Below are 72,089 nucleotides of genomic sequence, written 5' to 3'. Positions count from 1 at the left end.
CTTATTTCCCTCATTAAAATGCAAATCAATTCGTAACATTTTTTGACATGCGTTTTTCTGAATTTCCTTGTTGCTATTCTGTCTCTCACTGTTCAAATGAACCTACCATTAAAAATACAGACTGATCATTTCTTCGTCAGTGGGCAAACGTACAAAATCAGCAGGGGATCAAATACTTTTCTCCCCTCACTGTAGGGGGGATTTTTTTGCGTCGTGTGTCTTTAATACACGCGGACAAAGATCGCCCGTAGTTAGCCACACGATGGGGGTGGGTTGGTTCGCGTGCGCACGGAAACCAACATCGACTCGAGCGTCGTTGTAAATTCGAGCTCAGATCCGCAGGGGGCCGGACTCGACGCTTTCTTTGTTACACGCGCGGGGCAATTAGCCCACGGGCGTGGAATTGATGCAGCGTGAACGTGTCTTGTTCACAGCGCTGTTCGAAACGGAGTTGGGCGACGCAAAAAAAAGAGAGAGAGCGAGAGAGAAGAGAGGCTTCGCGCCGATTGAATTGTTGTTAATTTAAACCCCAATAAGTATAACCCGTAAAAACAAAGTTTTTCACTATAAATCCTTTATATGCGTGGCGGCTAGAGTCCTCTCGTCCTCTGGCTTGAGATGGCTGCCACCTATGGGTCAGATGATTGCCTGCCACCATTAAGCAATTGGTAATTAAATATAATATTTTTGTCCTAAAAAGTGTACAATTTTGGAAAAAAAAATTCACGAACATTAATTGTCACGCACAACGAGTCTGTGTGCAAAATGTCAGCTCGATTGGATCACGGGAAGTGGGTTAAAAAACGACCGAAAGATTTGCACGGTCCTAAGCAAGCAAGTGAACTTAATATAAAGGATTTCTAAATGAAGAACTGCGCAGTCACTTTTGTCGATCCACCGCTGGATGGATGACCGCTTCCCGCCCCCCCCCCCCACCACCGCGACATTTCATATCCGTGCCAGCCGTAGGCGTTGTTCGCTTTTGTCCGTCGCGTTAGGAATCGCGGGTGCATGTAATTAAGAATATCTTAACATTAATTATATAATTGTTGTAAATGACTGAACATAAATTAACGAAAGTGTCACGTTTTGGAGGAGCGTTGCCCCTCCACCCTCCCCCATGAATCTCCAGCTCATGACTCATTAAATTCGTGCTTTGAAGAAAAAAACCACGTGTTCCGGAGGAAGTGACGACACGATGACTTCAAAGTTATGACGTCATAGTTGCCGTTAGGGGTGGGGGCAGCGGGGGGCGAACTGGATTGGTCGAAGGGGCAATCTTCCAGCACGCGTCATTCGTTACAAGCGTTGGAGGTCGAACGCAAGACGTATGGTGGCATTTGCGTTGAGGTGGCTCGGAGATGTTAACTACCTCGCCTGGTATGCAGGAGGTCGTGGGTTAGATTCCGACCCTGACGATGCCTGCTGTATATTCGGAGTTTGCGTCTCTCTTTCTCATCATCATCATCATCACGGTGGCTAGGAGATGTTAACTAACTCGCCTGGTATACAGAAGGTCGTGGGTTCGATCCCGACCCTGACGATGCCTGCTGCATATTCGGAGTTTGCGTCTTTTTCTCTCATCATCATCATCATCACGGTGACTAGGAGATGTGAACTACCTCGCCTAGTATGCAGGAGGTCGTGGGTTCGATCCCGACTTTGACGCCTGTTTTACATTCGGAGTTTGCATGTCTATCTCTCTCTCTCCTCGTGGTCGCGTGGATTTTTCTCTGGATCCTCCGGCTTATTTCCCTGCACATTTAGAGACATGCTTTGAGACTTAGTTGACTCCTTGTACATTTCGACGTGATGATGAAGCCACTTCGTCGCACTTTCATTTGCGGCCAGCTCGCTTCTGTGAAAGAGCTGTACAGTTCAGTGGGGCCTCGCCTGGCAAAATAGAAAACAGCAAATAGAACAGGTCAAAAACACTTTCGAGTAAAGTCACGTAGAAGGGAAATAATAAAATAAAACATTATAAAAGAATTCTCACGACGTTTCGGCTACAAGCAGCCGTCCTCAGGTGAAGAACATGTCTGTCGGAAAGACAGCATTCAGACGCTGTTTCGTGTGTTTTTAAATCCTTTATTAAATCCTTTATATTAAGTTCGCTTGCTTGCTTGCGTGCTCGCTTGCTTGCTTACGACCGTGCAAACCTTTCGGTCGTTTTTTAACCCACTTCCCGTGATCCAATCGAGCTGACATTTTGCACACAGACTCGTTGTGCGAGACAATTAATGTTCGTGAAAATTTTTTTCCGAAATTTTACACTGTTTAGGGAAAACAAATTAAATATTTAATTACCAATTGTTTAATACTGCAGACAATCATCTGACCCATAGATGGCAGCCATCTCAAGCCAGAGGACGAGAGGACTCTAGCCGCCACGCATATAAAGGATTTAGAGTGAAAAACTTTGTTTTTACGGGTTATACTTATTAATACACGCAGACGAAGATCGCGAGTAGTTGGCCAGAGGATGGGTGGGTTGGTTCGCGTGCGCGCGCTTGCGTCGGACAAAGACGGCGAGCACCGCATCGCGCGCGCTCATGGATGCGCTTCTGCGGCCGTCTGGAACGCTCTGCCTTCCGACATTCGGAAGGCACCGAAGCTATGCAACTTTTACGTAATCTACGTTGAAAATGCATTTCTTTAGAACTGCTCGTTGTATGTTGAGTTTGTTGTCCTTCCCCCGCACCTCCGATTAGCACGGTCGGAGACGTACGGTGCGAAAGAAGTTCAACATACACACATACATAGACTCACACAGAGACCCAGAGACTCACACAGAGACCCAGAGACTCACACAGAGACCCATAGACTCTCACAGAGACCCACAGACTCACACAGAGACCCAAAGACTCATACAGAGACCCATAGACTCACCCAGAGACCCACAGACTCACACAGAGACCCATAGACTCAAACAGAGACCCACAGACTCACACAGAGACCCATAGACTCACCCAGAGACCTATAGACTCACACAGAGACCCATAGACCCACACAGAGACCCATAGACTTACCCAGAGACCCACAGACTCACCCAGAGACCCATAGACTCAAACAGAGACCCACAGACTCACACAGAGACCCAGAGACTCATACAGAGACCCATAGACTCACCCAGAGACCCACAGACTCACACAGAGACCCAGATACTCATACAGAGACCTATAGACCCACACAGATACCCATAGACTCATACAGAGACCCATAGACCGACTTAGAGACCCATAGACTCACACAGAGACCCATAGACACACACAGAGACCCATAAACTTACCCAGAGACCCACAGACTCACCCAGAGACCCATATACTCACACAGAGACCCATAGCCTCACCCAGAGCCCCACAGACTCACACAGAGACACATAGAATCACCCAGAGACCCATAGACTCACACATAGACCCATAGACTCACACAGAGACCCATAGAATCACCCAGAGACCCATAGCCTCACCCAGAGACCCACAGACTCACCCAGAGACCCATAGACTCACCCAGAGACCCACAGACTCACACAGAGACCCATAGCCTCACCCAGAGACCCACAGACTCACCCAGAGACCCACAGACTCACCCAGAGACCCATATACTCATACAGAGACCCATAGACTCACCCAGAGACCCATAGACTCACCCAGAGACCCACAAACTCACCCAGAGACACACAAACTCACCCCAGAGACCCATAGACCCACACAGAGACCCACAGACTCACCCAGAGACCCATAGCCTCACCCAGAGACCCATAGCCTCACCCAGAGACACACAGACTCACCCAGAGACCCACAGACTCACCCAGAGACCCATAGACCCACATAGAGACCCATAGACTCACACAGAGACCCATAGACCCACACAGAGACCCATAGACCCACACAGAGACCCATAGACCCACACAGAGACCCATAGACCCACACAGAGACCCATAGACTCACACAGAGACCTATAGACTCACACAGAGACCCATAGAATCACCCAGAGACCCATAGCCTCACCCAGAGACCCACAGACTCACACAGAGACCCATAGCCTCACCCAGAGACCCACAGACTCACCCAGAGACCCACAGACTCACCCAGAGACCCATATACTCATACAGAGACCCAAAAACTCACCCAGAGACGCACAAACTCACCCAGAGACACACAAACTCACCCCAGAGACCCATAGACCCACACAGAGACCCACAGACTCAACCAGAGACCCATAGACCCACACAGAGACCCACAGCCTCACCCAGAGACACACAGACCCACACAGAGACCCATAGCTTATTGTCCTTCCCCCGCTCCTCCGATTAGCACTGCCGGCTACGTACGGTGCGAAAGAAGTCCAACCGCACAGACGTGCAGCCAGTGGCGTGTGGAGATATGTACGAGGAGGCAGTTCCAGAGAATGCCTCTCCCTTCGCGGCATCACACAGGAGACAAAAAATCGTCCGTGCTGACCAATCACCCCCCCCCCCCCCACCTGGGGAGCATTTGGCAGCTTCTGCTGCTCCGCATAGGCCCCCCCCCTCTCTCCCCCGTTGACGTTGAACTGATGCCATAGGTAAGCACAACAGAGCTTTTAACGCCCACATGCATGCGGGGTGATTGGACTGTCGGCCACAATTCTTCTTGGTGTAGAGTGGGAAGGGGGAGGGAGAGGGGGTGGTGGGGGGGCTGACGCAGTTGTTAGCGCGCCAGTTGACCCAAAGTGTCGTGGGAGCAAAAACGTCGGCGTTTGGGGAGACAAAGGCGGCCGGGTGAGTTGATGGTCACACGCCCCCTTCACGGAGGACTCGACCTCTGAGCCGCTGCTGGGGCTCCCCCTAGGTCGACTCAGCCTCGTATGTCGCGTGCGTAAACGTCGGCATTTGGGAAGACAAAGACGGCCGGGTGAGTTGATGGCCACCCTCCCCCTCGTGTGCTGTACCGGCCTTCATAGGAGCCTCTCGCTCGCAGCCCTTGCCCCAACAGTCTGTTCAGGCGATACAAGGGATCGTTGTTTTGTGTACGCACATGAATCTGCCAGTCATCTCGTTCAGCCCATGGCACCTGGGTCTGTCACGTGACCACCTGTCAGCGAACCTTCAGCACTTCACCTTGGCCCCACACGGCACCTAGCCTGGCACAGGCGCTGTGATACGACGCCTATTCTGGAGAATTGTGGCTCTTGTTGTTCTGTGAGTCTCTGTGAGTTTGTGGGTTTCTTTGCGAGTCTATAGGTCTCTGTACAGATCTCTAGGTGTGAGTGTGTGGGTCTCAATGCGAGTCTGTGGGTCTCTGTTCAAATCTGTAGGTGTGAGTTTGTGGGTCTCAATATGAGTCTGTGGGTCTGTGTGTGAGTCTGTGGGTCTGTATGTGAGTCTGTGGGTCCCTATGTGAGTCTGTGGGTCTCTATGTGAGTCTGTGGGTCTCTACGTGAGTCTGTGGGTCTCTATGTGAGTCTGTGGGTCTCTACGTGAGTCTATGGGTCTCTATGCGAGTCTATAGGTCTCTGTACAGATTTCTAGGTGTGAGTTTGTGGGTCTCTATGCGAGTCTATAGTACTCTGTACAGATCTCTAGGTGTGAGTGTGTGGGTCTCTATATGAGTTTGTGGGTCTCTATGCGAGTGTGTGGGTCTCTATATGAGTCTGTGGGTTTCCATGCGAGTCTGTGGGTCTCTATGCGAGTCTACGGGTCTCTATATGAGTCTGTGTGTCTTTGTAAAGATTACTTCACCTGGGTGTGGGAGAGTAGCGGGGTGGGGGAGTGTTGGGGGTCACCCCCCCCCCCCCCCCCCCCGCTTTGGAGAATTGAAACGTGACCTGAGACCGGCGACAATGGCACAGCAGGTGAGACGCCGCGCGTGTTTTTCAAAGTTCAGCAAAGTTAAAGCGGCGCTTTGATGAATGGCTCTGTAATCACACCGTGACCTTCACCTCTCTCGCTGCGACTCGCTCGCTCCCTCTCGTTCTCTATCGCTGCTCTGCCATTTCTCTCTGTCGCTCTTTCTTTCTCGCTACTCGCTCGCTCTCTTTCCTTTTTACGATCAGTGGAAACAAGAAGATGCTCGGTGTAGTCGGCACTTTGCTTCGTTCATCATTTCGTAATTTTTTTTTTACTTAGCTTTCGCTCACTCTCTCGGTCACTCTCTCGGCCACTTTCTCGCTCACTCTCTCGGTCACTCTCTCGGTCACTCTTTCGCTCACTCTCTCGGTCACTCTCTCGCTCACTCTCTCGCTCACTCTCTCGCTCACTCTCTCGCTCACTCTCTAGCTCACTCTTTCGCTCACTCTCTCGCTCACTCTCTCTCGCTCACTCTCTCGCTCACTCTCTCTCGCTCTCTCTCGTTCTGCACGCAGCCCTTCTCGCAGTCCGACGGCCTCTGACGGGTAGCTCATATCAGCATGCAGAGCTCCCCGTCATCTGCCACCGAGCACACGGCCTCCTCCATCGCCCACTGCTCCTTGAAGGCCGGCACGGCGTGGGTCAGCCACGCTCCCTCCTCTCTCGCTCCCTGTCTCTTTTTTTTTACGATCAGTAGAAACAAGAAGATGCTCGGTGTATTCGGCACTTTGCTTCGTTCATTATTTCATAAAAAAAATTTATTTACATTTTTAAACTCTGCTTTATGTAAAGCCCCACCTCTCGCTTACTCTCTCGTTCACTCTCTCTCTCTCGCTCCCTCTCTCGCTCCGTTCTATCGCTCACAACTCTCTCGCGCTGAGCTCTCTCAACCTCTCTCTCGCTCTCTCCCCACTCTCTCTCTCGCCCTTTGTCCGCTGCTCCCATCAGCCGATGCCGCTGTCGCGACGGCCGCACTGCAAATCAAATACCCCCCCCCCCCCTCCATGACCCCCCCCCCCTCCCCTGGATGTTGATTGGGGTCTGAATCAGAAGCGTCACCCGTGCAGCGAACCGTGTGCTCACCCTTGACCCGCAGCGCCAACGGTAGCAGAACCAGTGAACCCACACGCCCCCCACGGCTGCCTCCGCCATAGCACTAGTCCGGTGGTGAACTTAGCCCTAGACTGTCGGTGGTCTTAGGTCTCGATCACTGGATTAGCACCAGGCCACCGGGTTTTAGCGCTAGACCACCAGGACTTAGGTGTAGACCACCGGGTCGTAGGTCTACACCAGAGGTCGCAAACGGGTTTTGATTCCTTACCCGTACCCGTACCCGGCCGCACCAGGGTCGCAAATGGGTACCCGTACCCGTACCCGGCCGGGTACGGGTAGCCGTTCCCTACCCGTACCCTACCCGAAATGAGTGACAAACGGTTACTCACCAATGACTCACGGCCTACCCGTACCCGTACCCGGCCGCACCAGGGTCGCAAACGGCTACCCGGCTACCCGTACCCGGCCGGGTATGGGTAGCCGGGTATCGGGTAGTGTACGGGTATCGGGTACCCGGTTGCGACCTCTGGTCTACACCATCGGGTCCTGATAGTGCTCCCCACTATCATGCATACAAAGAGAAAGACCCCCCCATATAGCCTTGAGAGACTGTTGGGGCAAGTGCTGTTAGCGAGTAGCACCCATGAAGGCCGGCACTGTGGCGCGCGAGCGGATGGGTTGCCAATTGTTAAATATTTTCACACCGCACCAGGCACAGTGGCCCAGGTAAATCGTCGCTGCTGTTGTACAGGAGCGGGAATTGAACTCGGGTTTGCCGGGTTCGTGGCGCGGCGCTGCTAAACCGCAAACCGTCTACACTACCGCTCACCCCCACTATCATGCAAATACACACGCGTGCATCCATGTGCACGCTCATGCACCTAAACCCATCTCCCCCCCTCTCCTCCTCTCTTCCACCGCCCCTCCAATCCAATTGATTCTCACAAGGTTACAAAAAGACTCTTTGAAATCCGCGGAGGAGAACGGACAGTGGGCACGCATCAAAATTCAGAAAGACCGGCCGTCTAAGCCGTTATAATTGGTGAACCTTCCCTTGAAAAAAAAATATAATTGCCCTTTCCCGAACAACGAAGCAGACCCGGGCGGTCCCCTGCGGGGAAAATAAAAAAATAAAAAAATATAGATTTATTTTATTTTTCGTGGAAATCCCTCCCGTCCGCTCTGGCACGGCGCGTTCTGCCCGTTCTCCGTGGTTGTCACGGAATCCAAGACGGGTACGAGCGCTCGGTCGAAGGTCAGAGTTCAAGGTCGCGCATCTTATCGTTAAGGTCCCATCAGCGATGGCGATCGGGATTGATGAGCGCCGGGGGAAGGGGGCAAGGGGAGCAGTGGGGGAGGTGGTTGCGTTTGCAAACGAGACAGTCTCCATCCTCCCGAAGCAGGAAACAGCTGCTGAATAACAATGCAGGGGGGGGGGGGGCTAAGGATCGCATCATTAGCGCCCTGCGCGCACCGAGTGTGGAGGGCGGATTTCTTAAAGGATTTGCGGTGGTGGCAGCCGTGGCTGATGAGAGCTACGCTGCTGCTACTGATGCTGCTGCTGCTGCTGCTGTTGGTGCTGCTGCTGTTGCTGCTGCTGCTGTTGGTGCTGTTGCTGCTGCTGCTGCTGTTGGTGCTGATGCTGCTGCTGCTGCTGTTGCTACTGCTGCTGTTGGTGCTGTTGCTGCTGCTGCTGTTGGTGCTGATGCTGCTGCTGTTGCTGCTGCTGCTGTTGCTGCTGTTGCTGCTGCTGCTGTTGGTGCTGTTGCTGCTGCTGCTGTTGGTGCTGATGCTGCTGCTGCTGATGCTGCTGCTGCTGTTGGTGCTGATGCTGCTGCTGCTGTTGGTGCTGCTGCTGTTGTTGCTGCTGATGCTGCTGCTGCTGTTGGTGCTGCTGTTGCTGCTGCTGTTGCTGCTGATGCTGCTGTTGGTGCTGCTGTTGCAGCTGCTGCTCCTGCTGCTGTTGGTGCTGCTGTTGCAGCTGCTGATGCTGCTGCTGCTGTTGCTGCTGCTGCTGCTACAAGGTGGCTCCTATGATCCAGCGCTGCGAAAGAAGCAGCAGAAGCAGCAGCAGCAGCGAGGGGATGGTGGAACACCGCACAGATGGGGTGTAAAACTCCCTTCTACCCGTGTGTGTACAGCAGCAATGTGGACTAATCCCCACCCGTTCCATCTGCACGGTGTACGGCAGCAATGTGGACTAATCCCCACCCGTTCCATCTGCACGGTGTACGGCAGCAATGTGGACTAATCCCCACCCGTTCCATCTGCACGGTGTACGGCAGCAATGTGGACTAATCCCCACCCGTTCCATCTGCACGGTGTACGGCAGCATTGTGGACTAATCCCCACCCGTTCCATCTGCACGGTGTACGGCAGCAGTGTGGACTAATCCCCACCCGTTCCATCTGCACGGTGTACAGTAGCATTGTGGACTAATCCCCACCCGTTCCATCTGCACGGTGTACAGTAGCATTGTGGACTAATCCCCACCCGTTCCATCTGCACGGTGTACAGTAGCAATGTGGACTAATCCCCACCCGTTCCATCTGCGCGGTGTACAGCAGCAGTGTGGACTAATCCCCACCCGTTCCATCTGCACGGTGTACAGTAGCAATGTGGACTAATCCCCACCCGTTCCATCTGCGCGGTGTACAGCAGCAGTGTGGACTAATCCCCACCCGTTCCATCTGCACGGTGTACAGTAGCTCTGTGGACTAATCCCCACCCGTTCCATCTGCACGGTGTACAGTAGCAGTGTAGACTAATCCCCACCTGTTCCATCTGCGCGGTGTACAGTAGCAGTGTGGACTAATCCCCACCCGTTCCATCTGCACGGTGTACAGTAGCAGTGTAGACTAATCCCCACCCGTTCCATCTGCACGGTGTACAGTAGCAGTGTAGACTAATCCCCACCCGTTCCATCTGCGCGGTGTACAGTAGCAGTTTGGACTAATCCCCACCCGTTCCATCTGCACGGTGTACAGTAGCATTGTGGACTAATCCCCACCCGTTCCATCTGCACGGTGTACAGTAGCAGTGTGGACTAATCCCCACCCGTTCCATCTGCACGGTGTACAGCAGCAGTGTGGACTAATCCCCACCCGTTCCATCTGCACGGTGTACGGTAGCAGTGTGGACTAATCCCCACCCATTCCATCTGCACGGTGTACAGTAGCAGTGTGGACTAATCCCCACCCGTTCCATCTGCACGGTGTACAGTAGCTCTGTGGACTAATCCCCACCCGTTCCATCTGCACGGTGTACAGTAGCAGTGTGGACTAATCCCCACCCGTTCCATCTGCACGGTGTACAGTAGCTCTGTGGACTAATCCCCACCCGTTCCATCTGCACGGTGTACAGTAGCATTGTGGACTAATCCCCACCCGTTCCATCTGCACGGTGTACAGCAGCACTGTAGACTAATCCCCACCCGTTCCATCTGCACGGTGTACAGTAGCAGTGTGGACTAATCCCCACCCGTTCCATCTGCACGGTGTACAGTAGCATTGTGGACTAATCCCCACCCGTTCCATCTGCACGGTGTACAGCAGCAGTGTGGACTAATCCCCACCCGTTCCATCTGCACGGTGTACAGTAGCAGTGTGGACTAATCTCCACCCGTTCCATCTGCACGGTGTACAGTAGCAGTGTGGACTAATCCCCACCCGTTCCATCTGCACGGTGTACAGTAGCAGTGTGGACTAATCCCCACCCGTTCCATCTGCACGGTGTACAGCAGCAGTGTGGACTAATCCCCACCCGTTCCATCTGCACGGTGTACAGTAGCAGTGTGGACTAATCCCCACCCGTTCCATCTGCACGGTGTACAGTAGCTCTGTGGACTAATCCCCACCCGTTCCATCTGCACGGTGTACAGTAGCATTGTGGACTAATCCCCACCCGTTCCATCTGCACGGTGTACAGTAGCTCTGTGGACTAATCCCCACCCGTTCCATCTGCACGGTGTACAGTAGCAGTGTGGACTAATCCCCACCCGTTCCATCTGCACGGTGTACAGTAGCTCTGTGGACTAATCCCCACCCGTTCCATCTGCACGGTGTACAGTAGCAGTGTGGACTAATCCCCACCCGTTCCATCTGCACGGTGTACAGTAGCTCTGTGGACTAATCCCCACCCGTTCCATCTGCACGGTGTACAGCAGCATTGTGGACTAATCCCCACCCGTTCCATCTGCACGGTGTACAGTAGCATTGTGGACTAATCCCCACCCGTTCCATCTGCACGGTGTACAGCAGCAGTGTGGACTAATCCCCACCCGTTTCATCTGCACGGTGTACAGTAGCAATGTGTACTAATCCCCACCCGTTCCATCTGCACGGTGTACAGTAGCAGTGTGGACTAATCCCCACCCGTTCCATCTGCACGGTGTACAGTAGCAGTGTGTACTAATCCCCACCCGTTCCATCTGCACGGTGTACAGTAGCAGTGTGGACTAATCCCCACCCGTTCCATCTGCACGGTGTACAGTAGCAATGTGGACTAATCCCCACCCGTTCCATCTGCACGGCAGCAATGTGGACTAATCCCCACCCGTTCCATCTGCGCGGTGTACAGTAGCAATGTGGACTAATCCCCACCCGTTCCATCTGCACGGTGTACAGTAGCATTGCGGACTAATCCCCACCCGTTCCATCTGCACGGTGTACAGTAGTACTGTAGACTAATCCCCACCCGTTCCATCTGCACGGTGTACGGCAGCATTGTGGACTAATCCCCACCCGTTCCATCTGCACGGTGTACAGTAGCAATGTGGACTAATCCCCACCCGTTCCATCTGCACGGTGTACGGCAGCAATGTGGACTAATCCCCACCCGTTCCATCTGCACGGTGTACAGTAGCAATGTGGACTAATCCCCACCCGTTCCATCTGCACGGTGTACAGTAGCAATGTAGACTAATCCCCACCCGTTCCATCTGCACGGTGTACAGTAGCATTGTGGACTAATCCCCACCCGTTCCATCTGCACGGTGTACAGTAGCAATGTGGACTAATCCCCACCCGTTCCATCTGCACGGTGTACAGTAGCATTGTGGACTAATCCCCACCCGTTCCATCTGCACGGTGTACAGTAGCAATGTAGACTAATCCCCACCCGTTCCATCTGCACGGCAGCAATGTGGACTAATCCCCACCCGTTCCATCTGCACGGTGTACAGTAGTACTGTAGACTAACCCCCACCCGTTCCATCTGCACGGTGTACGGCAGCAGTGTGGACTAATCCCCACCCGTTCCATCTGCACGGTGTACGGCAGCAGTGTGCACTAATCCCCACCCGTTCCATCTGCGCGGTGTACTGCAGCAATGTGGACTAATCCCCACCCGTTCCATCTGCACGGTGTACAGTAGCTCTGTGGACTAATCCCCACCCGTTCCATCTGCACGGTGTACAGCAGCATTGTGGACTAATCCCCATCCGTTCCATCTGCACGGTGTACAGCATCAGTGTGGACTAATCCCCACCCGTTCCATCTGCACGGTGTACAGTAGCTCTGTGGACTAATCCCCACCCGTTCCATCTGCACGGTGTACAGTAGTGCTGTAGACTAATCCCCACCCGTTCCATCTGCACGGTGTACAGTAGCATTGTGGACTAATCCCCACCCGTTCCATCTGCACGGTGTACAGTAGCAATGTAGACTAATCCCCACCCGTTCCATCTGCACGGCAGCAATGTGGACTAATCCCCACCCGTTCCATCTGAACGGTGTACAGTAGCATTGTGGACTAATCCCCACCCGTTCCATCTGCACGGTGTACAGTAGCAATGTAGACTAATCCCCACCCGTTCCATCTGCACGGCAGCAATGTGGACTAATCCCCACCCGTTCCATCTGCACGGTGTACAGTAGTACTGTAGACTAATCCCCACCCGTTCCATCTGCACGGTGTACGGCAGCAGTGTGGAATAATCCCTACGCGTTCCATCTGCGCGGTGTACAGCAGCAATGTGGACTAATCCCCACCCGTTCCATCTGCACGGTGTACAGTAGCATTGCGGACTAATCCCCACCCGTTCCATCTGCACGGTGTACAGTAGCATTGTGGACTAATCCCCATCCGTTCCATCTGCACGGTGTACAGTAGCATTGTGGACTAATCCCCACCCGTTCCATCTGCACGGTGTACAGTAGCATTGTGGACTAATCCCCACCCGTTCCATCTGCACGGTGTACAGTAGCATTGTGGACTAATCCCCACCCGTTCCATCTGCACGGTGTACAGTAGCATTGTGGACTAATCCCCACCCGTTCCATCTGCACGGTGTACAGTAGCAGTGTGGACTAATCCCCACCCGTTCCATCTGCACGGTGTACAGTAGCTCTGTGGACTAATCCCCACCCGTTCCATCTGTACGGTGTACAGTAGCTCTGTGGACTAATCCCCACCCGTTCCATCTGCACGGTGTACAGCAGCATTGTGGACTAATCCCCACCCGTTCCATCTGTACGGTGTACAGTAGCTCTGTGGACTAATCCCCACCCGTTCCATCTGCACGGTGTACAGTAGCTCTGTGGACTAATCCCCACCCGTTCCATCTGCACGGTGTACAGTAGCTCTGTGGACTAATCCCCACCCGTTCCATCTGCACGGTGTACAGCAGCATTGTGGACTAATCCCCACCCGTTCCATCTGTACGGTGTACAGTAGCTCTGTGGACTAATCCCCACCCGTTCCATCTGCACGGTGTACAGTAGCTCTGTGGACTAATCCCCACCCGTTCCATCTGCACGGTGTACAGCAGCATTGTGGACTAATCCCCATCCGTTCCATCTGCACGGTGTACAGCAGCAATGTGGACTAATCCCCACCCGTTCCATCTGCACGGTGTACAGTAGCTCTGTGGACTAATCCCCATCCGTTCCATCTGCACGGTGTACAGCATCAGTGTGGACTAATCCCCACCCGTTCCATCTGCACGGTGTACAGCAGCATTGTGGACTAATCCCCATCCGTTCCATCTGCACGGTGTACAGCATCAGTGTGGACTAATCCCCACCCGTTCCATCTGCACGGTGTACAGTAGCTCTGTGGACTAATCCCCACCCGTTCCATCTGCACGGTGTACAGTAGTACTGTAGACTAATCCCCACCCGTTCCATCTGCACGGTGTACAGTAGCATTGTGGACTAATCCCCACCCGTTCCATCTGCACGGTGTACAGTAGCAATGTAGACTAATCCCCACCCGTTCCATCTGCACGGCAGCAATGTGGACTAATCCCCACCCGTTCCATCTGCACGGTGTACAGTAGCATTGTGGACTAATCCCCACCCGTTCCATCTGCACGGTGTACAGTAGCAGTGTAGACTAATCCCCACCCGTTCCATCTGCACGGCAGCAATGTGGACTAATCCCCACCCGTTCCATCTGCACGGTGTACAGTAGTACTGTAGACTAATCCCCACCCGTTCCATCTGCACGGTGTACGGCAGCAGTGTGGACTAATCCCCACCCGTTCCATCTGCACGGTGTACAGTAGCAATGTAGACTAATCCCCACCCGTTCCATCTGCACGGCAGCAATGTGGACTAATCCCCACCCGTTCCATTTGCACGGTGTACAGTAGTACTGTAGACTAATCCCCACCCGTTCCATCTGCACGGTGTACAGCAGCAATGTGGACTAATCCCCACCCGTTCCATCTGCACGGTGTACAGTAGCATTGCGGACTAATCCCCACCCGTTCCATCTGCACGGTGTACAGTAGCAGTGTGCACTAATCTCCACCCGTTCCATCTGCACGGTGTACAGTAGCATTGTGGACTAATCCCCACCCGTTCCATCTGCACGGTGTACAGTAGCTCTGTGGACTAATCCCCACCCGTTCCATCTGCACGGTGTACAGCAGCATTGTGGACTAATCCCCATCCGTTCCATCTGCACGGTGTACAGCATCAGTGTGGACTAATCCCCACCCGTTCCATCTGCACGGTGTACAGTAGCTCTGTGGACTAATCCCCACCCGTTCCATCTGCACGGTGTACAGTAGTACTGTAGACTAATCCCCACCCGTTCCATCTGCACGGTGTACGGCAGCATTGTGGACTAATCCCCACTCGTTCCATCTGCACGGTGTACAGTAGCTCTGTGGACTAATCCCCACCCGTTCCATCTGCACGGTGTACGGCAGCAGTGTGGACTAATCCCCACCCGTTCCATCTGCACGGTGTACAGCAGCAATGTGGACTAATCCCCACCCGTTCCATCTGCGCGGTGTACAGCAGCATTGTGGACTAATCCCCACCCGTTCCATCTGCACGGTGTACAGTAGCAGTGTGGACTAATCCCCACCCGTTCCATCTGCACGGTGTACAGCAGCACTGTAGACTAATCCCCACCCGTTCCATCTGCACGGTGTACAGTAGCAATGTGGACTAATCCCCACCCGTTCCATCTGCACGGTGTACAGCAGCTCTGTGGACTAATCCCCACCCGTTCCATCTGCACGGTGTACAGCAGCAGTGTGAACTAATCCCCACCCATTCCATCTGCACGGTGTACAGCAGCATTGTGGACTAATCCCCACCCGTTCCATCTGCACGGTGTACAGCAGCATTGTGGACTAATCCCCACCCGTTCCATCTGCACGGTGGAGAGAGTTGTCTCCGAGCACACACGTGGATTTTCTGCGAGTGTTCTGCGGTTTCTCATCGCGCGAACATCAACGCTCATTAGTTTGCCAAAAAAAATACGAATATACAGAGAACCGCAGAGTTTGGGCAATTGTTAGTAGCGCCGACTCACCAAGGTGGCCGCATGTTAACTACCTCACCTGGTATACAGGAGGTCGTGAGTTCGATCCAGACCCTGATGCCTGCGTGGTCGCCTGGACTTTTCTCGGGTTTTCCCCACCGCGTTTATAATGAACGCACGTTTTGAGTTATTCGACCGCTATAAATTGGCACGCGATGGTAAGCCACTTCGTTGGGCCATCATTTGTGACTCGGTTGCTTCTTCAAAATAGCTATACAATATAGCTCAGTTGGGGCCTTACCTGAATAAAAAACAGGTGAACAGGTTGACTTCTGTTGCTGCCTTCCCCGCTTCCCGTTTGTGCTTCCTCTTCTTGGTGCCTCTGAGTCGTCCTCTCTCTCTCTCTCTACAACAGCGAGGTGGGGGGGGGCAGCGGGAGTGGGGGGCCAGGGAAGAGTGCGAGATACAGGGACTCATCGACTTACGAACATTCGACTTACGAACTTTCAGAGATACGAACAGACCGGTCCATATGTCCAGTTGCCTGTTCGGACTGAGAGTCGTGAGTTCAACCCCCACGCAATAGATGGCGGTGGTGGCATGGACATCTGCAGAACGTGAAGAACCAGTGGCATCTACATCTACAGAACGTGAAGAACCAGTGGCATCTACATCTGCAGAAGGTGAAGAACCAGTGGCATCTACATCTACAGAACGTGAAGAACCAGTGACATCTACATCTACAGAACGTGAAGAACCAGTGGCATCTACATCTGCAGAAGGTGAAGAACCAGTGGCATCTACATCTGCAGAACGTGAAGAACCAGTGGCATCTACATCTGCAGAAGGTGAAGAACCAGTGGCATCTACATCTACAGAACGTGAAGAACCAGTGGCATCTACATCTGCAGAAGGTGAAGAACCAGTGGCATCTACATCTGCAGAACGTGAAGAACCAGTGGCATCTACATCTGCAGAACGTGAAGAACCAGTGGCATCTACATCTGCCCAGTATTTAGTGTACATGCCATACAACACGTTTGGAATCGACAGGAGTAAAGTTGGACTTACGAACAATTCGACTTCCAAACCGACATCTGGAACCCAACTCGTTCGTAAGAGTTGATCGCATTGCCACTCGCTCCGCATTGAAACACTCGCTTAGAGTTTCTTCAACGTTGACTGCATCGTGCCCTTCCCCCCTGCCTCGTCCCCCACCCCCCGCTCGCCTCCCCCCCGGTTACCCCCCCACCCTAAACAAAGTGACGGCTGCAGCGTTGGCAGCGCAGGTGTTGGCGTGACGGGAATTAAGGTTGCTGGGAAGTTCAGAGCTCGGCTGGGTTTGACGACTCCAGTCAGAGTCACCGTCTGAGCCGCGGGGAGCTTTGTTCCTTCGGGAGCTCGGGGGGGTGTGAAAGTCTTTGTAGATCCTCTCTCTCTCTTTGTCTGTCTTTAAAAAGTCTCTCTCTCTCTGTGTCTATCTGTCAGTTCGTCCATGTTCCTTCCGGAGCTCTGGGTGGGGGGGGGGGGGGGTGTGTGAACGTCTTTGTAGATCCTCTCTCTGTCTGTCTTTAAAACGTCTCTCTCTCTGTGTCTGTCTGTCAGTTCGTCCATGTGTCCGTTCCTCTGCACCGCCATCCCTCCGCCTATAGCGTGGGTTACTATGCCGCTCGTGGAGGTGACCCAACGACGGATGATTTCCTATCTGCGAGACCGAGCCCTCAACAGGGGTCGAGGATTTCAACGCGCGCGTCGGCGTCTGCGAGTGTCCGTGCGAGCGAGCGCGCGCGCATGCGGGAGAGTGGTGGCGCATCGGTTAGCGCGCCGCGCTACGTGCCCCGGCGGAGCCGAGTTCGATTCCCGCAACACGGCCACCAACACCGGCGGCGATGTTCTGCACAGGTCCTGGGTCTCCTCTAGGTCGACTCAGCCTCAAATGAGTACCTGGCGCGGTGTGTAAACATCGCCACTGGGGGAGACAAAGGCGGCCGTGTGCAGTACCGGCCCACCCACCCACCCCGTGGCGGCCTTCATCAGTGCTCTTGCCCCCAACAGTATGTTAAGGCTATACCGGCGGGTTGTTGAACCTTTGTCTTTGTGCTCAGGAACTTGACGGACACGGGCTCCTACATCAAGCGCTGCTGCAAGGGCTTCTGCATCGACATCCTCAAGAAGCTCGCCAAGGGAGTGGGGTTCACCTTCGACCTCTACCTCGTGTCCAACGGAAAGCACGGCAAGATGGTGCAGGGCCTGTGGAACGGCATGGTCGGAGAGGTGAGCGAGAGGGAGGGAGAGAGCGAGCGAGCGAGAGAGTGAGCGAGAGAGTGAGCGAGAGAGTGACCGAGAGAGCGAGCGAGAGGGCGAGCGAGAGGGCGAGAGAGCGAGCGAGCGAGTGAGCGAGAGAGTGAGTGAGAGAGTGACCGAGAGAGCGAGAGAGTGAGCGAGAGAGTGACCGAGAGAGCGAGCGAGAGGGCGAGCGAGAGGGCGAGCGAGAGAGCGAGCGAGCGAGAGAGTAAGTGAGAGAGTGACCGAGAGAGTGAGCGAGAGAGCGAGCGAGCGAGTGAGCGAGAGGTGGGGCTTTACATAAAGCAGAATTTAAAAATGTTAATGTATTTAATAAAACATTATTACGAAATGATGAACGAAGCGAAGTGCCGAATACACCGAGCATCTTCTTGTTTCCACTGATCGTAAAAAAAAAGAGAGCGAGAATACGCGGCTGACCCACGCCGTGCCGGCCTTCAAGGAGCAGTGGGCGATGGAGGAGGCCGTGTGCTCGGTGGCAGATGACGGGGAGCTCTGCATGCAGTTATGAGCTACCCGTCGGAGGCCGTCGGACTGCGAGAAGAGCTGCGTGCAGAACGAGAGAGACTGAGCGAGAGAGTGACCGAGAGAGTGAGCGAGAGAGAGAGACCGAGAGAGTGAGCGAGAGAGTGAGCGAGAGAGTGAGCGAGAGAGTGAGCGAGGGAGTGAGCGAGAGAGTGAGCGAGAGAGTGAGTGAGAGAGTGAGCGAGAGAGTGACCGAGAGAGTGAGTGAGAGAGTGACCGAGAGAGTGAGCGAGAGAGTGACCGAGAGAGTGAGCGAGAGAGAGAGACCGAGAGAGTGAGCGAGAGAGTGAGCGAGAGAGTGACCGAGAGAGTGAGCGAGAGAGTGAGCGAGCGAGTGACCGAGAGAGTGAGCGAGAGAGTGACCGAGAGAGTGAGCGAGAGAGTGAGCGAGAGAGTGAGCGAAAGGTGGGGGTTTACATAAAGCAAAGTTTCAAAATGTAAAAAAAAAATGACGAAATTATGAACGAAGCAAAGTGCCGACTACACCGAGCATCTTCTTGTTTCAACTGATCGTAAAAAAAAAGAGAGCGAGAATACGCGGCTGACCCACGCCGTGCCGGCCTTCATGGAGCAGTGGGCGCTGGAGGAGGGCCGTGTGCTCGGTGGCAGGAGACGGGGAGCTCTGCGTGGAGACACGAGCTACCCGTCGGAGGCCGTAGGACTGCGAGAAGGGCTGCGTGCAGATGCAGCACTTGTCGTAGTAACAAAAATATGTACATAGAAAACAGGGGGAGCATAGACATGGAGTAGGGAGAGAGACATTTAAACTAAAAATGGTCTATTTGTTTGTGTTTCTCCCTTGTGATGGGTCTTTGTAGGATGAATGTTGATATGTATAAGGACACGGGGTGACCAATAAGGTGTCTGAATTGGGCTGCAATAAGTTGGAGCACTTATGAGGGGTTGGCAGGTATGAACATAATCTTCCGGTCAGGGCACGCGCAGCGAACCGTCGGACATCGTGCCAAACGATGCGAGGTGTGGGGGGGAAGGGCGAGTTCCTCGTCGGATGTGGGGAGAGGAGAGAAGCCGGAAGAAAACCTACAGCGGACGCTCGCAATGTCCCCGTGACGACGCCATCATCATCAGACCCGAGAGTCAATTTCTAAAAAAAATTATATAAATTTAAAATCGCAGCAAGCCAGCCAGCCAGCCAGCAGGCATTATCGTTAGCCGAACGTTTTTTATTCAATTTCCATTGCAACTCATTTACGATTCGTAATCAGCTGGCAATTTGATTTTAATTGGATGCTGCAACCGGGGAGGGAAATGCGATGCAGAGTTGTTGGGTGAATTATTCTTTGGTTTTTTCGGTAAAGTCACGTATAAAAAATAAAAGAATAAATTAAATAATAGCATACGACGTTTCGATTGCAACACAAGCAATCATCATCAGGTATAATGAAATAGCGACATAGAATCTAACCAGAAAACTATAGACAGACATGTAAGCAGACAGATATCACCAAGATATACGTGACTTTACCGAAAAAAAACAAAGAATAATTCCTGCAGTCACGAAAGCTCCAAAAATTAAGATTGTTGGGTGAAATATCAACGGGCGGAGCGCGAACGGAAGGAAGGGCCATGGCAGATGATGTCTGTGTGAGAAAGAACGCGGCTCACATAGAGAGATAGAAATATAGACTAACATTGCCCATAGACTAGCATTGCCCATAGACTAGCATTGCCCATAGACTAGCATTATCCATAGACTAGCATTGCCCATAGAATAGCATTGCTCATAGACTAGCATTGCCCATAGACTAGCATTGCCCATAGACTAGCGTTGCCCATAGAAAAGCATTGCCCATAGAATAACATTGCCCATAGACTAACATTGCCCATAGACTAACATTGCCCATAGACTAACATTGCCCATAGACTAGCATTGCCCATAGACTAACACTGCCCATAGACTAGCATTGCCCATAGACTAACATTGGCCATAGACTAACATTGCCCATAGACTAACATTGGCCATAGACTAACACTGCCCATAGACTAACATTGCCCATAGACTAACATTTCCACATATACTAACATTGCACCATAGACTAACATTGCCCATAGACTAACTTTTCCCATAGACTAACACTGCCCATAGACTAACATTGCCCATAGACTAACATTGCCCATAGACTAACACTGCCCATAGACTAACATTGCCCATAGACTAACACCGCCCATAGACTAACATTGCCCATAGACTAACACCGCCCATAGACTAACATTGCTCATAGACTAACATTGCCCATAGACTAACATTGGCCATAGACTAGCATTGCACCATAGACTAACATTGCCCATAGACTAACATTGCCCATAGACTAACATTGCCCATAGACTAACATTTCCACATATACTAACATTGCACCATAGACTAACATTGCCCATAGACTAACTTTTCCCATAGACTAACACTGCCCATAGACTAACATTGCCCATAGACTAACATTGGCCATAGACTAACACCGCCCATAGACTAACATTGCTCATAGACTAACATTGCCCATAGACTAACATTGGCCATAGACTAGCATTGCACCATAGACTAACATTGCCCATAGACTAACATTGCCCATAGACTAACATTGCCCATAGACTAGCATTGCCCATAGACTAACATTGGCCATAGACTAGCATTGCACCATAGACTAACATTGCCCATTGACTAACATTGCCCATAGACTAACATTGGCCATAGACTAACACTGCCCATAGACTAACATTGCCCATAGACTAACATTTCCACATATACTAACATTGCACCATAGACTAACATTGCCCATAGACTAACTTTTCCCATAGACTAACACTGCCCATAGACTAACATTGCCCATAGACTAACATTGCCCATAGACTAACACTGCCCATAGACTAACATTGCCCATAGACTAACACCGCCCATAGACTAACATTGCCCATAGACTAACACCGCCCATAGACTAACATTGCTCATAGACTAACACTGCCCATAGACTAACATTGCCCATAGACTAACATTGCCCATAGACTAACACTGCCCATAGACTAACATTGCCCATAGACTAACATTGCACCAAAGACTAACATTGCCCATAGACTAACATTGCACCATAGACTAACATTACCCATAGACTAACATTACCCATAGACTAACATTGCCCCATAGACTAAAATTGCACCAAAGACTAACATTGCCCATAGACTAACATTGCCCATAGACTAACATTGCCCATAGACTAACATAGCCCATAGACTAACATTGCCCATAGACTAACATTGCCCCATAGACTAACATTGTCACATAGACTAACATTGCCCATAGACTAACATTGCACCATAGACTAACACTGCCCATAGACTAACATTACCCATAGACTAACATTACCCATAGACTAACATTGCCCCATAGACTAACATTGCCTATAGACTAACACTGCCCGGCCACCTTTGGCTCCCCAAGTCGGCTTTGTTAACACATAGCTACAGGCGCTCATTTCACCTGATTATTTCGCCAAATGTATATGTTTTTATTTTACCAGGTAAGGCGCACCGAGCTAAAGAACCTCTCTTTCAGAAGCGACCTGGCCACGAACAGATAGGCTCAACGAAGTGGCTTATCACGTGGAAATTTACAACATCCAAATACTCTTCTTGTTTCTTTCGGTAAAGTCACCACGTAGAAGGGAAGTAATAAAATAATACAAATAAGACAGCGTCTGACAGACCTGTTCTTCACCTGAGGACGGCTGCTTGCATTGTGGCCGAAACGTCGTAAGAATTGTATTTTATTATACAATTCTCAGGTCTGTCGGGAAGACTCTTCCCGACAGACCTGGTCTTCACCTGAGGACGGCTGCTTGCGTTGTGGCCGAAACGTCGTGAGAATTATTTTATGTTTTATTTTTATTATTTTATTATTTCCCTTCTACATGACTTTACCGAAAGAACCAAGAAGATGAATCCCTGCAGTCACGAAAGCTTTAAATCGAAATCCCAATAATCATTTGAAGCTGAAGTTTGACTGACCTCCATGGAGGTCCAGGTCCGGTTCAGATAATCGTCACTGGTGTTGGTGGCCACGGGTGGGAACCAAACTCGGGTTCATAGCCGGGTTTCGGAGCGCCGCATCACGCCGCAATTCCATTCCAATCACGTGCATTTCTACATTCGGCCGGCGAAATATATTGAGTGCAAGTCCGAGCACGCGTCCTGTGGAGCCTCCGCAGAGTGCGTCTTTCTGTTTCTCCTTTGCATTTTCTGAGCTTAATGGCCCCGTCGCGGGAAGCCGTTGCGTCGTCCAGGGAAGCCGATTAGAAACGTAGCTTTACACCAGCGAGACATCTTCGCCCGCGCCCATGTGGATCGTAACGGGAGGTATCGCGATTTGCGGTGAGCCCGCGGCTCGAGGTTCGCGATCGGGGTCAGAGGTCAACCTCAGCTCTCTGAAGTTGGAGCTGACCTCGCGGCGCCTATTGCGGATGCGGGGGCCATGGAGCAGCAGTTTCGCCCACACCGCCACTGGTAGAAGGGCCTCCCCACTTTAACGGTGGCCTAGAGTCCCTGTCTAGAGAAGGCCTACTCTTTCACCATAGGCCAGACGTCTTGGCGGAGGTGGGAGTAACCCGCACTTTACTCGGTCGGGTTTGATTGGCGGACGAATGCCCACTCGCAAGGCCACGTGCCAGAGTCAGCGTGTGCCGCACAGGGACAGATGCCACCGGGGGTGCCCTTTCAAATGTGTTGAGATGAGATGTGTGAGATGGAGAGTTTTTAAATCCTTTATATTAAGTTCACTTGCTTGCTTGCTTGCGCGCTTACGACCGTGCAAATTTTTCGGTCGTTTTTTAACCCACTTCCCGTGATCCAATCGAGCTGACATTTTCCACACAGACTCGTTGTGCGTGACAATTAAATTTCGTGAAATTTTTTTCTCCAAAATTTTACACTTTTTAGGAATTTTTTTTTTATATTTAATTACCAATTGCTTAATGGTGGCAGGCAATCATCTGACCCATAGGTGGCAGCCATCTCAAGCCAGAGGACGAGAGGACTCTAGCCGCCACGCATATAAAGGATTTATAGTGAAAAACTTCGTTTTTACGGGTAATTTTTTTTTTTAGATGCCCTGGCGTTTCGGAGGATTGCTATATCAAACCAAAATTATGCCACTGGTTCATCATCACCCAAACCCACTTCTCCCAACCCTTACCCCTACCGTTGCGGGGTGTATCTCCGCCGATTTTTGGACTGTAAGTCCAGCATGCTGACCGTTACGCCACCGTGGAAAGCGGCAGCTTAGCTTACCTCGATTACAACAGCAGCAGCAGCAACTGCAGCAGCAGCAGCAGCAACTGCAGCAGCAGCAACTGCAGCAGCAGCAGCAACAGCAGCAGCAGAAACTGCAGCAGCAGCAGCAACTGCAGCAGTAGCAGCAGCAGCAGCAACTGCAGCAGCAGCAGCAACAGCAGCAGCAGCAGAAACTGCAGCAGCAGCAGAAACTGCAGAAGCAGCAACTGCAGCAGCAGCAGCAACTGCAGCAGCAGCAACTGCAGCAGCAGCAGCAACTGCAGCAGCAGCAACTGCAGCAGCAGCAGCAGCAACTGCAGCAGCAGCAGCAACTGCAGCAGCAGCAGAAACTGCAGCAGCAGCAACTGCAGCAGCAGCAACTGCAGTAGCAGCAACTGCAGCAGCAGCAACTGCAGCTCCCTTTGATGCTGTTAATCCTGCATAATGCACATGCATATGTAGTACTAATCACATTCCTGCATTTTCCATAAATATGCTAAATTCCTCTTGATATGCAAATTCCTTTGTCAAGGCGCCCAGCTTATATATATGCTCCAAGCTCGTGTGCTGTTTCATTCAGACTCTGTCGCCTCGACGGACCTGGTTTTCACCTGAGGACGGCTGCTTGCGTTGTGGCCGAAACGTCGTGAGAATAATTTTATTATGTTTTATTTTTATTATTTTATTACTTCCCTTCTACGTGACTTTACCGAAAGAACCAAGAAGATACAATGGACATCATCATCGTCGTCATCGTCACCAGAATCCCCCCGGCGTATTGCGGAGCAAGTCTACTCGCTCGCGCACCCCCAACGATTATGCCGCCTTTGGTTATTCTCGCCTTGTTCGTGAACTGTAATTACAGGGACTCCTCTCCTTCCGAACGAGTTCAGTACCAGAGGTTTGTTCATGAGTCGATTTGTTTGTAAGTCCAACTTTACGCCTTTCGATTCCAAACATGTTGTACGGCATATACACTGAACACTGGGAATGGCTTTATCTCCTCTAGACGTAGATGGCACTGGTTATTCACGTTCTGCAGATGTAGATGCCACTGGTTCTTCACGTTCTGCAGATGTAGATGCCACTGGTTCTTTACGTTCTGCAGATGTAGATGCCACTGGTTTTTCATGTTCTGCAGATGTAGATGCCACTGGTTTTTCATGTTCTGCAGATGTAGATGCCACTGGTTCTTCACGTTCTGCAGATGTAGATGCCACTGGTTCTTCACGTTCTGCAGATGTGGATGCCACTGGTTCTTCACGTTCTGCAGATGTAGATGCCACTGGTTCTTCACGTTCTGCAGATGTAGATGCCACTGGTTCTTCACATTCTGCAGATGTAGTGCCACTGGTTCTTCACTTTCTGTAGATGTGGATGCCACTGGTTCTTCACGTTCTGCAGATGTAGATGCCACTGGTTCTTCATGTTCTGCAGATGTAGATGCCACTGGTTCTTCACGTTCTGCAGATGTAGATGCCACTGGTTCTTCACATTCTGCAGATGTAGATGCCACTGGTTCTTCACGTTCTGCAGATGTAGATGCTACTGGTTCTTCACGTTCTGCAGATGTAGATATCACTGGTTTTTCACTTTCTGTAGATGTAGATGCCATTGGTTCTTCACGTTCTGCAGATGTAGATGCCACTGGTTCTTCACGTTCTGTAGCTTTAGATGCCACTGGTTCTTCACGTTCCGCAGATGTAGATGCCACTGGTTCTTCACGTTCTGTAGATTTAGATGCCACTGGTTCTTCACGTTCTACAAATGTAGATGCTACTGGTTCTTCACGTTCTGCAGATGTAGATGCCACTGATTCTTCACGTTCTGCAGATGTAGATGCCACTGGTTCTTCACGTTCTGCAGATGTAGATGCCACTGGTTCTTCACGTTCCGCAGATGTAGATGCCACTGGTTCTTCACGTTCTGCAGATGTCGATGCCACTGGTTATTCACGTTCTGCAGATGTAGATGCCACTGGTTCTTCACATTCTGCAGATGTAGATACCACTGGTTTTTCATGTTCTGCAGATGTAGATGCCACTGGTTCTTCACGTTCTGTAGATGTAGATACCACTGGTTTTTCATGTTCTGCAGCTGTAGATGCCATTGGTTTTTCACGTTCTGCAAATGTAAATGCCACTGGTTCTTCACGTTCTGCAAATGTAGATGCCACTGGTTCTTCAAGTTCTGCAGATGTAGATGCCACTGGTTCTTCACGTTTTGCAGATGTAGATGCCACTGGTTCTTCACGTTCTGTAGATGTAGATGCCACTGGTTCTTCACGTTCTGTAGATGTAGATGCCACTGGTTCTTCACGTTCTGCAGATGTAGATGCCACTATTACTTCATGTTCTGCAGATGTAGATGCCACTGGTTCTTCACGGTCTGCAGATGTAGATGGCACCACCACCATCTATTATGCGGCAGTTTAGCTTACAACTCTCAGTCCGAACAGGCAACTGGACATACGAACAGTCGAATGTTCGTTAGTAGAGGTGTCCCTAAACTCGATTCATCATTTAATTACGTCGGCTGCAGCTGTTCCAGATACCTCCTCCTTCGCATTATTTCTTGCTCCGGCGCGGGATTCCTCATTTTCAAGAGACAATCGGTGGCGGGGGGCGGGGGGAAGCAATACCCACCCATCTGCTGTCGGCTCGTCGAGGCGAAACGTCGGACAACCGTGCCGGAAACGAGCGCATGGCTCGCCGCAGAGGCGCACTCGAGCGTTTTTGGGGCCAATTTCCTTCGCCCACCCCCGGCGAGACTCTTTTCCCGAGGGCATTCGTTTTCTCCCTAAAAGCCCGGCTGCTATACACAGTCTTTTTTTCTTTCGCGTTCGTTTTGTTTTCCCGGTCAAGGTTATTCCAATTGCGAATATGTCCAGAAAGAGTAGGTAAGAGAAAATCACTAATAATAGTTTGATATAATAATAACAGTAATATATATATAAATAAATGTTGCCTGCGAGCCGAGAGCAATGATGAATTAAATTGAACATTGCGCGGGGGTTTATGAGCCTAGTACAGGTACATTGGTGCTCGTGCCGGTGACCCACATTAGACCCCAAGACTCCGAAATCCCGTCGGCTGTACAGATCGCATGTACACGCGCGCTCACATGCAAGAAGACACATCTCGCCCCGGATAGCCTTCACCGACTTAGGAGGGACAGCGCTGTTAGCGAGTCCCGGCGCCGATGATGAAGGCCAGCAGGGCGCACGGAGGGGTTGGGTGGCCCAGAGGTCGCAACCGGGTACCCGATATTCGTACCCTACCTGATACCCGGCTACCCGTACCCGGCCGGGTACGGGTACGGGTACCTGTTTGCGACCCTGGTGCAGCCGGGTACGGGTACGGGTAGGCTGTGAGTCACTGGTGAGTCACCGTTTGTCACTCATTTCCCAACGTCTTGTCTCTTCTCACAATTCAAGTTCTTAGAATCAACCCACCCGTGCCTGCAACATGGCTTCATCCCAGAGGTCGCAATCGGGTACCCGATACCCGTACCCTACCCGATACCCGGCCGGGTACGGGTAGGGTACGGGTACGGCCGGGTATGGGTACGGGTACCCGTTTGCGACCCTGGTGCGGCCGGATACGGGTACGGGTAAGGAATCAAAACCCGTTTGCGACCTCTGGGGTGGCCAAAGCCACACGTGACCAGCTCGCTAACAGCACTTGCTCCAACGGTTTGTGAAAGGCTATACGGGGGATCTTTGTCTTCGTGGCATAGTGATGAGCGCAATGCAACTTAGAACCCAGTGATCCCCGAATTCGATTTCCACTCACGGACCAACACCCGGTGACGATAATCTGAACCGGTGCTGGACCTTCCCTAGGTCGACTCAGCCTCAAATGAGTAGCTGGTGCGGTTTGTAAACATTGCCACGAGGGAGACAAAAGTGGTCGGGCGTGGTGTTGGCTACCGACCCCCTCGTGCGCCGTGCCGGCCTTCATAGGTGCTACTCACTAACGCCACTTGCCCCAACAGTCTGTTCAGGCTATACGGGGGATATTTGTCTTTATTGTGGGGAGCAGTAGTGTAGCGGTTAGCGTGCTGCGCTACTTACCTGGCCACCCGAGTTCGATTCCCGCTCATGGCCAACACCAGCGACGATTATTTGATCCGGTCCTGGGCCTCCTCCCCGAGGTCGACTCAGCCTCAAAACGAGTACCTGGATGCTGTGTGTGTGTAAATATCGCCACCGGGGAGACAAAGGCGGCCGGGCGTGGTTGCTGGCCACCAACACTTTCACACGTGGCTGTTTCCGACCTAGATGGGTGCCGCTCGCTGTACTGGCAACTTGACCCCGACGATGCTTGTGGGTGGGGGTGGTGGTCGGAGGTGTTGGTGGTAGCTGTGCTGGCGGTGGCAGTAGTGGTGGTGGTAGCGGTTGAGGTGGTGGTGAGTGTGGTCGTGGTGGTGGCGGTTTCAAGATCGGCCTTCTGTGGAGGAGGCTCGTGAAGGACGCTGCTAATGGGCAGTTGTAGGCAATCGCCCTCCAGCAACAGCGGAGGGCGGAGGAGCGACGCTCACAACAGCGAGAGGAGCGCCGGGCAGCTAAACAGCAGCAAGTTGGCACAGTAGGGGGAACAGCTGGTGGTGCATCTGCCAGTCATCTCAGTCAGCCTCCTGGGTCTGTCCCATGACCTCCTGTCAGCGAGCCTTCAACACTTCACGTGGCCTCAAAGTACACCTAGCCTGGCACAGGCACCGTGGTGACGTCTCCGTCACTTTGTGGCGAATGGCGGATTTTGGCATTGGTTGTCGATGACCTTTGTCTTTGCGTTGCAGGTGCTGTACAAGCGGGCGGACATCGCCATCGGCTCCCTCACCATCAACGAGGAGCGCCAGGAGGTCATCGACTTCTCGGTGCCCTTCGTCGAGACGGGCATCAGCGTCATGGTGTCCATCTCCAACGGCACTGTGTCACCCTCCGCCTTCCTGGGTACGGCGCAGCAGTAGAAGAAGAAGTAGCAGCAGCAGTAGTAGGAGAAGCAACAGTAGTAGCAGGAGCAGTCACGGTAGTAGAAGCAGCTCATTTGTAATTGTGACGCTGGCACACGAGGGGTCTAACGCTTGCCAGCGACGCCGTGGGAATTTTATCGTCCACTGTGTTCGAAGCGCCCGCGGTATTAATCGGGGCAGCTGTTCGAACCGAACCCACGAACCTCTCGCAATCGATGTTCACGGGTGTCCTAGTAACTGCATTATCAGTGGTGTAGTAACTACATTATCAGTGGCGTAGTAACTACATTATCAGTGGCGTAGTAATTACATTATCAGTGGCGTAGTAACTACATTATCAGTGGTTTAGTAACTGCATTATCAGTGGCGTAGTAAACTACATTATCAGTGGCGTAGTAACTACATTTTCAGTGACGTAGTAACTACATTATCAGTGGCGTAGTAACTACGCCTATTATTCTATATCGTGGACTCCTTTTGCACCTAATGACATTACGTCGTTACGCTCTCACGGTCTCGAACATTTTAAGCTGTCGGTGTGGCGGGCGGGTGGGCGTGCCTCCGTCTTCCAAAAGTAGACCTCGTCGTTCTTTGACACCGTTGTTGAGAACAAATCTCATGGTGGTTGTCAAGGGGGGCCCCCCCTCAAATCGTATTTTCAGCGAATATTTCCCGCGGCTCCGAAACCCACGGCCGATGCGGGTCGATTGAAAGCGCGCGCGCGCACGCGAAACACATTCCCGTTTAAATTAAAACCCCCCTTTTTCCCCGCCGCCTCGCCGCTCACATACAGCTTGATTAAAATCGCGCGCGCAAAACACACGCCAGCGCGCACACGCTCACGCTCACGCACGAGGCACTACGCTTTGTTATTCTTAAAGAAGGCTTATCGGGCTGAGACGGAGCCTCATGATAAACATATCCTCGGGGGGCGGGCAGGCGTGGGGCGGTGGAGGAGGGGCGGCGGTGGTGGTGGCGATGCGGTTGTGGGGGGGGGGGCTGCGTTCATTCAATTAACTTTAATTAATTGACCGACTGAATAAACATGACGTGACCTACAGCGGTGCGCGTGGCGGAACGCGATCGCAGCAGCAGGATGTTTGTTGCATTCACGCGGGGGGGCGGGGAAGTGGGGGGGGGCGCCCCCCCCCACTCTACTCCCATCACTTCGGTGGGGTGGAGATGCAAATTTGGCAACGGATTTGCGTCTCTCATCTCAGAGATTTTGTTACTTTGCTCTGCTCCAGGTTAGGGGCCGTCCATAAATGACGTCAGGTGATTTTGGACGATTTTGACCCCCCCCCCCCCCGCGTCACACGGCGTCACAAAAAGTCAGACCCCCCCTAAAATATGACGTCACAAAGCTCTGCCCCCCCCCCCCCTCAAAAACCATTTTTCTATTTTTAAAATAAAACATGCTTCAAATCGCTTTAAACTTTTGCCATTGTAGTGCGTATTTAATGTGGCGGTGCATTCTGATGTTGTAGGAGTGTTTCGATTTAAAGCTTTCGTGACTGCAGGGATTCATCTTCTTGGTTCTTTCGGTAAAGTCACGTATAAGGGAAATAATAAAATAATAAAAATAAAACATAAAAAAAAATCTCACGACGTTTCGTCCTCAACGCAAGCAGCCGTCCTCAGGTGAAAAACAGGTCTGTCGGAAAGACAGCGTCAGACGCTGTCTTTTCTGTTTGCATTGTGGTTAATGCAGGCATGAATCCTCGTAAAAAGGTTTCAGTTTTGTTGCCGGAAAAAAGGGGAAAAGCCCTATTATTATATTTTGGTACTGGCAAAGGAGGTCTAATGATGTCGTCCCAGACCACACCAAAACAACAACAGTCTATCAACTCCACTGCACGATGGACTGTGGCTCTGCTGTGTCATCCCCCCACCCCAATCCTCCTACAGAACCCTACAGTGCTGCCGTGTGGGTCATGATGTTCGTGCTGTGCCTTTCCGTCGTGGCCATCGCTGTCTTCGTCTTTGAGTACATCAGCCCCAAGAGCTACGATCGCAACTTGGCCAACGGAGCAAGTAAGGGAGACCCAGTGTGACGACCCCCCCACATACCCCCCACGTGATCCCGTGTGACCCCGGGTGACCCCACCCACGTGACCCCGAATGACCCCCACGTGACCCCCCCCCCGTGACCCCCACGTGACCCCACCCGCGTTACCACCGCGTGACCCCCACGTGACCCCCACCCCGCATGCCCTCCACCCCCCCCCCTCGCGTGACCCCACCCACGTGACCACCACGTGACCCCCGCTCGGTCTCCATGCTCGGGCGGCTTTGATTGGTCGTTGTCGTAGTCGCCGGACTATGTTACTCGCCTCGACGATTTGTCGGAGTCAGCGCGTCACCCACGCGCGTCACCACCCGTTCAACGCGCGTGTTACGTCAGCCGCACGGCTCGGCTTCTGCAGTGGAAAAACAACCAGGCCACGTCCTGAGTCACTAATTGCCAGCAGTTGAAACTGCACCTTTACATTAATTTTTAGTCTCCGGTTTGGGGCCAAGCAGGGCCAGGAGTGAGGTGGGTGGGGGAAGGGGTTAATCACTTTTTTGTCGCCCGAAAAGAATTAACGTGTGGCGCTGTTCGCATTCTACGGTGGTAAAATTACTGGGCCACCTCCTGAGGTGGGCTGAGGCAAAGTTGTGCAGTTATAAAAATAAGGGAGGTACTCTATGAGACATCTCCTTTACCAGTGGCAAAATATAGTAATAGGTTTTTACCCTTTCAACTGGTACAAAAACTGACACCTTTATACAAGGCATCATGTTTGCAATAACCACAACACAAGCAGTCAAAATGCAAACAAAAAGAAACAACTCTGATGATGATAATGATATGCACTATCCTTGAAGTTGATTGGTTCACACCCGAGACAGCTTTTCTTAGAGCCTAGTCTCCATTGGTGTTGGACCAGATGACGCCAAAAGGCGTACAACTCAAAGACAGCGCACTATCAGAGTATTGAGAGCTCGGGGTAAGCATTTACACTATGAGACCTCCTTTACCAGTGGCAACATATAGTAATAGGTTTTTACCAGTGGCGGCTCCTGCAAAATCTCTCAGGGGGGGCAAATGTCTGGATGATTGATAAGGATAAGGTCCACCCATGCAATGGATAAATTAACAGCTTAAGCATGTAAAGGCAACTTCACTTCTTTAATATTAATGAAAAATAAAGTGACTCTTACAATACATCTTGTTTGTTTCTATACTCACTATTAAAACAAACCACTCAAGTTTATTTTATGAAAGATTCCACTAGGTGGCCACAAATTATATTGTTGGATGAAACGTGCTTACGTATGATGACGTAAGCACGTATGATGACGTAAGCACGTTAGGGCGAGCCCTCCCGGAAGCCATAGAGAATGCATTGGAGCGCCCCCAGGTCGAAAAAAAACATCTTTGAATGTAAGTCTATGGGGCCACTCGGGGCGATTCTCAGCCGGAGTGAATTCGCCCAAAAAGAGGCGGTACTCCACAGAACGTGACATGACGCTGATTGGACTATATCCAGAGGCTGCAGTGATGGCTAGCGTGACTCTGTGGTTCAATGACATTGGTGGTGCGTCGCCCAATCGCCCTAATGAAGAAACCTCCCCTGGTTTTTACCCTTTCAACTGGGAGGTACTGTTCTGTACCGTGCTAATCGGAGATGCGGGGGGGGAGTGGGGGGGATAACAAACTTGACGTGAAAATCAGCCCTGAAGAAATACGTTTGTCAATCGAGAATGATTTCAAAGTGCCATCTCAGTGGGCTTCCTCTTATCGGAAGGAAGAAGCGTTCCAGACGGACCGCAGAAGCGCGCCCGAGAGCGCCGCTCGATGCGGCGACCGCCTTTGATCCTCGGCGTAGCCAAAAACCGCCGCTGCCGCTGCACGGAAGACCGGAGGCATCGCGTCTCATTTGCGGCAAGCCACTTTGCGCGCGACGAGTGGAGAGGCAAGCCAAGCTGGCGCTCGCTGCCAGGCGCCGCTGCTACCGATGGTCGTGAACCTGGCGACGAGGTGACGTCGTGCCGTCGCTGGCCGTGGCACTCCGCTGGAGCCGTCGTCGTTCGCCGCGCTTTCACCGCACGGACCCCGTGCCAAGCGGTCCCAATCCGCTCAAACTCGTGCCAACCATCTCCCCGAGTGCCATTTTAAAAAAAAAATTCTACTCCAAGCCACCCTCTATCCCCCCGCTCCCCCCCGCCATCCCCTCCTCCCCCGCCATCCCCGAAAGCAAATTACTCCAAAGAACATGAAGGTGGAAGCGTCGGCGAAAAACACGACGGAGCGTTCGGCTGGAACACGGAACATTTGCGCCAAAGGGCATTGATTGAGGTTGGAGGAGGGGGGTGGGCGGTGGGGGGGAGCGAGAGGGAGCGGGGAAGGGGGGAGCGGAATAAGGGGCCAGTGGGATTGGCGCGCCCGGTGAATAAAAACTGGCTCAATCGTCGCCTTCGATCCTGGAAGTCATGTTGCCGCATGGGAAGGGGAGGCTGGGGCAGGGGGGGGGGGGCGGGGGGGGGGGTGGCGGGGGGGCAGGGGGTGGGGGCGCAAGGGGGGCAGCCGTAAGCAGCTTGCTCGGATTTAATTTCTCCGCGCGCGCTTCCAGCCGGCTGCCTCTCTCTCTGCTCCGGGTCGCATTCCTCCGCTGCCCTCGCAACGGAGATCCGAGGACCCAAATTGACGCCGAGACGATCCGTAGACTTCCGCGGAGATAGCCGACTCACTCGCCCAGAGACATTCAGCCTGGCACAGAGACATTCAGACTGGCACAGAGACATTCAGACTGGCACAGAGACATTCAGAATGGCACAGAGACATTCAGACTGGCACAGAGACATTAAGACTGGCACAAAGACATTAAGACTGGCACAGAGACATTCAGCCTGGCACAGAGACATTAAGACTGGTACAGAGATATTAAGACTGGCACAAAGACATTCAGCCTGGTACAGAGACATTCAGACTGGCACAGAGACATTCAGCCTGGTACAGAGACATTCAGACTGGTACAGAGACATTAAGACTGGTACAGAGATATTAAGACTGGCACAAAGACATTCAGCCTGGTACAGAGACATTGAGACTGGCACAGAGACATTAAGACTGGTACAGAGACATTCAGCCTGGCACAGAGACATTAAGACTGGTACAGAGACATTTATACTGGCACGGGAGTGTCTGGGTCTCTATTCAAGTCTAAGGGACCTCTTCTTGGTTCTTTCGGTAAAGTCACGTAGAAGGGAGATAATAAAATAATAAAAATAAAACATAATAAAATAATAAAATTCTCACGACGTTTCGGCCACAACGCAAGCAGCCGTCATTCAGACGCTGTCTTTCCGACAGACACGTTTTTCACCTGAGGACGGCTGCTTGCGTTGTGGCCGAAACGTCGCGAGAATTATTTTATTATGTTTTATTTTTATTATTTTATTATCTCCCTTCTACGTGACTTTACCGAAAGAACCAAGAAGATGAATCCCTGCAGTCACGAAAGCTTCAAATCGAAATCTAAAGGACCTCTTAAGGCTACGGGTCGCTATTTGAGGCTACGGTCCCCTGTGTGAGTCATTGGTGACCAGGCTGAGAACATCAACTCACCGCACCTGAGAACCCGGTTTAAACTACAGACAGCAGCAGCTGCCGTGTCCGAGACCCGGATGTGAACCCAGGTTCCTTGCGCGGACCTCTGAGCCATGAGGACTCTTTCAAACATCCACCCCTAGCATCCTCATCGCTACCCTCCCCAGCATCCTTCTCTGTTGCTTTGTGCTCACGTTTGTGCATCGGATGATGACGATGACGACGACGACGACGACGATGAGGATGATTATTATTACTCGGGTCTCGTTCACGCAGGAAAGCCTCCTTGAGTCCCCAAGACTCTTCGTCAGGAGGAGGACGAGGGGCCAGCCAGGTTTTTTCCGCAGTAGCTCTGGCGATGCCACTTTGTGTAATCCCACACCCGGGTACGTTACGTGCGTACATGTGCTGGACTGGTCACGCACCGGACGTAGCCAACCGCGCTCATCGAAGGCGCCTCCGCTAGAGTTGGGAGACTTTTCAAGAGCTCCTCTGCCGGGTGTTCTTGGCCTACTCTTCCAAGCCGGGGGCCAGAGCGTCTCGGTAGAAGTGCCAGTGCCCCACGCTTTTACGCCACCACCACCACCACGCCAAACCTGCGAATTGTTGCGGGGTGTTGCTAAAAAACAATGCTGGGTGGACAGAGACGCCGGTGATGGGGGGGGGCGTGGGGTCGGGGGCCGGGGGGATCAGGGGGGATCAAGGGTGGGTGGAAGTCGAACCAGCGGCATCCCCATGACGGTTGATCCCGCTCAATATAACATCAAATCGAAAACTGCGCTGACAAACAACTTAAAACATTCATACGCCCACGGGGAAACCGGCTCGAATTGATATGCATTCCACATTTGCACTTACTTTTACATAGCAAGCGAGAAACAATGATGCTCTTCTGCCAAAGTTATTTATTCAGAACTTCTTCTTTGCATTCGGTTGTTTGGTGCCTTCCCTACGCAACTCCCGTTGGCGCGGTTGGCTACGTACGGTGCGAAAAAAGTTCAGCATACGTAATCCGCACATAGACTAACACAGAGTCCCATAGACTCACATGGAGACCCTTAGCCTCACACAGGGACCCATAGACTCACACAGAGACCCATAGACTCACACAGAGACACTTAGACTCACACAGAGACCCATAGACTCACACGGAGACCCATAGACTCACACAGAGACCCACAAACTCACACAGAGACCCATAGACTCACACAGAGACCCATAGACTCACACAGAGACCCATAGACTCACACAGAGACCCATATACTCACACAGAGACACTTAGACTCACACAGAGACCCATAGACTCACACGGAGACCCATAGACTCACACAGAGACCCATAGACTCACACAGAGACCCATAGACTCACACAGAGACCCATAGACTCACACAGAGACCCATAGACTCACACAAAAACCCATAGACTCACACAGAGACCCATAGACTCACACGAAGACCCATAGACTCACACAGAGACCCATAGACTCACACAGAGACACATAGACTCACATAGAGACCCATAGACTCACACAGAGACCCATAGACTCACATAAAAACCCATAGACCTACTCAGATACCCACAGACTCACACAGAGACCCATAGACTCACACAGAGACCCATAGACTCACACAGAGACCCATAGACTCACACAGGGACCCATAGACTCACACAGAGACCCATAGACTCACACAGGGACCCATAGACTCACACAGAGACCCGTAGACTCACACAGAGACCCATAGACTCACAGAGACCCATAGACTCACACAGAAACCCATAGACTTACCCAGAGACCCACAGACTCAGCCAGAGACCCATAGCCTCACACAGAGACCCATAGACTCACACAGGGACCCATAGACTCACCCAGAGACCCATAGACTCACACAGGGACCCATAGACTCACACAGAGACCCATAGACTCACACAGGGACCCATAGACTCACACAGAGACCCATAGACTCACACAGAGACCCATAGACTCACATAGAGACCCATAGACTCACACAGAGATCCATAGACTCACACAGAGACCCAGAGACTCACACAGAGACCCATAGACTCACACAGGGTCCCATAGACTCACACAGAGACCCATAGACTCACATAGAGACCCATAGACTCACACAGAGACCCATAGACTCACACAGAGACCCATAGACTGACATAGAGACCCATAGACGTACATTAAAATGCATGGCTGGGGGGCGGGGGGTATCAAGGGGATTTGCACAGTTGTCTAACAGATTAAATTAACCGCGCGGCAAAGGGCGGTAGGCAGGGTGGGGTGCGGGGGATGAGAATGGGGGGGATTGGTGGGGGGGGGGTGCACCAAGACGTGCTGAGACGAGGAGCCCAGGGCGTCCGCAGCCTTGCTCGTTAGGGTCACGGAGGGAGGGCCAAGTAGCAGCGGCCACTTGGCGATTATGAAAGTACAGATCTCCGCGTCTATCGGACATCTGGGATTGGAGCAGGTACAGGTTGGTTTTTTTGTCGTCCGGCATTTGCTTTCTTGCTTTCTTTCCCTCCGGACACCTTCCAAGGCGTCTGTGGAGGCGGCTCCCATTCGCAAGTTCGCGGTTGGCCCCAGCACGCGCGGCGTCATTTGAGAGCCGCTGAAACTGTTGCGAGGACGCGGAGACGATTATTCGACCACTCGGCCGATGCGGACAAAACGGCGCGCTGGGGCGGCGAGCGGTTTTTGTGCCGCGCGACTATCAAACGACGGCCCTTTCTTCAGACTTTTAATTTTATTCATTATTATTTTTTTGTATAAAAAACTAAAAATACTTTCGCTTAGGAAAGTAAATGCTGCCCGTTTAATAATAATAAAAAAAATTAACTTTCGCGAGAAAAATTAACGCTGCCCGTTTAAAAGAATACGTTAAAAAAAGTATTTCCTTAACAAAAGTAACTTTGGGATTTACAAGACAAAAATTTACTTCAACATTTGTAATGCCGCCGTTCAAAATAATACTAAAAACTTTCACTCACAAAAGTACCACGTGCGAAAGAAGTTCAACATGCTACATACATAAACAATACAAAAAAGCTTTCACTAACAAAAGTAACAGTGCCATTTGAAAAATACTTAAATATTCGCTTACAAAAGTAACGATGCCATTGACAAAAAAACACTAAAGCGTTCACTCACAAAAATGTCGCACCTCCGAATAGTGCGGTCGGCTACGTGCGGTGCGAAATAAGTTCACCACGTAAATGTGCGCTTACAAAAATAACGTTGCCGCCCCCCCTCACCGCCCCCCCCACCACCCCTTGTCCGCAGCTCCGGGAGGACCGTCGTTCACCATCGGCAAGTGCGTGTGGCTGCTGTGGGCGCTCGTGTTCAACAACTCGGTGCCCGTAGAGAACCCGCGTGGCACCTCGAGCAAGATCATGGTGCTCGTGTGGGCCTTCTTCGCCGTCATCTTCCTCGCCAGCTACACGGCCAACTTGGCCGCCTTCATGATCCAGGAGGAGTACATCGACCAGGTGTCGGGTCTCAGTGACAAGAAGGTGGGGTCCGCGTTGCTGGGAGGGGGGGGGGGAGGTGTAGCGGTCAGCGGTCGATGTGCCGTGAACGGCTGGCGGCGGCCCGAGTTTGATTCCCTCTCCTCGCGGCAAACATCGGTATTTGGGTCATTTGCTGACATTACCCAAATAATAACACGAGCCATAGACAAACATTGCCCAATATATATTTTTGGTTCTTTCGGTAAAGTCACGTAGAAGGGAAATAATAAAATAAAATAAATATTTATATTATTTTAAATATTTATTTTATTTTAAATATTTATATTATTTTATTATTTCCCTTCTACGTGACTTTATAAATATTAATATTATTTTATTATTTCCCTTCTACGTGACTTTATAAATATTAATATTATTTTATTATTTCCCTTCTACGTGACTTTACCGAAAGAACCAAGAATATGAATCCCTGCGGTCATGAAAGCTTTAAATCTAAATTTCCCAATATACTTACATGACCCATGTGCTGACATTACTCAGAGAATAACATTATCCACAGACCAGGGGTCGGCAAACCAAAATAACAAAAGAGCCATTTTTTTGTAGAATTCGGGAAAAAAATTCAAAAGCGGCAATGCACGTGGTGAGCATGTGACGGTGCTCTTTGATAAGTCCCTTAAAACGAGCTGCAGGTTACTGACCCCTGGCCATGGTGAACTGGAATTTCATGAAGAACTGGACTTCCATGGTGAACCGGACTCCCATGGTAAACTGGCCTTCCATGGTAAACTGGCCTTCCATGGTAAACTGGACTCCCATGGTAAACTGGCCTCCCATGGTGAACTGGACTTCCATGGTGAACCGGACTCCCATGGTAAACTGGCCTTCCATGGTAAACTGTACTTCCATGGTAAACTGGACTTGCATGGTAAACTAATCTTCCATGGTGAACTGGAATTCCATGGTAAACTGTACTCCCATATTAAACTGGACTCCCATGGTAAACTGGCCTTCCATCGTAAACTGGCCTTCCATGGTAAACTGGACTCCCATGGTAAACTGGACTCCCATGGTAAACTGGACTCCCATGGTAAACTGGACTTCCATGGTAAACTGGACTTCCATGGTAAACTGGCCTCCCATGGTGAACTGGACTTCCATGGTGAACCGGACTCCCATGGTAAACTGGCCTTCCATGGTAAACTGTACTTCCATGGTAAACTGGACTTGCATGGTAAACTAATCTTCCATGGTGAACTGGAATTCCATGGTAAACTGTACTCCCATATTAAACTGGACTCCCATGGTAAACTGGCCTTCCATCGTAAACTGGCCTTCCATGGTAAACTGGACTCCCATGGTAAACTGGACTCCCATGGTAAACTGGACTCCCATGGTAAACTGGACTTCCATGGTAAACTGGACTTCCATGGTAAACTGGCCTCCCATGGTGAACTGGACTTCCATGGTGAACCGGACTCCCATGGTAAACTGGCCTTCCATGGTAAACTGTACTTCCATGGTAAACTGGACTTGCATGGTAAACTAATCTTCCATGGTGAACTGGAATTCCATGGTAAACTGTACTCCCATATTAAACTGGACTCCCATGGTAAACTGGCCTTCCATCGTAAACTGGCCTTCCATGGTAAACTGGACTCCCATGGTAAACTGGACTCCCATGGTAAACTGGACTTCCATGGTAAACTGGACTTCCATGGTAAACTGGCCTCCCATGGTGAACTGGACTTCCATGGTGAACCGGACTCCCATGGTAAACTGGCCTTCCATGGTAAACTGTACTCCCATATTAAACTGGACTCCCATGGTAAACTGGCCTTCCATCGTAAACTGGCCTTCCATGGTAAACTGGACTTGCATGGTAAACTAATCTTCCATGGTGAACTGGAATTCCATGGTAAACTGTACTCCCATATTAAACTGGACTCCCATGGTAAACTGGCCTTCCATCGTAAACTGGCCTTCCATGGTAAACTGGACTCCCATGGTAAACTGGACTCCCATGGTAAACTGGACTCCCATGGTAAACTGGACTTCCATGGTAAACTGGACTTCCATGGTAAACTGGCCTCCCATGGTGAACTGGACTTCCATGGTGAACCGGACTCCCATGGTAAACTGGCCTTCCATGGTAAACTGTACTCCCATATTAAACTGGACTCCCATGGTAAACTGGCCTTCCATCGTAAACTGGCCTTCCATGGTAAACTGGACTCCCATGGTAAACTGGCCTTCCATGGTAAACTGGACTTGCATGGTAAACTGGACTCCCATGGTAAACTGGCCTTCCATGGTAAACTGGACTTGCATGGTAAACTGGACTCCCATGGTAAACTGGACTTCCATGGTGAACTGGACTTCCAAGGTGAACTTGACACCCATGGTTGGAGTTGGCAACCAAAGCCATTTTGTCGAATTTCAAGAACTCCACTGCGGTCCCTTAAAGAGCCACTGGATGCGGGACCGGAGCCGCGGGTTTGCCAATCCTCCCGCCACAGACTAACACTTCCCGCAGACTAGTATCGCCCGTAGACTGACATCGGCCCCAACGTCGTGAAATAAACGACGTTCATTTCACCCGACGAAGTGTTTTTTCACGTGCGAACCGTCTCACGGAGCCGCGCACGAGGTCCCAGAATGGATGGAGTGGCGCAACCGCGGCCGTGGCCATGGGCAACAATTCACCGGTGGGGTGGCCCCTGCCTCGCCTCCTTCCGCAGTTCCAGAAGCCTACGGAGCAGTACCCGCCGCTGCGCTTCGGCACGGTGCCCAACGGCAGCACGGAGCGGAACATCCGCAACAACTACCCGGAGATGCACGCGTACATGTCGCGCTACAACCAGCGCACCGTCGAGGACGCGCTGCTCAACCTCAAGGCCAGGTGGGCGACCGTGCAGGGTCGTGTGCGTGCCACGCAGCCGGGCGACAGAGCCACGCGCTGTGTGCCAAAGGGCCATGGGCAGAAAAAAGGGCTACGTGCCACAGGCCAAAGGGTCACGCGCCACGTGTCAAAGGGCCACCGGTTAAAGGGCTACGCAACCACGGGTCAACGGGCCATGCAGCAGACTACGGGCCAAATTTCGTTTGTGCATCGGAGAAATCCGATGAGCTATTAAGCTCTTTATCACACCTTTTTCACACACCCCCCCCCCCCCCGCATGCCTGCCCGCCTCTCTATCTCGCAGCAAGCTGGACGCGTTCATTTACGATGCCGCGGTGCTCAACTACATGGCGGGCAAGGACGAGGGCTGCAAGCTGGTGACCATCGGCAGCGGCAAGGTCTTCGCCACCACGGGCTATGGCATCGCGCTCCAGAAGGGCTCCAAGTGGAAGCGCAACATTGACCTCACCGTGCTGCAGTTGCTGGGTGATGGTGAGCAGTGGGGGGCAGTTGCTCACTAATTGCCATGCTGAGCCGTGATGCTACTGGCCTCGCAAGGAATCTTAAACTGGCTCGGGGGCCAAGCAGGGCCAGGGGTGGGACTAGTGATGTCTTAGTTGTGTGCGTGACGTCAGTCGGTATGTGGTGAGCACTCGGCATCACCGCATCACCCACGCGCGTCTCCGCTCGTTCACAACGAGGGACGTCAGCAGCGCGGCTCGGATTCTGCAGCAGTGGAAAAACAACAAGGCCACTCAGGTTTGGCTTGAGCATGGCCCCGACATGGCTTGGTTTAATAGTGGAAAAGCCATTTCCCATGTGTACCAATTGAACTTCCCTGCCAGATGTTGCCGACACCTTCATTAATTACCTTTAACTTTTAGCTTTTACCCAATACATACGAAATAATGGCTTCCAAACGCCGTTCTATACTCGTGGGACAAAGCACGGGAAATTGTCTTGAATCGCCGTCTCAATGTGCAAATGTTTTAATGCGGACAGAGCCAACGTCTCGCCAGGTTTCTGCTTGGATTATCGAGGTCACTGTTCGGCATGTGTGCGTCATAGCGGGTGGTGGTTGCTGCGATACACCATTCTTCTCGCTCGTCGCAACTGTTATGTTTTGAATGTGCGGCCCGCCCCCCCCGCCCTCCCCCCCTACTGTGTCGCATTGTCACACGCGAGTTAAACGACGGGAGGGAGAGAGATTGAGCGGAAGAAGTGGTGGGGGGATCGCGCGTGCAATCCGCGTGATCGGCCTCCCCATATCGCGCGGACGTTTGATCAGTCGCACGCCGTGGTGAGAACGTGTAAACAAACTAGACGGTTCAAGTTGTGGAAGCTCCGGGGAAATCGGCCACTTGGCAAGGTCTGCTGACGTTTGACATGGCTCGTGGATCAGAGAACACTGCTTGGAGCACTGTAATTGAATCCAGGCTTCTGTCACTGCCCGTGATTAGGGTTAGGCTTAGGGTTCTCAAGTGTAGTGAGTTTGTTGGTCATTGCCTGGCAGAGGTCGCAACTGGGTACCCGATACCCGTACCCTACCCGATACCCGGCCGGGTACGGGTAGCCGTTTGCGACCCTGGTGCGGCCGGGTACGGGTACGGGTAGGCCGTGAGTCACTGGTGAGTAGCCGTTTGTCACTCATTTCGGGTAGGGTACGGGTACGGGTAGGGAACGGCTACCCGTACCCGGCCGGGTACGGGTACGGGTAGCCGTTTGCGACCCTGGTGCGGCCGGGTACGGGTACGGGTAGGCCGTGAGTCACTGGTGAGTAGCCGTTTGTCACTCATTTCGGGTAGGGTACGGGTAGGGAACGGCTACCCGTACCCAGCCGGGTACGGGTACCCATTTGCGACCCTGGTGTGGCCGGGTACGGGTACGGGTAAGGAATCAAAACCCGTTTGCGACCTCTGTTGCCTGGTCACCAGTGAAGGGCATTGAGAACCACAGACTTACAGAGAGACCCGTAGACTCACACAGATCGAGTTGTGGTTAAACCGGCTCCTCAAGTGTAGTGAATTTGATGGTCACAGCTCGGTGACCGGAGAGTAATTGGCTGCAATAAATGTCCACGTGATCATAAGCCACTTCATTGAGCTATCATTTATGGCCAGGTCGCTTCTGAAAAAGAGCAATATAGCTCAGTGGGCCTTTCCTTGTAAAATAAAACATATTTTTCGATTTAAAACTTTCGTGACTGCAGGGATTCATCTAGAGTCTGTCTACTCGACAGACCTGCTCTCCACCTGAGGATGGCTGCTTGTGTTGTGGCCGAAACGTCGTGAGAATTATTTTATTATGTTTTATTTTTATTATTTATTATTTCCATTCTACGTGACTTTACCGAAAGAACCAAGAAAATAAAACATAGTTTAGTTTGAAGATAAAAGATACTTATTTTAGACCACGTAAAAATCCATTTCAGAATCAGAATATTTATTTTGACTGATGTAATTTGAAGAGGTGTGAAGCTCTTTTTCAATGATATCCAGTGTGGGCGGGTCAGAAAAGTTACAACAGCAACGGGCACGGCAGCAAAAATAACACCACACAGCAGCAGTCCCTCAATAAAATGGCATATGAACCATGAACTATCAATATTTCGCAGGTGAGGATCAAAGTTGGTTCACCGTGCTTAGATCAACCCCCTGCCCACGAGCCTCTACTCTGCTCGGTGTCCCCTCCTTCTCCAGATGAGCTGGAGGAGCTGGAGACCATCTGGCTGGCCGGCATCTGCAAGAAGGAGAAGAACGAGGTGATGAGCAGCAAGCTGGACGTGGACAACATGGCGGGCGTCTTCTACATGCTGCTGGTGGCCATGGGCCTCAGTCTGCTCGTCTTCCTCGCTGAGCACATCTTCTACCGGCGTGTGGGCCGTGCGGGCCGCAAGGCCTCCATCAACCCCACGCCGCGCATTCTGCTCGCCATTAGCAGGGTGAGTGGCTCCTTTCTCCCTTTGCTTAGCACAGGCCCGCAGGCTCTCAGGCCTGTAGGCTGTAGGCTCGCAGAATCTCAAGCCTGTAAGCTTGCAGGTCTGCAGACTTTCAGGCCTGAAGGGCTGCAGGCTCTCAGGCCCGCAGGTTCTCAGGCCTGTAGGCTGTAGGCTCGCAGAATCTCAAGCCAGTAAGCTTGCAGGTCTGCAGACTTTCAGGCCTGAAGGGCCGCAGGCTTTCAGTCCTGTAGGCTCGCAGGCTCATAGGTCCGTAGGCCTGCAAGATCTCAGGCCTGTAAGCTTGCAGGTCTGCAGGACTTTCAGGCCTAAAGAGCCGAAGACTTTCAGGCCTGAAGGGCCGCAGGCTCATAGGTCCGTAGGCTCGCACATCCACAGGCCCGCAGGCTCTCAGACCCGTAGGAGATTATTATTATTTAACCTTGATTTATGTTCGTGCAATATTTTCCATTTCCCATGTGACAATGCGGTTGTTTGTTAGGATTTCCCTTCGTTTCATTGCTGCAAGTTTGCGAAAATCCACCTACCTGGTCAAACAAAATAAACTGGAAACTGGCAAATGGACGTGGCTATCTGGACAGGGTCAAGCAGCGCTAGCGATTGAGTGGGCGTGGCAGTGTTAAAATGGGCTGGTTCGACCAGCCTCCCGGAATACATTGGTAGCTTCACGAGCACTTCAGAATCAGAATATTTATTTGTACTGGAGGAATCCGATGAGGTATCCAGTAGAACCGTTCTCCCCACCCCCCCACCCCTTGCTCTCTGTCACCCACAGGGCATCTACAGCTGCCTGTATGGCGTGGAGGTGAGCAAGGACAAGGGGCTATTTGCGCTGGCACAGCAGGAGAGCCAGGACGAGCATGCCAACGTCAACCGCCTGCTGCGCGCCGCCCGCAGCATCGTCCGCATCGTCAACCGCAAGAAGCGCAGCGAGCAGCGGGCCAAGGCAGGCCGCAGCGGCGACCGGGAGCGGCGGGGGCGGCTCCTCGCGGGGGCTCGCGGTACCGTGCGGCACGTGCGGCTGCTGCGAGCGCGGGCCGCTGGCACGAGCCGCCCACGGGGGCCGCCGTGGCCCGGCCGCCATCATCCTCAAGAAGCACGGGCTCTCCGACGGCGGCCGGGCCGCGTACAGTGTCCGCGGCCCGGGCGGGGGGCCCTGCCCGTTGCACCGCGACTGCCGGCGAGGCGCCCCCAAGCCTCTGCCGCTGCCGGTACCGCTGCTGGCGCCCGACGCGGCCGGCGGGCCGCGCAGCCCGCGACTTGTGGTGGCGCTGGGGCCCGACGCGTGGCCCCGCTCGCTCGGCGCCGATGGCGGTTGCGTGGCCGACCACGACAGGCGCTCGCACGGCAACTGGGAGACGGACAGCGACAACTGGTTGTTCATCACGCGTAGCCCACGAGGGACCGCCGCCCCCGCCGGCACAGGCGGCTTCGGAGACTCGCCGAGTTCGGCGGTCGGCCTCTCGGACGCCGCGGACGGTGCCGTTCCCGCGTGGAACTGTCCGCTGCACGGCTTTCGCGATGCCGCCGCGGCCGCCCCCGCTGCCGGCGCCACCTCAGCCCCTGCCGCTGGACCCGACGCGCGGGCCGTGGGGGCCCGGCGGCGGCGGCTGCGGCCTCCCATACGCGGGCGAGTCGTTGCCGTCGCGCAGCCTGGAAGAGCTGCGCGGCGGCCTCGAGTCACCGGGTGACGCCGACGTCGACCTCATCCCTGAGAAGGCGCGGCGGCGGCCGCTGTGCCGGCGCAAGCGGAAGAGCCGCCTGCAGGGGCACAGGCGGCGTGCGCTGTCCCCGCCGTTCTGCCCGGCAGCCAAGCGGGTGAGCGGGACGGGCTGCCAAGGCAGCGGCGCCGGCGTCGGCACCGTTGCCGCGACGGCGCCGTACGACCCGCGCGACAGCTCGTCGTTCGAGTGCTACGCCCGCCCGTCGGTGGAGAGCTACAGCCTCGACGACGACCGTGACGACGACGAGGACGACGAGGACGTGGAGACGTTCTCGGAGCGCGACTCGTACACGGCGTCCGAGTCGCTGTACGGGCTGTCGCCGCCGGCCGGCGGCCACTGGTACGCCGACTCGGAGCGCAGCACATACTGCGAGCGGCGAAGCGACACCGCGGACGATGCCCTCAGCTGCAGCCCCGCCGGGAGCGGTGGCGCTGGCCGGCGGCGGCTGCGGCGGCGGCGACGGCGGCGGCGGGCCGTACTGCTGTCGGCCGTCGCTCCCGCCGTGCGTCTCGACGCTGCCGGCACCCGTCACGGCGATGCAGCACCAGCCGCCGCCGCCGTACGCCACTGCGGACGGACGTTCCTGGATGGGCTACGGGGCTGGGTTTTCGAGACGGAGGCACCCGGCGGAGGTTCAGTGCAGGGCGGCTGCAGGTGGCGGCGGTGACGGCGGCGCCCTGGCATACGGCGGATCAGAGACAACACCGAACTCTGCCGCGCAATTTCCCCGCGCACAAGGACAAATCGAGATCTATGCATACGACTCTGTTGGGCTACGAGTCGGAGGTGTAGGTCGAGCGACCTTTGCGACCTTTGCGACCTTTATGACCTTTGCCCTCGCCTCACCCCCATCTTCGCCCACCTTTCACTCCCTCCCTGTTTTCGTTGCCCTCCCTGTCGCGTTGCCAGATTTGGGGTAGGAGCAAAAAAACAACCCGTGGATCCGCGGAGCAACGGCGGACCCCCGTGGTGGGGTGGAGGTGGCTGGAGGGGGGCAGAGTGGGCGTGGCCGGGGGGGGGGTAAGGGGAGCTGTCGCCGATGCCACGATGCGGAGGAGCGTGGCGTTTTTTAAGTTGCTGTTAATCCTGAAAAAAAAGTTACGTTAGAAGCGCACGGACGTTCCGCGCAAGTTCCGTTGAAGGTTAAGTGGTTGTGGTGGCGGTGGTGGTGGTGGGGGAGGCGGGGGCGGGTGGTGGTGGTGGGTGGTGGTGGTGGGGAGGTCAAGGGTGGGTCGGGGGGGGTGACGGTTAAGAGAGGTCTTGAGCTGCTGCCCACGAGCGTGATTGTGTCACGCTGTTGAGGTACGTTCCCGTTATCGTTGTACGTTAAAAGGGGATGAGGGGGGGGGGTGTCGGGGGGGGGTTTGCACAACTTGGGGTCCCGTGGTTGACGGCCGCGACACTGCAGGCCTTCGTAGAGAACTTGAACAATGCCCGCACTGCCTAACAGCTGAAAACAATCAAAATTGATCTTATTTAAGGACATTAACGAATCCAATTTTTAATTTTTACTCATTCGTTTTGAACCTCTCCCGTTCGATACGGACCAATGCTGTCAAAGCCGCATTGGTTTTCAGCAAGCAAACTCCGGAGCCGGTTTCGACCTTCTGGGTCTCATCGGTGTACGTTCGAAAACCGGCCCAGAGTTAACTTGTCAATACATTTTTCTTTTAAAGGGGTACAAAAAAAATCACTCAAATCTGTCAACTCCCCGTATTTCTTCGGAGGGGTGGGGCGGTGGTTGGGGCGTTGGTGGGAGGGGTGGGGGGGGGCGTTGGTGGGGGGGGGGAGATAGGGGGCGCGTAAGAAGCTTTGTGACGTAGCTTCTACGACGGTTGTCAGTGGCCACGTGGCGGCCGTCGTTTTGGACGTGGGCCCCGTTGATGCCTCTCTCTCGCCGTGCGGGCGGCTTTCATCACCTCCACTGGTTGGGTGGGTGGGGGGGGGGGGGTGGAGGGGGGGGAAGGTCGCGTTGCAGCAGCAGGGTACCGACCGTGGAGCGACCGGAGGATCGCCCGGCCAACGGGAGATGCGTCGCGTGACTCGTTTTGATTTCGTCCGTGCGTTCCGTGTCGCAGCGATGTTAGCCGGTGCTGTGTTTGTCTGTCTGTCTTCGTGTGTTCGTGGTTCTATATATCGGGGGTGGGGGTGGGGCGGGGGAGTGGGGGGAGCGTGGGGGGGGGGAGATGGTTGTGTCTAGCGGTGGTAAAGCAATGCAGCAGCAGGGTAGAGGAAGGTGGAACGGAATCTATTAAACCTAAACTTTTTGTTTGTGTTAACCAGGCGAGGCCCACTGAGCTGTGTAGCTCTTTTAAATAAACGACCTGGCCACAATGGATAGGTCAACGAAGTGGCTTATCATCGCGTGAAAATGTATAGTAGCCAAATGCTCTAAACGCACATCGATTCTGAATGTGGAGGGGAAAAACGGAGGGCCTCAGAGACACGCAAACTCCAAATACACAGCAGCAGGCGTCAGAGTCGGGATCGAACCCATGACCTCCTGTACACCAGGAGAGGTAGTTAACATCTCCTAGCCACCGTGATGATGATAAGAGAGACACGCAAACTCCAAATACACAGCAGCAGGCGTCAGAGTCGGGATCGAACCCATGACCTCCTGTACACCAGGAGAGGTAGTTAACATCTCCTAGCCACCATGATGATGATGAGAGAGAGAGAGACACGCAAACTCCAAATACGCAGCAGGAGGCGTCAGAGTCGGGATCGAACCCACGACCTCCTCTATAGCAGGAGAGGTAGTTAACATCTCCTAGCCACGGTGATGATGATGAGAGAGACACGCAAACTCAAAATACACAGCAGCAGGCGTCAGAGTCGGGATCGAACCCATGACCTCCTCTATAGCAGGCGAAGTAGTTAACATCTCCTAGCCACCGTGATGATGATGAGAGAGAGAGACACGCAAATTCCAAATACACAGCAGCAGGCGTCAGGGTCGGGATCGAACCCACGACCTCCTGCACACCAGGCGAAGTAGTTAACATCTCCTAGCCACCGTGATGATGATGAGAGAGAGAGACACGCAAATTCCAAATACACAGCAGCAGGCGTCAGAGTCGGGATCGAACCCAGGACCTCCTTTATACATGACACGAGGGATTTGACATCTCCTACCCACCGTGGCGCCCCAATCAATCTTCAGGAACATGACACTGTCCGTCTGTCTGTGTTAGAGCTGTGTTCACGGCGCTGTGTGTGTGTGTGTGTGTTCAGGTTCAATTACTGGGCAGGGTCTGGCTTGACTGGGCAGGGAGACAGGAGAGAGAGAGAGACACAGAGAGAGATTCCAGCAGTCGGAAATCAATTGAGGCTCAGAGTGGCCGAAGAAGCTCGACTGGGGGAGCTTGCGAGAGGGTCGCATCCTTCTTCGTGGTCCTTTCGGTAAAGTCACGTAGAAGGGAAATAATAAAATAATACAAATTTAACATATTAATTATCACGTCGTGACCTATCCATTGTCGTTGACCTATCCATTGTGGCCAGGTCGTTTCTTTAAATAAAAATAAAACATAATAATTCTCACGACGTGAGAATTATAATGTTTTATTTTTATTATTTTATTATTTCCCTTCTACGTGACTTTTACCGAAGGAACCAAGAAGATGAATCCCTGCAGTCACGAAAGCTTTAAAGCGTCGCATCCGTTCGCACGGACCGGCCTTGCCATAGCAGCGGCACCCGAGCAAAAAATGAATACGGGCGGAACGGACACCCCAATCACCCCCCCCCCCCCCCCATCCTTCAGGACGCTTGCCACCAGCATACGCACGCTCATCCGGATCTTAAGAGGGCCCAAATCGTTCCCGACACCCCCACCCACCCCTCGTCGAGACAAGATGCTGCGCCACGTTGCCCGACTCGCCCTGGAGGGCCCCGCGAGACTCACCGGCGTTGGGCCTACGGGAGCGGAGGGAGAGGGGAAAAACTAAAATTTGGACGGAGAGAGGAAAGGCGAAGGGGAGGGAGGGAGGGAGCGAAGATCTCACGCAGCCAGCGCCGCGCTCGGTTGTCTTACAGCTCTCGGAGAGACAGCGGTGGAAATTCCACATTCCTATGGCGGGAGGGTTCGCGGGGTGGGGTATCTGCCAGAAGCCCTAATAACGACAACCGCCGCTCCGTCGACGGTTTCTATAAATGGGCCCGCGCGTTGTTGTTGTTATTGTTTATATTGACGACCTAGACGTGACCTCCCTCCCCCCTCCAGCTCACTGACCCCCCCCACCTCCCACCCACGGCCGCCCCCACCCCTACCCCCGTAACCTGGATTTGAACTCGTGACCTTCCCGATGTTCTCGGCCGCACCGCAGCTCGCGATGGCTGCGGGGGCCCCGCATCGCAATAAACGAGAGAGCAGCAGGAGGAGGAGGAGGGTGACGAGGGAAGGGCTGGGGGTGGTGGGTGGGGGAGGGGTGTTAGTTTGACGGATGGACGGGGGAGCGTGGCCCTGCATGCCCCGGCCCACGTGCAGACGCAGTGGGGGGAGAGGTGGGGAATGCGCAGCGGGTAGAGCCGTCAGGAGCCGTGGCACAAGCGCATCATCGTCCGTCATTCACGGCAGGGAAAGCGAACTCCGCTCGTTTTATTGTAAATCGCCTCAATCGCTGCCCCCCCCCACCACCCCCGCCTCCACGTTTCACCTCTACCCCCCTCCCCACCACCTCGCCAACCCACCCACCCCCTCCTCCTGCCCGTATAGAATATGGAACTCGGAGGGTGAGGCTGGGGGTGGTTTGTCTCAGCCAATTACCAGCAGCTCAAAGTCACGATCGCTGCGCTCCCCCCACCACCCCCCCACCCCACGCCGCGTGACGCCAAAGCGAATAGAAATTAGCGGAGCTGTCGGTGTGCGTAAGTTTCTAAACGCCGCTCAAGACACGGACGTAGTCTTTGTGCATCTGCGGGGCGGCGTTGGGGGTGTGGAGGGGTGTGGAGGGGAAAACAAACCCGTCATCGGCCTGTCCTCGACTGCCCTGTGCCGCGTCTTCGCGTGCAGAATGAACACGTGGTTCTCAGTTCAGCACGTGCGTCTAAGTCCGTCACGTGGTGCTCAGTCCATCACGTGGTTCTCAGTCCATCACGTGGTTCTCAGTCCATCACGTGCTGCTCAGTCCATCACGTGGTGCTCAGTCCATCACGTGGTGCTCAGTCCATCACGTGGTTCTCAGTCCATCACGTGATTCTCAGTCCATCACGTGGTGCTCAGTCCATCACGTGGTTCTCAGTCCATCGCGTGGTTCTCAGTCCGTCGCGTGCTTCTCAGTCCGTCACGTGCTGCTCAGTCCATCACGTGGTTCTCAGTCCGTCGCGTGCTGCTCAGTCCGTCACGTGGTGCTCAGTCCGTCACGTGGTGCTCAGTCTATCGAGCTTGGAGCGGCAGCTGCAAGAACGAGGGCAGAGTGACAAAGGACGTCCACACCAAATGGGGTAGAGAGATGTGAGCCATTGCAGTTTCCCTCGCGCGGGTAATTATTCAGAGCGAGAATCCTTATTTAGACTGGAGGAGGAATCCGATGAGCTGTAAAGCTCCGTTTTTCACAGGGTGTCCGCTCGTGGGCCTGGTGGGGCATGAAGTTACAACAGCAAACAACGCAACACAAAAACACAATCGGGTGGTGGCGGGTTTAACGACACATTTACCTGTACGCGCTCTAACCCACACACACAAACAAAAACTTATTATGGATAATGTTGCTCGCTAAAGCCTGCTACTACTACGTGTTAAACTGAATATGGCATTGGCGCTAACAACCTTCCTGGCAGCAGGGGTGGCGATGCCACTGTTGCGTGTTCCCACAATTGAGTTATGTGCGAGTACACTTTCAGCATTAATCAGCCCATTAGGCAGTGCGTCAGCTTGTTTAATGGCTCCTTTGGATGGCTAAATTAATCAAAACCCATTAGATAATCACAAGCAATATAATCCCAGCAAGTCGGGGCTCATGGCTAATACCGTGTGTTGTGTACACCTTGATATGCAAACATGTGTTGTGGCGTCTGTGTGTGTGTGTGTGTGCTGAGCGGTAATGTAGTGGTTAGTGTACCGCAATACGAACCTGGCGACCCGAGTTCCAATCCCGTTCATGGCCAACATCAGTGACGATTATCTGAACCCGGTCCTGGACCTCCCCTCGGTCGACTCAGCCTCAAATGAGTAGCTGGTACGGTGTGTGTAGTAAACATCGCTACTGGGAAGAGACAAAGGCGGCCGGGCGTGGTGCTGGCCACCCACCCCGTCGTGTGCCGTACCGGCTTTCATAGGTGCTCGCAAACAACACTTGCCCCTACAGTTTGTTAAGGCTATACGGGTGGGCGGGGATATTTGTCTTGTGTGTGTGAATTCGCTAAGCACATATCCAAAGGTCTATCATTCGAATCATGACGATGTTGATGATGATGATAAAGATGATGACTTAGCAGCTCTTACATCTACTGCCGGGATTAATGCCTTCACACGCAGTGCGGGTCGCGGGCGGGGGGGTTCTTTAACCATACTTCACCAGGGTGGTCACTGCGGGTTAGTGAACGAGTGGGGGGGGGCCTTTCACGCTGTGCAAGAAGATTTTAACGTATGGAAATTTGCGGTCCAAATTTGCATTCATAATAGAGGTGTTTGTCTCATTGGTTCTTTCGGTAAAGTCACGTAGAAGGGAAATAATAAAATTAAAAAAATACAACATAATACAATAATTCTCAAGACGTTTCGGCCACAACGCAAGCAGCCGTCCTCAGGTGAAGAACAGGTCTGTCTTTCCGACAGACCTGTTCTTCTTCCCGACAGACCTATTTTTCACATGAGGACGGCTGCTTGCGTTGTGGCCGAAACGTCGTGAGAATTATTTTATTATGTTTTATTTTTATTATTTTACTATTTCCCTTCTACGTGACTTTACCGAAAGAACCAAGAAGATGAATCCATGCAGTCACGAAAGCTTTAAATCGAAATTTAGAGGTGTTTTGGTTAGATTGCGTACATATGAATGTGTCGTTAAAATCAGCACACCACCCGACACAGCCAATTAGTGTAAAGTTTGTGTCACGTGATCAAAACGTGCAAATTCCGCTGCTTCTGCACGTTTTATTTTAAGTGACGAACATTACTTATTGGTCGGGTGGTGGCGGGTTTAACGACACACATTTACGCGATCTAACCCACAAAACGCCTCCGTTGCGGATGACATTTGGTCGCGAAAGCCTCCTGTGTGTTCAACCAAATTCGCATCGTTGTTAATGTATTCATGTCTGCAGTAAAAGGTTAAGAATCACCTTTTCTAAAGGGCCCCGCTCACAGAAGGTGGTTTTGGCCAACTCCTTTCATTGCTGGTCGAACTCCCATCTCTGTACTGGGCGCGTTAAACGAAACATCTCTGTACTGGGCGCGCTAAACGAGACGTTCTCTGTGCTGAGGGCACTAAACGAGACATCTCTACTGGGCGCACTAAACGAGACGTATCTGTGCTGGGCGCACTAAACGAGACATCTGTGTACTAGCAGTCAGCATGAGAGCGTTGTGATAATAAAATTTAAAAAAACGGACTTGCAACAGAATCACAGAATCACCAATCGTGCAAAATATTGAGGCAATCATACGAATCGATGGGAATTCTTCATCCGTGGATCAATTGGCAGTCGCCGCATCGACTGAGCGAGAATCGATACGACCATCCCTCGATATCTGATCGGTGACTTCGTCGATGTTATCCGCTCTGCTACAGGCGCAGGCAATGGATGGGCCGGGCAGCTTCCTCGTTACGAACCCGGTAGTCGGAGGAGGCTGCGGGATGTTGGTGAGATTAAATCCTATTGGGCGCCACGTTGGCGAGATGTTAACTACCTCGCCTGGTATGCAGGAGTGCGTGGGTTCGATCACGGCCCTGACGCCTGCTGTATATATACATATTCTAAGTTCTTTCGGTAAAGTCACGTAGGTAAAAAATGAAATTAAAATTAATAAAAATAAAACAATAAAAATCACGACGTTTCGGAGGCAACACAAGTCTCCGTCATCAGGTGGGACCGTCACAGCCAGATTTGCTGCATCAAGTGCTGTATATCTGGAGTTCGCCTGTCCTCCCCGTGATTGCGTGGATTTTTCTGCGGGCCCTCCGTTTCCCCACCCTCTCGCATTTAAAATCAACGTCACGCGTCTTTAGTTATTTGGCAGCTGTGCATGTCCACGTGACGGCCACGATAATGACGAGCCCCCCTTACGTCGAGCTTTCATTTGTGATGGCCAGGTCGTTTCTGAAAAAAGAGCTGCACATCGCTCAGTGGGGCCTCACCTGGTAAACAAAAAAAGTTTGGTTTAATGCGGGGCCAGGTTCTGGCGCTTGGAACGTTTTATCATTTCACGTTGAGAAAAAAAGTATCTCCACTAGAGAACCGCTGGGCAGTATGCACGGCTGACCCACGCCGTGCCGGCCTTCAAGGAGCAGTGGGCGATGGAGGAGGCCGTGTGCTCGGTGGCAGATGACGGGGAGCTCTGCACGCTGATATGAGCTACCCGTCGGAGGCCGTTGAACTGCGAGAAGGGCTGCGTGCAGAACGAGAGTGAGAGAGTGAGCGAGAGAGTGACCGAGAGAGTGACCGAGAGAGTGAGCGAGAGAGTGAGCGAGAGAGAGAGAGCGAGAGAGTGAGCGAGAGAGTGAGCGAGAGAGTGAGCGAAAGAGTGAGCGAGAGAGAGAGACCGAGAGAGTGAGCGAGTGACCGAGAGAGAGCGAGCGAGTGAGCGAGAGAGTGAGCGAGAGGTGGGGATTTACATAAAGCAAAGTTATAAAAAAAATTTACGAAATGATGAACGAAGCAAAGTGCCGACTACACCGAGCATCTTCTTGTTTCCACTGATCGTAAATTAAAAAAGAGAGAGAGCAGAGAGAAAGAGAGCGAAAAGATCAGAGAGAGCGAGATGAGAGATAACAGATAGAGATGAGAGAGAGAGAGCGGAGGAGCGGCTCTGCGGAATTAAGAACAGCAGCGGGAGCCATCCAATAAACATCCTGGGCAGAGTGGTGGTGGTGGAGGTGGTGGGGTATTGTAAAACCACCCACCGCCCCCCGTCAACCACAAGTTTCTGGATCGAATATTGTCTGGGTCTTTCGGTAAAGTCACGTTAGATAGGTTCAAAGAAAATATCGAAAAAAACCGACGACGTTTCGATCGCAACACAAGCGGTCGTCATCAGGAAAAAAACAATCCAAATAAACTCACAGATGAGCATTTAAAGAGACGTGAAAGTGCGTGCCTCCGGAAAACAAAAAATACGTACAAATATCAAGGTTGGCTACGTACGGTACGAAAGAAGTCCAACATACACGCTTACCAAAGTCGCCACCGTGGCTGTGTGATGTCTCCACAAAGACAAAGATCCCCCCCCCCGGGTAGCCTTAACAGACTGTTGGGGCAAGTGCTGTTAGCGAGTGGCACCTATGAAGGCCGGCGCGGCACACGAGGAAGTGGGTGGCCAGCACCACGCCCGGCCGCCTTTGTCTCCCCAGTGGCGATGTTATCACACCGCACCAGGTACTCATTTGAGGCTGAGTCGACCTAGGGGAGGCCCAGGACCGGTTCAGATAATCGTCACTGGTGTTGACCGTGAGCGGGAATCGAACCCGGGTCGCTAGGCTCGCAGCGCTAACCCCTACACTACTGCTCCCCACACACACAGACACACACACATACACACTCACTGACACACACACACAGACACACAGACATAAACACACAGACACACACACAGACACACACACACACAGACATACACACACACACAGACACACACACAGACACACACACAGACACACACAGACACACAGACACACAGACATACACACACAGACACAGACACACACACAGACACACACACAGACACACAGACAGACACACAGACACACACACAGACACACACACAGACACACACACACAGACACAGACATACACACACACACACACAGACACACACACAGACACACACACACACACAGACACACACACAGAGCTATCAAACGAAAATCTTAAGAAGTTCCTCCTTGCCGATGATTTGGACAGAGGAGGTGATTTGGGACCCCACGGACGCAGTTGGCATGCTCCACCCTGCCTGGTCATCCGTGAGATGGACAACGATGCTGCCCCGGCTGCAGATTTCCCACCCATTCAAGCATTTCCCCGATCGAAGAGACAAACACGAGCGTTGCCTCAGCGTGGGAGCTCGTCATGAGCGGGCCCCCTGCTTGCGAGAGTCGAGAGAGACAGAGATGCAGAGAGACTCAGAGACACCGAGACTCCCCTGTCAACCTCACACCCCCCCCCCCGCCCCATCCACTGTGAGATCGTGAACCTACCTCTCCACATCCACCACAAAGCACCACAGCCGGCGCTAGAGCTGAGGTTTCCAGCTTTAATGTAGCTCTTCCTCACCGCGTGAGTCTGTGGGTATCTGTGTGAGTCTATGGGTTTTTGTGTGGGTCTATGCGTCTCTGTGTGAGACTATGGGTATCTCTGTGAATCTCTGGGTTTCTGTGTATGAGTCTATGGGTTTGTGTGTGGGTCTGTGTGCCTCTGTGTGGGTCTATGGATCTCTGTGTGGGTCTATGGGTTTATGTGTGAGTCTATGGGTCTCTCTGTGAATCTGTGGGTCTCTGTGTGTGAGTCTATGGGTTTTGGTCGGGGTCTATGGGTATCTGTGTGCGTCTGTTGGTCTCTATGTGGGTTTATGGGTCTTTGTGTGGATCTATTGGTCTCTGTGTGGGCATATGGGTCCCTGTGCATCTGTGGGTCACTGTGCGAGTCTATGCGTCTCTGTGTGGGTCTATGGGTCTCTGTGTGAGTCTATGGTTCTCTGTGTGGGTCAATGGATCTCTGTGTGCGTCTGTGGGTCTCTGTGTGGGTCTATGGATCTCTGTGTGCGTCTATGTGTCTCTGTGTGGGTCTATAGGTCTCTGTGTGGGTCTATGGGTCTCTGTGTGGGTCTATGGGTCTATGTGTGGGTCTATAGGTCTCTGTGTGCGTCTGTGGGTTTCTGTGCGAGTCTATGGGTCTCTGTGTGAGTCTATAGGTCTCTATGTGAGTCTATGGGTGTCTGTGTGTATATAAGGGTGTCTGTGTGCGTCTATTGGTCTCTGTGTTCGTCTGTGGGTCTCTGTGTGGGTCTATGGGTCTCTGTGCGCGTCTGTGGGTCTCTGTGTGTACGTCTGTGGGTCTATGGGTCTCTGTGTGGGTCTATAGGTCTCTGTGTGCGTCTGTGGGTTTCTGTGCGAGTCTATGGGTCTCTGTGTGAGTCTATGGGTTTATGTGTGAGTCTATGGGTATCTGTGTGTACGTCTGTGGGAAGAAGAGGAGGAGGCACACATGCAGCGGTCGCCGGACTGACGGTGGAAGATGGATGCGCCACGCTAGATATTTCGTTGTTTTTTTTGGTCGCGTGCCGGGTTGTTTGATGTCAACCTCGGGCAAAAAAGCTGCCGCTGCCTCTCTCCCTCCAGCGAGAGGCGCTTCCCCACCAAATACATTTTGTTGCCCACGTGCGTGGTGTTGGCCACCCACAACCCCGACCTTTAAAGGTGCTACTCGCTAACAGCACTTGCCCCAACAGTCTGTTGAGGCTACACGTGGGGAGGGGGGTAGTGCTGTGAACCCGGCGACCCGAGTTCGATCCCCGACCACGACTAACATCGTTGCCCTCGTGATGCCGCTAGATAGACTCAGCCTTAAATGTTCAGCTTCCGGGAGGAGGGGCGAAGGTGGCGTGGAAGCGTCGCGGTCTGCCCTACTTCACGCCACGTGCGTTATCTGCCCTGCTTCACGCCACGTGCGTTATCTGCCCTGCTTCACGCCACGTGCGTTATCCGTGCCGGCCTTAATAGGTGCTCGCTAACAGCAGCGCCTGCGGGGGCTGGTGGTGTGGAGGGGGGCGAGCGAGAGGGAGTGTTGGGGGTGCGTTGGGAGGGGGGCCACCCGAGTCACTTCGTTGGCTCTCCTAAGCAAAACAGACAAACCTGCAACCCCTACACTGCGATGCAGTTTCAGGTGCCTAGAAAGTGCTTCCTACGTGAGCCAAGCGAAGGGGAGCTGGTGGGGTGGGGGGGGGGCATGGGGGGGTGGGACATTCGCCAAGAAGACTCTCAACGTGACGGATGATAACAACAACAACAAACAACAACAACAACATCAACAAACAAGCGGCGACAGCACGGGAAATGAAACGGCTGCGATTCAAAGGGGTGAGCGGAGGGGGTTTCGTTCCTGTCGTAGGGTGTCTCGCGATTCCTAGAACCGATCTACAGGGGGGGGCATGGGGGTGAGAAAGGGGGGGGCATGGGGGTGAGAAAGGGGGGGGGCATGGGGGTGGGAAAGGGGGGGGGGGCAAGAGACGAAACCACGCAATGTTTCCATTCTGGCGAATTGCCCGATGATGCTGGATGCAATTACCATCGAAACGTCGTACTACTCAAATTGTAAATGTTGTGGTTTCACGCTTCAACATACCGGTGGGCTAAAGCAGTGAACTATTAGTCTTTTGTCAACGTGACACTTTTTTACTGATTGGCCGTGTGTCGGGTGGTGGAGGGTTACGACACATTTATAAATAACGCGATCTAAACCCAAAAACGTTGATTATGTTTCCTGGGGAGTTGGAAGGGGCAGGTGGCGATAAATGCCAGATTCATCGCCGCACAGGAAATTTTCGACCACAGCCAAGGAACTGAACAAGGGTGGAGGGGGGGGGGGTGAAGGGAGAGGGGGGGGGGGGCTCTGAGCTCTGCGTTGGCGCCGTGGGGCCCTACACAGAAGTGGCGGACCTCACTAGACAGCAGAGACTTCCACACAATGCAGCGTTGACAATTTGTTGACGTTTTTTTTTAATCTCTACGTCTTCCCCTTCTTCCTCCACCCTCTTCTTCGTCTTCTTCTTGAACATCACGCCACCTGTACGCACCCAGGACCACGACGCCCAGCCCCACGCATGGCACGACAACACTACTCGTCGGCCACGGGGTCCTCTCTTCTGTGTGCGCGCTCATTTTGGTGGGACGTCAATTCCCATCGGCATTCTTCAATTTTTGTTCTTTTTCATCCGGCGTACACCTTTTTCATCGGTTAGATTTTTACAGGGGTGGGGAATGGCCGGTCCGCGGGCTGTACAAGGCCCGCGAAATCATTTGGGTCTGGCCCTGCCAAGGCAACCGCAGGCGGGACTCGAAATTCAATAAATCTCGGAGCAAACCTGGAAAAGCAGTTGCGAGTAGCAGCAACATCGTCAACACCAGCTAACATCATCACACGCCTCACCAAAGAGAAGCAGTTCCAGCCAACGCATTAAATGTTTGACCAACTATAACAGGCTAATTTTGAAAGTTGATGATTTTGTATGGCCCGCGAATAATGTTACAAGTATCCAAATGTCCCTTGGCACAAAAAAAGGTTTCCCACCCCCTGGGTTAGAAGCAGAGGTCGCTAACGGGTTTTGATTCCTTACCCGTACCCGTACCCGGCCGCGCCAGGGTCGCAAACGGGTACCCGTATCCATACCCTACCCGATACCCGGCTACCCGTACCCGGCCGGGTATCGGGTAGGGTACGGGTATCGGGTACCCGATTGCGACCTCTGGGATGAAGCCATGTTGCAGGCGCGGGTGGGTTGATTCTAGGCACTTGAATTGTGAGAAGAGACAAGACGTTGGGAAATGAGTGACAAACGGTTACTCACCACGGCCTACCCGTACCCGGCCGCACCAGGGTCACAAACGGCTACCCGTTCCCGGCCGGGTACGGGTAGCCGGTTATCGGGTAGGGTACGGGTATCAGCTACCCGATTGCGACCTCTGGTTAGAAGTATCCAGAATTTGTCGCACGGGCAGCAGGAAGTGAGTTAGTGGGGGGGCGGGGGGGCAGGAGGAGGAGGAAAAGAGAAAGCGGTGTTTAATGTGTCGCATTTAATCGTCTAATTAAAAACCGCTTGTAAGAGCGCTAATGGCAATTAGGGTTAATTAAGAGTGCACCCGAAGAATTGGAACCGCCGTGGAGCGATCTCCCATTGTGCCTCTTGCAATCGCAATTCTGCCACGCGTAAAAATTCGATTTAAAGCTTTCGTGACTGCAGGGATTCATCTTCTTGGTTCTTTCGGTAAAGTCACGTAGAAGAGAAGTAATGAAACAATAAAAATTAAACATGATAAAATAATTCTCACGACGCTGTCTCCCCGACAGACCTGTTCTTCACCTGAGGACGGCTGCTTGCGCTTGTGGCCGAAACGTCGTGAAAATTATTTTATTATGTTTTATTTTTATTGTTTTATTACTTCCCTTCTATCTGCCACGCGTGTTTAAAAGGGGGGGACGGCGAGCGGGGAGGGGGGGGTGGCGGAACAAGCAATGCCCACCCCGCCCCCCCCCCCCCTTGTGCGTTCCGACGTTCCATCTCCCTTCCCTCCACGTGTCTATCCGTCACAATTCAGGGTCACGATGCAGGGTCACGATGTGGTTCATCCTCCGCGCGCGTGTAAGGCTCGCGAGTGCCTGAAGTCGAAGGAGGAGATGGTTTTGTTTTAAATTTCTTTCGGTGCGTAAATCGCTGAGCCGTTGCGACAGCCTCCTCGATTGCTTACGTTGTGGTTTTGCTCTTAGAGCTTCGCTGGTCTCAGTCAGTGGACAGTCCTCAACAATACGTGACAATGCGTGTACGGTGACCACAGCTGCAGTGTAGGTTGCCACAAAGACGTGGACTCGCCCAATAACTCACCCACTCATTCACCCACCCAGACACTCACTCACCCACTCATTCAGTCACTGAACCACTCACTCACCAACTCATTCACCCACCCAGTCAATCAACCACTCACTCACCCACCCACTCATTCAGTCACTCACTCAACCACTCACTCACTCACCCGCCCACTCATTCAGTCACTCACTCAACCACTTACTCACCAACTCATTCACCCACCCAGTGAATCAACCACTTACCTACTCACTCATTCACTCACCCAGTCACTCACTCAGCCACTAATTCACCAACTCATTCACCCACCCAGTCACTCACTCGCCCAATAACTCACCCACTCATTCACCCACCCAGACACTCACTCACCCACTTATTCAGTCACTGAACCACTCACTCACCAACTCATTCACCCACCCAGTCAATCAACCACTCACTCACCCACCCACTCATTCAGTCACTCACTCAACCACTCACTCACTCACCCGCCCACTCATTCAGTCACTCACTCAACCACTCACTCACCAACTCATTCACCCACCCAGTCAATCAACCACTTACCTACTCACTCATTCACTCACCCAGTCACTCACTCAGCCACTCATTCACCAACTCATTCACCCACCCAGTCACTCACTCGCCCAATAACTCACCCACTCATTCACCCACCCAGACACTCACTCACCCACTTATTCAGTCACTGAACCACTCACTCACCAACTCATTCACCCACCCAGTCAATCAACCACTCACTCACCCACCCACTCATTCAGTCACTCACTCAACCACTCACTCACTCACCCGCCCACTCATTCAGTCACTCACTCAACCACTCACTCACCAACTCATTCACCCACCCAGTGAATCAACCACTTACCTACTCACTCATTCACTCACCCAGTCACTCACTCAGCCACTCATTCACCAACTCATTCACCCACCCAGTCACTCACTCAACCACTCACCCACCAACTCATTCACCCACCCAGTCACTCACTCAACCACTCACTAACTCACCAACTCATTCACCCACCCAATCAATCAACCACTCACTCTCCCACTCATTCAGTCAGTGGACAGCCACCACCACCACCACCAACACTCGTAGCGTGGCACCACAGCTGCAGTGGCGTCGCCACGCAGACCCCCCCCCCCCCTCGCCTGAAGGTTGGCCGCACAGAGCTCTCTCCCTGTCCAGCAGGGCCACACGCACAGCATGTCACGTTGCAGCCGTGTGGACAGACTGTGGGATCCGTGATAAACAACTGGTTTGGTGCCCATTGGGGCCGCCGTTCCCGGCTGCCGCGCGAGCTGGTCGTGAATTCGGCCGGGTCGCCGGGTTCGTAGCGCAGCGTAGCGCTAACCGCTGCACCACCGCTCTCCCCACACAACAACAACAACAACACCAACAACCGTCATTCGCCACTAAGTGGCGGTGACGCCACCACGGCGCTTGTGCCAGGCTACGTGCACGTTGAGGCCACGTGAAGTGTCGAACCCCACGCCGGCAGCAGGAGGTCACGGGGTCAGACCCAGCAGGTGCCACGGGTCGACTGACTGAGATGACCGGCCGATGCACCACCTGTGCACCCCTACTGTGCCAGGCTATGTGCACCAGGAGGTCACGGGGCAGACCCAGCAGGTGCCACGGGTCGACTGACTGAGATGACCGGCCGATGCACCACCTGTGCACCCCTACTGTGCCAGGCTATGTGCACCAGGAGGTCACGGGGCAGACCCAGCAGGTGCCACGGGTCGACTGACTGAGCTGACCGGCCGATGCACCACCTGTGCCCCCCTACTGTGCCAGGCTATGTGCACCAGGAGGTCACGGGGCAGAACCAGCAGGTGCCAAGGGTCGACTGACTGAGATGACTGTCCGATGCACCACCTGTGCCCCCCTACTGTGCCAGGCTATGTGCACCAGGAGGTCACGGGGCAGAACCAGCAGGTGCCACGGGTCGACTGACTGAGATGACTGTCCGATGCACCACCTGTGCACCCTCCTCCCCTTACCGCTCCCTGCGCCCACTCTTAGGGATGCCAAGGGAGGTTGCAGTTGATGAGAGAAGCGCCTTCGGGGATGTCAAAACGTACGCACCCTCCACCCCCCTCCCACGCAGAAAACCCCTTGAAATCCTGCCAATGGCACGTGTAACGAAATGTCGGACACGGTGCCCGACAAACGCAGCAGCAGCAGCACAAGCCGTGACGTAACTACCTTGTTGCTGTACCGCTATTGTCTCTCTGATTTGAAAAACAAATATTGTTTTCCTCGTTGGCACCAATGACCCACATTCTCCAAACTTTAGCATTCTATGTTTTGTTGTGGTTATTTGTTTGTTGTTGTTGTTGTTGACAGAAGAAAAAAAACTCGCGTGTTTTATAGTTTTTTTATTTTATTTGTTGTGTGTATGTAGGGGTGGTTTTTTGGCTGGGTTTGTTGTGTGTCCGTCTAATAGTTCTGCTATTTTACTACTTTAGCCGCCCGTAGATTCAGGTTCGAAGTGTCAACGTTGCGGTAACGTCACGAAAAGTGTGGCCAATCGAAACCGATGATACCGATAGTAATACTAATAATGAAACCGATGCTGATAATATTCACAATAATTGTAATCGATTTATTTTTAAGAAACCCACAATAGGTTGGTTCGGTGTAAACAGCATCCAATTTTTAGGTTAGCACATTGTTTTCATATATATATATATGCCAAGGTCTGACAAAAAAGGCCCCGTCAATGGTAAATACGTATTTTACAACGTTTTACTTATTCTATGTGGACTATTGTATAACGCACCGTGTGTAAAGGAGAAGAGAGAGAGAGAGATAAGGAAACAATAACGAACTCGTAAATGTAACTCGTTGTTTTATTTGAAAAGATTGTGGTCACGACCAGCGCGCGCGCGTGGAATTCTTCTGGACGTCTCTGTACAAACATTTTGTGTTTCCGTTTTCTGACAAAACTCGTTTTAAAAAATGCCTTAAACTTATTTAAAATCAACCCCCCCCCCTCCTCCGTCTTCCTGCTTTGTGGAGTTTATTTTTTGGGTGTGGCGTGCGTTTTGTGCGGTCCCGCATGGGCCCTGATATCATCGGAACGACTTGTGTGAAAAGGTAAAGACGAGAGCTGGAGATCTGTGGACAAAGAGCTTCTCCAGGATGAATAACGATTCGGACGAAGGCCTTGTGCCGGCCTCCGGCTCATCAGGGTCTAAGGAGACATCATTAGATTTGGGCAAAATGTGGCCAAAGCCCCTGTCATTTATTAAAAAATAAGTATAACCCGTAAAAACAAAGTTTTTCACTCTAAATCCTTTATATGCGTGGCGGCTAGAGTCCTCTCGTCCTCTGGCTTGAGATGGCTGCCACCTATGGGTCAGATGATTGCATTGCACCATTAAGCAATTGGTAATTAAATATAATATTTTTGTCCTTAAAAATGTAAAATTTAGGAAAAAAATTTTCACGAACATTAATTGTCACGCACAACGAGTCTGTGTGGAAAATGTCAGCTCGATTGGATCACGGGAAGTGGGTTAAAAAACGACCGAAAGATTTGCACGGTCCTAAGCAAGCAAGCGAACTTAATATAAAGGATTAAAAAAAAAACTCTTAACGAGATGCCAAATAAGATGTAGCTAATAGACATTCTGCATATGTTGTAGGCCGATGAGAGATATAGACAAGATGAATTACATCTTAGTGGCATGAGGACCAATCGTTAGCCAAGACAGAGATGGAGTGAGATGAGAGATATGTGTAGACACGAGAGAGATGCGATAGATTAATACTGGTAGGAACCCACTGGTTACACCAGCCCACAGAGGATTATTGTGTCCGTCCGTCCGTCGTGCGTGCATCCAAAAATGGGAGGGGTGGGGCTGGGTGGAGAGGGGAGGGTGGGGAGGGGCTGGGTGGGGGGTGGGAGGGGTGAGGCTGGGTGGGGAGGGGCTAGTCACCCCGTGGAGCCCTTATAAAACTCAACGTTTAACCTACTCACGCCGGCTTGTGCCCGCCCTCACAGTCGGCCATATTTGCGGAATACACCACGCCGCCGTTGACCCTGCAGCCATTGACCGAGCAACCCAACGTTCCTACCAGCTCCCTCCGCAGGAATGTCTTTTAGCTTTTTCGTGTTAAATTTAATTGTCAGGATCTGAATTCGGGCAGAAATTCTTGAGCAAGAATCCAGAGGGCACTGATGAACACCCCCCCCCCCCGCCCGCTGGCCATCGATAGCACTGGCCTTCAAATCGACGTTTCGGGACAATGACCCTTCTTTGTACCAACACGAACCCACTTCACTCAGACTCTGGACATGGAGCCCACTTCCCTTCGCTTCAACAACTCCCGCCCGCAGCGAGGGATGCGCAGTCACTCACGGCGGGTGTCGGTGGAGGGGTCCGGAACACTTCCAAAATGTGGGTTCGACGCCGACCCAGACGTCTGCTGTATATTTGGAGTTTGCGGTGGTATTTCTTTTTTTTTACGATCAGTGGAAACAAGAATATGCTCGGTGTATTCGGCACTTTGCTTCGTTCATCATTTCATAATTTTTTTAATAATAACTTTGCTTTTTTTTATTTAAAGCTTTCGTGACTGCAGGGTTTCATCTTCTTGGTTCTTTCGGTAAAGTCACGTAGAATGGAAATAATAAAATAATAAAAATAAAACATAATAAAATAATTCTCACGACGTTTCGGCCACAACGCAAGCAGCCGTACTCAGGTGGAGAACAGGTCTGTCATTCAGACTCTGTCATTCAGACTCTGTCTTCTCGACAGACCTGTTCTCCACCTGAGGACGGCTGCTTGCGTTGTGGCCGAAACGTCGTGAGAATTATTTTATTATGTTTTATATTTATTATTTTATTATTTCCATTCTACGTGACTTTACCAAAAGAACCAAGAAGAATAACTTAGCTTTATGTAAACCCCCACCTCTCGCTCACTCTCCCTCTCTCGCTCTCTCGCTCGCTCTCTCCTCGTATGGGGTTACTCCAGGTTTTGTTTTACCACCTCCACATTTATAATCAACATCACCGCGTTTCAAGTGATTTGGCTCCTGCTGTTATTAATTCACACGTGGCGATGCTGATAAAGCACTTCGTTGAGCTGTCCCTACCTGATGGCCACGTCGACTTCAGACAAAAAAGAGCTCGCAGTGTAGCTCAGTGGGACCTTACCTGGTGACATTAAAAATTTTGTCATTTTAGTTTAGTTTAGATACGACTGAAGCAGTCGTTCTTAATCTTTACTGCAGCCTTGCACCCCTTTGATTCTCAATCGCAAAGAAATGTAAAGTTTTAATAAATACATCGGGTTTGATTAGACAAAGCAGTTGCACTCACGTGCCCTTGCTTAATTTGCTCTTAGATTATTTTACCGTCTAAAAATTAACCCGTAAAAACAAAGTTTTTCACTATAAATCCTTTATATGCGTGGCGGCTAGAGTCCTCTCGTCCTCTGGCTTGAGATGGCTGCCACCAATGGGTCAGATGATTGCCTGCCACCATTAAGCAATTGGTAATTAAATATAATGTTTTTTTTCCTAAAAAGTGTAAAATTTTGGAAATAATTTTCACGAAAATAAATTGTCACGCACAACGAGTCTGTGTGCAAAATGTCAGCTCGATTGGATCACGGTAAGTGGGTTAAAAAACGACCGAAAGATTTGCACGGTCGTGAGCGCGCAAGCAAGCAAGCAAGTGAACTTTATATAAAGGATTTTAAAATAATCTGGGCATGTCTCGCTACCCACCAGAAAGGGCATCTCGCACCAACAGGATGTATCGTGCACCCCAGGTTAAGAAGAATAAGAAGAATCACTGCTCTGAAGAGGCAACCACCCTCCCCCACAACATTTTATTTGGGAGCAAAAATCAGGGCACGTTTCGAGTCCGTTTGACGGGGATTCGTGAACCTCCGACTGACGAAATCAACACGCGGACCACTGCCTCGCGTCCATATCTCTCATTCTGCGTAAAAAAAATGTTTTGAAACATCCCATCAGCCACACGGGTGTATTCTGGGAGTGATCCCCGGTTCTACGCTCGCCTAGGTTGTAAGTAAGGGTGCGTGATGGGGGGGAGGGAGGCAGTACAGTAGCGGTGTGGGGGGCCCCCAAGATAAGAGAGTGGCGATAGCACTGGTCAACAAAAAAAATATTTTTTTCTGGCCTGGACTTTTGCAGCTGTTTTAGACTAATTTCAGGGTGCCGATTCCAAATCTGATCTCAGATTAGCTCTATCACATCTCATTTTATGCTATCGGCATACCCCATTTTCATTGATTTTACCCTAAATTAACTCTGTCACTTATAATTGCAAGTTGTTTCGAGTCAGTGACTGCTTTAGTGTTAAAATACGGTGCTGTATTTTTAGTATAGTGTGTTTATAATATCATTTTATGTAGATATCCACATTCATTTAATATTTTTCTTCTGCAATTTTATTCAAAATGCAATATTTGATATCTCAAAAACCTGACGTGATAGACAAAAACTGATGCCAGATTTGGAATCAGCACCCCAAAATTACCTTAAACCCCGTTGGAATACCTTATGCCAGAAAAAGTGTGTTGACCAGCGTTTATTGACGCCGGCTCACCGAACTTGCATCCTTCCAACTCGTTCCTGCGATTCCTCGGCGCTTGTGAGATGCAATTTTGCATGGACGACTAAAACAACGACGACGCGAAACACAACTCGTCATTTTTAAATTACGTCAAGTGAGATGAGTCCCGCTTGTCAGCCCGTGCTCGATCAGGGCCTCTTCGCGCCCTGCTGCGGCTCGTGTTGACCAGTGTAATCCACGAGGAGAGGGGAGCGAAATGGGGTGAGCCATCAAAGCGGACAGGCGGTGATCGCAGGTCCCACTACACCCAAGAAACCATTCCAGCAGAATTGGTTCAACATCACCAAATTATAATAATAATAACCACCTACGCATTTCACAAGTAGTACTAATCGCATATCTGCATTTCCCATGAATATGCTGAATTCCTATTGATATGCAAATTATTTTATCAAGACGCTCTTCGCCCCTCCGTCCCAGCATAAATAGTCGCTTCAAGCCTGGAGCGTGACATTCAGACTCTGTCTTCCCGACAGACCTGTTCTCCACCTGAAGACGGCTGCTTGCGTTGTGGCCGAAACGTCGTGAGAATTATTTTATTATGTTTTATTTTTATTATTTTATTCCTTCCCATCTACGTGACTTTACCGAAAGAACCAAGAAAATATAATAATAATATTTTGGTACTGGCAAAGGAGCTCTAATGATGTAGCTGCTTACCCCGAGCCCTCGTTACTTTGATAGTGGCTTTGTCTTTCAGCTGTTCGCTTTTTGCCTTTTTGGCGTCATCTGGTCGAGCACCAATTGAGACGAGGCTCAAAAGAAAGCTGTCTCTGGTGTGGACCAATCAGTTTCAAGGACAATGCATATATTATCAGAGTGTTTTTTTTAGCATTTTGACCACAAGTATTGTGGTTAATACAGACATGATTCCTTGTATAAATGTTTCAGTTTTTTTTACCAGAAAAAAGGGGAAAACCCCTTATTATTATAACAAAATTATGGACCGATTTTGACGTTTTGTGTCTCATCAGCGGAGTCGGGCTTGCTTAACACAATTCTGGTGAACTACCAGATGGTGAGAGGCAGGGGAGGCACGAATGTTGCTGACTGACGGAACCTCCCAATTCTTAAACTCTTGACTTAAAGCTTTCGTGACTGCAGAAATGAATATCCTGTGGGTCTTTCGGTAAAGTCACGTAGATAAGTTCAAAGAAAATAACAATAAACTACGACGTTTCGATCGCAACACAAGCAGTCGTCATCAGGATTGCGATCGAAATGTAGCAGTTTTTTGTTATTTTCTTTGAACCTATCTATGTGCTTTACCGAAAGACCCACACAAAAAAATCGAATTCAATGTCTTTCCATGTAATGTGGTCACTGGGTTTATTATTTAGTTTTGTTGGCTCGTTTACGCGGTCTCGTTTCAATAATTGTTTCCCCACGTGTTGCATAATATCTGGAAGCTCCATGTCATTTGCACGTGCAGCGCAACATTAACTTGGAATTCCTGTGGCATGTGTAGTCGGGTTAACACGCAGTCGGCTGCCGCGACCAAAATTATCGATAATAAAGAGGTTTTTTTATTTGTTTGTTGGGTTAGATCGCATTAATATAAATGTGTCGTCAATTGTAAATGTTGTGGGTTTACTCTCCGATGTTGCTGAAGTAGTAACCAATGTCCACGTTTTGTTTAAGATGACAAATATGACTAATTGGCTGTGTCGGGTGGTGGATGGTTTAACGACACATTTATTTTCACGTGATCTATTCCCACCCCCTCCACTCCCCCCCCAAAAAACTTTATTATGGACGAGTCACTCGATCAACAGGCAGCTCGCATGTGCTGACGGGATAAAGTGTGGGCAATTATGCACAACGCTCCCACGACGTTCTTGGTCAGCAGCGTGGAAGAGTAGGCCAAAATCCCCCCCCCCTCTGCCACCCACTCCTCGTTTATCTAATAAAGAAGGGGGCTCTTCTGTTATCGCGGCAAGAGGCGCGAGCAAGCGATCGATTGCAGGACTGGCGCCTCTCTACCCGCCCGCTATCTGTGTTTTAAAATGCGGAGTGAAAAAGGAGCCGTCAGGTAAAGTAACAAAACACGAACAAATCAAATACAAACAAACAAAACATTCCCTTCCACGTCAGTCAGCGGGCGTGTGCGGAGTGAAAAAAGAAAATAAAGCCACTAAAAAAATTAAACCACCAAAAAAATTTAAACCACCAAAACAATAAAGCCACCAAAAAATATAAAGCCACCAAACATATAAAACCACTAAAAAAATAAAGGCACCAAAAATAAAGCCACAAAAAAATAGACCCACTAAAAAATAAAGCCACCAAAAAAATTTAAACCACCAAAAAAATTAAGCCACCAAAAAAATGAAACCACCAAAAAAATAAACCCACCAAAAATAAAACTACCAAAAAAATAAAACCACCAAAAAAATTTAAACCACCAAAAAATATAAAGCCACTAAACATATAAAACCACTAAAAAAATAAAGGCACCAAAAATAAAGCCACAAAAATAGACCCACTAAAAAATAAAGCCACCAAAAAAATAGACCCCCTAAAAAATAAAGCCACCAAAAAAGACCCCCTAAAAAATAAAGCCACCAAAAAAATAGACCCCCTAAAAAATAAAGCCACCAAAAAAATAGACCCCCTAAAAAATAAAGCCACCAAAAAAATAGACCCCCTAAAAAATAAAGCCACCAAAAAAATAGACCCCCTAAAAAATAAAGCCACCAAAAAAATTAAACCACCAAAAAAATAAATCCACCAAAAAAATTCAAACACGTAAAAAATAAACCCACCAAAAAATATAAAACCACCAAAAAATTATAACCATTAAAAAAATAAAGGCACCAAAAATAAAACTACCCAAAAAATAGACCCACTAAAAAATAAAGCCACCAAAAAAACGAAACCACCAAAAAAATAAACACACCAAAAAAACTCAACCACGAAAAAAAGAAAGCCACCAAAAAACAGACCCACTAAAAAATAAAGCCACCAAAGAAATGAAGCGCAGAGCCTCTGGCGCGCGGGGGAAAGAGAGAGAGAGGCGGGGGGTGGAGGTGCCTTTTTGTCTAAAGACGCGAAACGTGTCGTAGGGGCTCGCGTCAATCGCCGCATCGGCGTTCGCGAGCAGCACGGTAAAGTTAATTGATCGGTGCCGCGGTGATTAATCTGCTCCAATCAATTCCTTTAACTGGACACGTCTCGCGTCCGCCCCTGGCGAGTGAGCGCACGCAACGCTACTGTTTGCTAGAGGGAGTGATGGATGTGCAACGGCTCAGTTCACACTCGAGACGAGGCTACATCGCTGTACGTGGCTGCGAGATGTTAACTGCCTCGCCTGGTGTACAGGAGGTCGTGGGTTCGATCCCGACCCTGACGCCTACTGTATGTTTGTAGTTTGCGTGTCTTTCTCTCTCATCATCATCATCATCACGGTGGCTAAGAGATGTTAACTGCCTCGCCTGGTGTGCAGGAGGTCGTGGGTTCGATACCGACCCTGACGTCTACTGTATATTTGGAGTTTGCGTGTCTCTCTCTCTCATCATCATCATCACGGTGGCTAAGAGATGTTAACTGCCTCGCCTGGTGTACAGGAGGTCGTGGGTTCGATCCCGACCCTGAGGCCTGCTGTATGTATTCTTAGGTTTTTTTGGTAAAGTCACGTAGGTAAAAATTTTAAAATTCAAATTAAAAATTTAAAAATAAAATAAAAATCACGACGTTTCGGAGGCAACACAAGCTTCCGTCTTCAGGTGGAACCGTCACAGCACGCTTGCTGTATGGGTTCGATCCCGACCATGACACCTGCTGTATGTTTGTAGTTTGCGTTTCTTTCTCTCTCATCATCATCGCGGTGGCTAGGAGATGTTAACTACCTCGCCTGGTGTACAGGAGGTCGTGGGTTCGATCCCGACCATGACACCTGCTGTATGTTTGTAGTTTGCGTTTCTTTCTCTCTCATTATCATCGCGGTGGCTAGATGTTAACTACCTCTCCTGGTATACAGGAGGTCGTGGGTTCGATCGCGACCCAGACGCCGGCTGCTGTATATTTGTAGTTTGCGTGTCTCTCTCCCCGTGGTCGCGTGGATTTTTCTCAACATCGTGCTTTCAGAGTTATTTGACTACTGCTATACATTTTTAAAACATCATATCCTACAAGCCTCTCGCCGATTAGCCCCGGCGCCACTCCGCGCCTCCTCCAAGCGGAACCGCGGATCGACGGACGACACCGCGACTCGATCCCATCGACCTGGCAGGCGGGGGGTCCCACGGGTAAACAGACGCAAGTCCCCCCGGCCAACCCTCGAGAGAAAGAGAGAGAGAAACAGCGATGTCGCGGGGTCAACCACGTATATCCCCACAACGTGTCCCCAGCGATGCGGCGATGTTGCTGGGCAGGCGACGTCACCGCGTGAGCCCCCCGGTGCAGTTGCACCGCCTGCGCGCTCGATGGAAGCTGTGGATAGGGGGAGACTCATGGAGTGGCCCGGGGAATCGCGTCTGGTCGGGCGAGGCCCAGGTTCAGAGAGACCAACCGAGTTGCAGAGACACCCCCATGGACACACGGACCCATAGACTTACATAGAGACCCAGTCTCACACAGACCCATAGACTTGCATAGAGACCCACAGACTCACACAGACCCATAGACTTACATAGAGACCCAGAGACTCAGAGAGACGCACAGTCTCACACAGACCCATAGACTTACATAGAGACCCACACACTCAGAGAGACCCACAGTCTCACACAGACCCATAGACTTACATAGAGACCCACAGACTCAGAGAGACCCACAGTCTCACACAGACGCGTAGACTTACATTAAGACCCATATAATCACAAATAGAAACAGGCTAATGAAGACGGACAGAAATACTACACAGAGACCCCCAGACTCAATAATTGTATATAGTTCTTAGTCATTACGTTAATGGTTTGGAAATTGATGGCACATGACCTCATAATTGTCATACTTCATTCAATAATGTACTCTAAGTGCATCTGACAGCGTGAGCATTATAGATTGGAATGATTGGAGGGCTCACGGCAGAGCTCGCAAACGGGTTTTGATTCCTTACCCGTACCCGGCCACACCAGGGTCGCAAACGGGCACCCGTACCGTACCCGGCTACCCGTACCCGGCCGGGTATCGGGTAGGGTACGGATCTATGTGAGTCTATGGTTCGCTATATGAGTGTCTGAGTCTCTACGTGAGTCTATGAGTCTCTGTGAGTATTTTGGTCTCTATGTGAGTCCCTGGGTCTCTGTGAGCATATGGGTATTTATGTGAGTCTATGGTTTGCTATGTGAGTGTCTGCGTCTCTATGTGAGTCTATGAGTCTCTGTGAGTTTTTGGTCTCTATGTGAGTCTCTGGGTCTCTGTGTGAGTCCCTGAGTTTCTATGTGAGTCTC

At 51.7% G+C, this 72,089-nt stretch overlaps 1 protein-coding gene across 1 annotated transcript; it reads left to right on the top strand.

The window, feature by feature from the left end:
• The first annotated feature begins 17,714 nt into the window (after positions 1-17,714).
• Positions 17,715-45,204, top strand: LOC133358682 (glutamate receptor ionotropic, NMDA 2C-like). The gene is made up of 8 exons (XM_061577110.1): positions 17,715-17,878; positions 28,508-28,661; positions 30,590-30,715; positions 37,561-37,790; positions 40,490-40,650; positions 40,955-41,142; positions 43,350-43,591; positions 44,382-45,204. The coding sequence occupies exons 1-8, from the start codon at positions 17,843-17,845 to the stop codon at positions 44,997-44,999; spliced, it is 1,755 nt and encodes a 584-aa protein (XP_061433094.1). The 5' UTR covers positions 17,715-17,842; the 3' UTR covers positions 45,000-45,204.
• The last annotated feature ends 26,885 nt before the right edge of the window (positions 45,205-72,089 follow it).

Source organism: Lethenteron reissneri, chromosome 63 (assembly GCF_015708825.2).
Source record: "Lethenteron reissneri isolate LAM-NWPU_2019-01 chromosome 63, ASM1570882v1, whole genome shotgun sequence".
In the NCBI taxonomy this organism is placed as follows: domain Eukaryota; kingdom Metazoa; phylum Chordata; class Hyperoartia; order Petromyzontiformes; family Petromyzontidae; genus Lethenteron; species Lethenteron reissneri.
This window is presented reverse-complemented; position numbering and strand designations above follow the sequence as displayed.

What these genes read in the sequence shown, in the direction of transcription:
- LOC133358682 (XM_061577110.1), top strand. Translation starts at nt 17,843, where the DNA reads ATGGTGCAGGGCCTGTGGAACGGCATGGTCGGAGAG. An exon ending in GTCACCCTCCGCCTTCCTGG is followed by an intron (nt 28,662 to 30,589) that starts GTACGGCGCAGC and finishes ATCCTCCTACAG; the next exon opens with AACCCTACAGTGCTGCCGTG. An exon ending in CTGCTCAACCTCAAGGCCAG is followed by an intron (nt 40,651 to 40,954) that starts GTGGGCGACCGT and finishes TCTATCTCGCAG; the next exon opens with CAAGCTGGACGCGTTCATTT.